The sequence below is a fragment of the Gordionus sp. m RMFG-2023 genome, chromosome 2 (genome assembly GCF_954871325.1).
Source record: "Gordionus sp. m RMFG-2023 chromosome 2, tfGorSpeb1-WG-v2, whole genome shotgun sequence".
Taxonomy (NCBI): domain Eukaryota; kingdom Metazoa; phylum Nematomorpha; class Gordioida; order Chordodea; family Parachordodidae; genus Gordionus; species Gordionus sp. m RMFG-2023.
Window position 1 is genome coordinate 21,566,837 of NC_088776.1, and position 72,089 is coordinate 21,638,925.

General features: G+C 25.8%; 1 protein-coding gene across 2 annotated transcripts; it reads left to right on the plus strand.

Moving 5' to 3' along the window:
• The first annotated feature begins 22,974 nt into the window (after window positions 1–22,974).
• LOC135923889 (negative elongation factor D-like) lies at window positions 22,975–52,241 on the plus strand. Of its 2 annotated transcripts, none has more exons than XM_065458880.1 (14): window positions 22,975–22,996; window positions 31,857–31,964; window positions 32,008–32,117; window positions 34,874–35,094; window positions 35,155–35,310; window positions 35,382–35,486; window positions 48,084–48,230; window positions 49,554–49,620; window positions 49,682–49,782; window positions 49,836–49,984; window positions 51,511–51,724; window positions 51,785–51,925; window positions 51,959–52,101; window positions 52,146–52,241. In XM_065458880.1, coding segments are annotated over exons 1-13 (1,629 nt in total). In that variant the 5' UTR covers window positions 22,975–22,994; the 3' UTR covers window positions 52,067–52,101; window positions 52,146–52,241. The 2 variants fall into 2 exon arrangements, with proteins under 2 accessions (XP_065314952.1, XP_065314951.1); XM_065458879.1 differs by having other exon boundaries at window positions 51,972–52,101.
• The last annotated feature ends 19,848 nt before the right edge of the window (window positions 52,242–72,089 follow it).

The following is a 72,089-nucleotide window of genomic DNA, read 5'->3' on the forward strand; positions in this document are numbered from 1 at the left end:
AATTTCTATTTATGAATGATAATCTTTGAGTTTGATTGGCATTTTTAAACCATCATTTAATGTAATTCTATATTATCATTTTATACGTATATAAAATGTTTTAATATTATGCATAATTTGTATTTTCCAATATTTAATAATTTGTGTACAAAATTTTTAAAATATGATTAGTTCTAGTATTTTTTTGATAATTAGGTCTAACAATAAATGTTTTAAATTAATAAATAAATAGCATCCCTCCTCTCTAGAAAATTCTTGGCTGCATGTCGGTGTCCCATATTATACAAAAATAAAAATATTTTTAATTGATTTATTTTGTATGAAGTGTGCATGTTATCTGTGTTAATAACATTTCTTTGCTGAGGAGTCCTGATGTGTATATAAATTTTAAAAAATTGAGTATAAAATTTATTGATATTTTAGGGATATTAGGATAATAATTGTATGCAGTAAGCAAGGAATATAATTTGAATTTTCTAGGTACTCCCATTTCTGAAATACATTTACTTAAAAACCATATTCAAGCCAATATAATCAAAATGGAGTCATCAGTTGTTTTGCATTGATATACACTTTTATGAATGAATCATGAGTCTAGATATTATATGTTATTAAGCAGACTCCTATTTAGTAAATTTAAAATATGACACCATAACATATGTAACTACATGATATAGTGTTGACATAACGTCACCATAAATACCTGAAAATTATAAGATAAATAATAAATATAATTTATTTTGAAAGAAGTTTATTATTCGAGATGAAAGTATTCATCAGCAAAACCAAACTGATATTTTGGGACACGGGCAGCGTTCTAATGTATTAAAATTACTACTGAGCGTTAAGAAAATATTTTGTATTTATAACAGCCATCAGTGATCGACATTTCCATTCTTTTAATTTAGCCAATTTCTAGTAGACTCATTGTAAAGAGTTAAAAACAACAAATAGAATTTAAAATATTGTAAATTTTTAATGTATGAAATTTTGATCATGTTAAATGTTCGAATTTTATTCGTTATTCTATTTATAAAGATGCACAGTAATAATTTGGAAATTTTTTATAACTCATTATATTTCGTAATTATAGGTTGTAAGAATTTTGTATAAATTATAAAAAATAATGAATCGACCATAGTGAATTGACTTATTCGAAATGTTTAATTCAAGGCCATAATTATATGTTGCATATGGAGGCCGAATATAATTTATAATATACAAGTAGCTAATCAAAATCTTATCTAACACAAATGTGGAATCTGATTCATAGGCTTTACTCTCATAATCAATAAAAATCCGAAAACCACCAATTATTAAAAGAAATTAAAGATATTTTTTACCAAATTTGCCCCTTGATTATGGACTTTTTCAGAATTAAATATAGAACTAATTTAAAGAACATAAAATTAATTGGAAAATAAGTGCAACTAAAAATTATAGCATGAATTATATTGTATCTAAACAATTTTAATGCGTTACATATATATTAGGCTTTATTTCATTTTGTGTATGTGTAGGATCTTATAATAAAATAATAAATAGATTATATATTATATTTCTTCAATATAATGTAACTTTTTTCCTCACCATTTTGTTTTTGCTTGAGGCGAAAGTAAATAAATTATAATAACAAAATTATTAATGCCAGAAGAAAAATAATATTTATTTAAAATAAGTCTTAAATTTCACAGAGTTCAGTTTTTACTGCGCAAATGAATATTGAATCTTCATATATAAATAATTATCTTCAAATGTAGACACAAACATTAGTTTAATTAATAAATGATTATCTTCATATTGTTTAATTTTATTTAATCTTATGTTTTGTTCTAGGTACTTAATTTATGCTACACTATGCTGAATAAAAGTATAATTAACATGACCAAAACCTCCATAATCAAAATTATTTAATCGCGCATGGGACTATCTCTATCATTTTATTTCCCAAGAGCGTTTAAGCAAGCGGCTTTGCTCCCATGCTCGCGCAGATAACTACAGCCTGCCCAATAATTCGGGGATGGGTCCAGCACTTAGGTTAAACCTACAAATTTATAAACCCAGTTAGATGAGAATGAGATAGACTAATCATAGCTCTCTTGTTGTATATAGCGAAAAGTGTGAAGCGCTTAACATGACGCGTGACGTAAAATTAAGAAGGCTATTTAATATTGTTTAAATGGGTGTGTGAATTATTTAAAATTAAAAATGAGTGCTAATCTATTTTTTCAAAATTGGTGCTAATTCTGAAAAATGGAGTACTCTAGTTAACAACGCCCCTGAGATGAGGCTAGTTTGTAGTTTGGACAAAATCGTATATAATAAATTTAATTTTAATAAATAAGTTTTATAATAGTAAATAATCAAGGTGAATTATAAATAATCTATAATATTATTTTTAAAAAAATTTACTGAAAGTTTATGTTACCTGTTTTGTTTTAGCTATTACTGGCTTAGTATAGTAAATTCAAATTTTTGAAATTGTATTATTAGAGAAAACAATTTATTTTTAATTGCATAGTTATATCTATCACAGGCCTATTTAAAACGAATCAAATATTTGTAATAGGTCAATGCTACAGTTATGAAAAGTTTCAAAAAAATTGTGATATCATTTAATTTTTTATAAATCAAATGCGAGTAGATGTTGATGGGATATTTAAAAAGATTATAACTTGTAATGATAAAACTTATTATTTCTAATTAGAGAATAAACTAAAATCCACGAGAAAAATATAACGTGCATAAAAAGCAATAATATATCCTCTTAAATATATTAATACTTTTATTTTAAATGGATCGAACTCATTACTCTTTTTTATAGGCTCGGGTAAGGATTTATTACAAATCGTTTTGATTTAGTATTCACCAGTAAAATGAGTTTCATCCAATTCAAGTTTAAACTTTATATTAAAAAATAATAGAGTTCCTTTGACTTTTTTACAAACTGTTTTCTTTATTTTATTTTCTACATATCCCATGTAATTTAGAATTTTTTATATTATTATTGATGTTTTGTGTCACAAAATATTAGTATAGTAATGTAAAAAAAATTTTTTTCAAAAAAAAATAGAAAATATGGGTAAATGAAAAATTGGGGAATATGGGTTTAAAAAAATGATCAATGGTTAATTTGACAACAAATCAAATTATGAATGATATAAATAATGAGTGTTATTTTATTAACTATTAACAGAAGATTATTGGTGTGCTAATGAATGCTTAAAAGGATGGATATATAAGCCCGCCATAACCCAGTGCTAGATCTAGACAAGTTAGTGTAATATCCTGAATCTGTCTACGAATGTTCGTCTTTAAATTATGATCACTTTTATTTCAAAAATAAAGAAATGTCGGTATGTTATCTAATTAATTCTTTTTAAATAATATAAGTTAAGACCATGGATATGGGAAAATGGTATTTTTGTGTTTCTGCTGCCTTCCCCTTCCGACCAGGAAAATATATTTTGCCCGTTTTGTTACGCCATTTTGGACATTTTGAAGCGTGTACCAAGTGTTCTTAAACAGCTCGATTTCGTTTATTTTTAAGATTGACATGATCAAAATCTTCTCCAAAATAATATTATTTAGGGCCTTTCAGATTTTGCCTCCCTTTAACAACACTAATTAATGAGGACTATCGGAGAATACCTTTCATTAAGATTTACAACTTTTTAATTAATATTAATCTTATAACAAAACAGTTAAAATTATTTTATATTTGATATGAGTTTATTATTAAAATAATAATTTAAAACAAAGGCCATATAAAAAAACAGCTAACGATTATAAAAATACGGTGATAGCTCTTCTTCCTCCTTTATTCGATGATAGAATAATCTCAATATTCCACTTTATTTGATGATGGATGAATAAGAAATTTTCCTATCGTATAGGTGTGATTCAGAAATTTATTTTTATTTTAATGAGAGGTTGTTCTGAAATTTTCCATTATATAAATGAATATAAATTTAGTTGAATTATTTTTTATTGAGTACATAAATTTAAGGTATATACTTCATTTCCATATTTATCAAAAGACAAAATTTTAAGAATAATCCCTCATCAAAATAAAAATAAATCTCTGAATTATACCTCATAAGATAGGAAAATTTCTGATTCATCCATATTCAAATAAAGAGGAAGTTTCTGATTCATCAATATCGAATAAAATTCTTATTTCCCGTCATTCTTGATATCAGCTTGTATAAAAATAATTGCGCCTTTTTTCCAATTAACCACCATAAAAAAATTAATAAAGCAATTTTATATTTATATTAAATATCAATATATAATAAGTATTAGAAATATAAAAGTAATTAGTATTAACTCGTAGTAAAATCAAAATACAGGAGACCGGGGATAGTGTTATCCCGGGGCAGATAATTTCTTCTCAAATAATTTTAAAACTAATAAATTTTAATATTTGAAATTTAAACCATAAATGTATTTTAATAAGATACTTCAATATTTCTAAAAATGTTTCTCAAAAATATGCTCATGAAAATTTTTAAATGCAAATTTAAATTTAACCTCTCAAAAGTAACTTATTAAACTAATAATTATTTTTATAAAGGTTACTCAGACTAAATATCAATTCTAAATGATAAAGTAATATCAGTTTTATAATGTATAAAAATCTTGATAATATCTATGGTAGTTTAATATCTTGAAATATAATTTTAATTAAATGTGAAGATCTGGGGCATGTTTTAGCGAGGTTTATATTTAGCCATATAGGGATTATTTTGAATAAAATAAATCCGCTATATTTATAATAAAATAAGCTATGAGTTTGTCTAGGATCACGAATATGAGTTTTAATGATAATATAGATGAAAATGGTAAATTTAACATATTTGACAACTTTTTTTTATTTATTTATTTAGTATTAACATTTTTATATAAAATAATTTAAATAATCTAAAAATTAAGAGCGCTATGACTCCCAAAGCGAAAGGGCAATAATAGGTACCCCGGGTGTTTTTCATAATTCTTAAATTTTCACTTTTTAAAATAGGCTTTTTGCAACTTTTTCCTGTAGTACAAGAAGGCTCAAAAATTACTATATTCAGCAAATTCTGTCTATTTGGATATCTGAACATTTCATACACTCTAAAAATTTTCTATTTATAGTTATTAGTAGAGATAAATTAAATTTGGTTTATATTTTCTTATATCAATCAGTGTTTAAGGTTTAACAAATGTAAGAAAATATACTTTAAATTTTAGAGGAATAAAATATTAATATACAAAAAATAAATATATAAATTAATTTTAACTTTTTGCTAATATTTAGAATAGAATATAAACTATTTCAAATAAAATAATATGCAATTCACAATTCATGAAGCCCTTTTATAGTTTTTCTAAAATTTTTGCTATAGGGCGAGAGATATTCCCCTTCTGCGCTGGCTACGCGCCTGAACCCTTTTATATTTTTTCAAAAAAATTTTGCTCCACTGGCTACGCTCTTGCATATATGTCATTTCAATCTGATAATTTAGTATGGCATATTTTTCAGCCCTGTTATTTAGAGGTCTAGAAAGGAAGAAAAGAATTTTTTAAATGAGGCTAGTGTTGTTAAACGGCTCGTTTTAAGCTGATTTTTAAAAACGGCTAACTCAATATTTTATCTAGAAAAATATTACGTAAGCCTGAAGATATTTCCCATAGATGGCAACAAAGGTTTTAACATCTATTAGCGAAATCTCGAGGCTAATGGAATTTCTGGCTAAAATATTGAGTTACTGTTTTTTAAAAATTGACTCAAACCAAGCGTTTAACAATACTAAATGTGGCAATAATACAAAATTATTAATAATAATATCAAAAATTTACAATTTTTTATTTATTTTTATACTTTTAAAATTATCACATAAAAGTCGTAAAAATAGTTTCAAATATTTTTTTTAAAAAGTCAAGTTTTCAATAAATAAATATATTTTTTAAAAAAAAATCAAATATGAATATTTTATTTAAAAATTAAGTAAAAAATGAGTCTTTTTGATTCTTCGTTTCCAACAAAAGCTGGCTATCCATGTTAAAGACGAATGGTCATACTAATGGTCTTCAAAATCTTTTATCTAGACTATTTATTTTAAATATAACTTGAATTCAATTTTCTTTGATGTTATATAATCATTCTCAATAATTAGTAACGTAGAAAGGGAGGGACCAAAGCATGCTCAAATCGCTTATATTTAAATCAGGATCAAAGATAATAATTTTAAGCTCTGCCAGAAATTTTGAAAAAAAATTTGGCCAGGCTTGATATTTTATTGATAATTTTTCTGCTCGGTCAGAAATAAAATATTGTTATTTTGCTTCATTTCTGGGATATTTTTGAAAATATTTTCAAAGGAAATGAAAATATGAGCAGTAAATGGATATTAAATTATAAAATTTTTCAACTAATTAATATTTATTATTATTTAAATTTTAAATTGGCCAGATTTTTAATTTTTTTTAAATCTTCAAGCCCTGCCCTGATTTTTAAAATGATTCTTTCTTGCAGGTCTCTGATTTAAATTAAGTAAGTATCAAATATTTTTAATCTTGGTAAAAAGTTTGATTTTAAGTTATTAATAAAGACATTTTTAGGTAATTTAAATGATAAGAGAGGGCTAGCGATGGGTATGTGAAAATGAGTTAACAAGCGCCTTCCTCCTTCCCTCACACAGATATCCTCCTCATTTTAAATTTAACAAAAAGTAGTAAATTTTTATATTAGAACCCCCATTAAATTTATTGATGTTAATGAATTTCAATTTTATTTAAATTCAGTTTTCGAAAATAAATAATTAAAAACAATTTAAATATCATATATCAATATTCAATGATGTCATTTAACTGCAGATTTAATGGGGATTCTAAATATTTAAGAAAGTTTGTTAATATTTTGGAAAGTTTAAAAAGTTAGAGATCGGCAATGGACATAGCCCATTGGTTCTGGTTAAAAATGAGTTTACCCGCTTTTAAAATAATATAATTGGTTGATTTGGTTATTTATTTAGGTCATTTTATTTTAATATATTATATTTTACATTTTAAATAAATGTAGGCCCATGTCCATCTCGTGTGCAAAATATTTTTAAAAAAATTTTGAGAATAGAAATAATATCTATTGTTTTAACCATTGAAATATTTTCTTCAGTCATTTTATTAAGGAAACTTCTTTTTTTTAATAGCATTTTAGTGTCGCGATATCGAAACTAAAAAATAAAGGATCGTCGATATAAGTAATATGCCAGAAATGGGGTCTCTATACTGTAGCGTAGATCATTGCCTTGAAAGAATATTTAATAACTCTTGTCAATAATATAATACTACTTGTAATTATAAATAAAATCATAAATGTGAGTGTAAAAAATTATCAAACTCTTATTGTAAAATATAAATGTTTCCTTACGATGAGTCTTGTAACAAGTTTCAAACAAAAAAATCTTGTGCACATCAAAATCAAATGGTTTATAAATAACGTATCAGCTATTTTTAAATTATAATTCGGAAGAATTATAAATTGAATCAATTTACCTGTGATTAGAAAATAATTATAAATCAATAAAAATAATATCTATACCTTGTCATTCATCTCATTTCAAATATTTAGAATTATTATTTACTACATCATCACTTAAACATCCGAAGTCCTGGCATAGGCTAACGGATAAAAGATCAAAAATTACGTCCATTATAAGTTGGTAAAAATCTTGATACAAAAAAATATATTTAGGATTAAAAAGTTCCATGGAATACATCTGCGATAATTTGTCAAAATCTAGGCATATAGTAGTATTACTCTTTATTGGAACGTATTCTGGTGTAACCTTAAAAAATATTCTCGTAGACTCGATTGAACGGATTAATTTTTCGTATATTTTGCTTGAACATACGCTATCGAAAGATTTGTTATATGTTTCAATCGATTCATTTTTAATCGCTGAATCATAACTGTCACACAAAGGATTAATAAAAAATGAAGGTTTTACCCCAAGCGTTATATAAGGCATATTATATAGGGTCATATTTTTATTTTAACGATTGTTATAGATAGTAATTTTCAGAAGTGCGATTTTTTATAATTATGGTTTAAAAGATCAAAAACTTTTGGAATATCATTATAGAGGAGTAATACTTAAATACCGGTTTCGTTTACTTTCATAAATTGACGTGTTACATAATTGGTAAATTTCTAGATTCTAAAATGCAATTATATATTTCAATAAATAAATGATCATATAAAAAAAAAGGTTTAAATAAAACTGTTAAAAAAAATATATTGCAATTTTTAAATTTTGGAAATTTTGATCAATTAGTGTTAACAAATTATCAGATCTCTAACAATTATTATTATAGCTAAAGGTGGTGTGTACGAATCGAATAAATTTAATTTTGATAAAACAATTATTTTTTTTTAAGTTTACACCAATGGTGTATTATTATCGAAATACGTATAATTTAATTATAAAGGAATGGTTATAAATGAAAATAAAACTATATATTTCTTAAAATCTATTTATACTTGGAATTAAAAATAAGGTAAATGATAAAGAAATCTAAAAATTTAAAATTAGCTAAACCATTAAAAGAATATTTGGCTCAGGAGTCAGTAAGTACAATTCATCTATTTCTTTTTGAATTTCAATAATTTTTATAGTTTCTAATAAGTAGGGTGACCTGTGCTTGTTAAACTTATTTTTGCGAAATATCAAAAAATCCTGTACTTCTTTAGATATTGGGATGAGTACATACCTATAAGATAACTAGGCCCATGCAAAAACGAATTCGAATCTTAAACGAATAGATAATTTACTATTCATAATTATACCAATCAAATAAGAATTATAAATTCTAATATTTGTGTGAATACGAATAGTAAATTATTTGATTTGTTTAAAAGAATCATCTACGAATAATTCTTTATTTGATTTATTCATTGAATATACCTACCTATAACAAGGTGCTTAATAAAGAAATTACAATTACTAATATTCTTCAAAAAAAAATATTTTTTGTAAACCTATATCTTCGCTAACAATTAAAAATGCCATATTCACGCATTTTATTTTCGAAAAATCTGTAAACAATAAAAACAGATGTGAGTGTCTTAATTAGCGAAAAATTTTAAGCACATTAATTTTAAAAAAAGTATTGTTTTTTACAAAATACACGTTAATTATTTTAATTGCCTGCGAAGACTTATTCTAAAAGTGGAAATTTTTCCTAAGCCTCAATAGCGTAGTAAAGAAAACTATTTCATGGGGTTTTCTAAATCATTAGCTTTCTCAGGCTATTTTCAATTGAAATTCAATTTAATTCACTAGTACTAATGATATTTGTAGAATAATGTTATTGTTCAAAATATCACAATATAGCTAATTAAAAATTGAATGGTTATTTTAATAAATATTATAGGAAGGTATGAAATATGATTGTCTATGGTAAATGTTTAGAAAAATATTTTAAATAAGTAAAGACTTCTTCCATCCAGCCTGAGCCATTTGATACCTTCATGGACAGGGTTGCCAGGTCAAAATTTCATTGCTGGAGATATTTGGTATTTTGCGGGTGAAATATGAAAATTAAGAAATATAAAAATTACTAAAAAAAATATTTTTTTTGTGAATTAGTTTAGTTATCACCAAATTATTTCAACAAAGTCGGTAACTTTTTATAATTTCAAAATAGGTAATATTTTTCAAATTAACTTCTTTGTCGTGGAGTTACTTTATTTATATTATATATAAAAGAAAATAATTTGAATCTCCTTAAACAAGGCATCAATGTCTATCGATATTTTTAATATATTTATTAAATTACAAAAACCATCAATTGATGATATCTTTTCCAAAGTAATAATATCTATACATTTATAAATCGAGTTATTAAAATCAAATTTTGATTGCAAATATTCTAAAATTGTCTTAATAAAAATATATGCTTCATTTAAAAATACAATAATTAGAGTAATATTTGAACATTTTAATATGATATTTTCAAAATAGCCCCAAAAAATTATTGTCAATTTCTAACTGTAAAGATGGACACAGCTGCAGCATAATTTTGTGAATATTTATTAAAAAAGATTCTTATATTGCAACCAGTGGCGTAGGCGGGGGGGGGGGGTCCCCCCTTGAAAAATGAAAAAAAAAAAATTTTTTTTTAATTTTTCTTTTAAAATTTTTTAATTTAATAAATTCTTAATAAACGCTTGATTTTTATGTTTTAAATTTATTATAAATAATAATAGATATACACCTTTGATTATTTTTATATTTATTTTTGGTTTGCAGCTATTTCACACCACCCAAAAAAGGGAGTTATTTATTCAAACGTATCATGATATTGAATCAAAAATCAAAAAAAATAAATAAAAAGATTTTGTCCGACCAGATTCATCGAAAGACAAGAGTCGGTGAAACTCTTTATTGAATTATATGATGTTGTCTTTGCAGCACTAGAATTTTATATATCAAGCAAGGAAAAAGATTCAGCAGATGCCGAAAATCTTTTGCAGGCTATTATTAAGCCACAGTTTTTAATTTCAATTCAATGTGTTTATTTTTTATTTAATTATACATATGATTTTAGCAAAATGCTACAAAAAATTGATTTGGATTTAAGGGAGATTATGAATAGAGCAAAGGATATTGTTGAAATATTAACAAATATCAGAGAGAATGTGGATGAAAAATTTCATGAAATATATGAAAAAGTAAAGGAGATTGCTAATATGTTTGGAATTGAAATTTTTAAACCTAGAGTAGTCTCTAGACAATCCAATCGACCAAATATTGATGCATCTACGATTGAGGTTTATAAAATAAACATTTTTATTCCCCTTATTGATACATTCTTATTTCAATTAAAAGAAAGATTTATTAGTCATAATTATATTTTAAAAAGTATTTATTTTCTTTTGCGGTTGAGTCTAAACTGTTGATTACACTTGAAACACGAGAGGATATTAAAAAAGTCTCAAAGTTTTATGCTGATGATTTAGTAGGTTCATATGATAAGTTACTTTATGATGTCGAATTTTGGCATAAAAATCTTGACAGAATAGGGTATTCTTTGAGACCAAAAAATGCTCTGCAGGCCCTTTCCATGTATAATTGCATTTTAGATTCCCTGCCTAATATCAAAACATTATTAATTATTTTAGCTACCTTGCCAATTAGTACCTGCACTAATGAAAGGTCTTTTTCAACTTTAAAAAGGTTAAAAACCTATTTAAGAAACACAACCGGTGAAAAACGTTTAAATGGATTAGCCTTATTGGATATTTATAAGGAGATTATTCAAATCAAAAAATATCAATAAAATTTTATTAGTTTTAATAAATAATCAATTTTTTTTTGTAAAAAAGTATTATTTATAAGATAATATCATCAAATTTTTTAAATACCATTATTTGCATAAAAATTACACATATTTTATATAATTGTAAAAAATTACTTTTTTTTTAAATAGAGTCTTTATACATTATAATTTTTAATATTAAAATCTGTATTATATAAAATATCAACATTTTGAAAATATTTTAATTAATAAAGGTATATACATGATTAAAAAAAGGAATGTAAAATTTATAATAAAATAACCTAAAATTTTGTTATATGAAAATATAAAACAATTTTAACAAATCCAAAAATATAAGCAATTAAGTGTTCAAAAAAAATGGAAAGTTTGGGGGCGAAGCCCCCTGGAAAAATTTTAACCCCCCCCCCCCTATGATAAAATCCTGGCTACGCCACTGGTTGCAACTGAATATTAACAACATATAGTAGATTTCCTGCATGTGAAATCATTCCTAAATATGCTTCTGCCATTTCAAATTTTTTCAAAATATTAGGATAGCTTTACCACCTGATAGGGACATGTTGTAACAACTCACACCATTCCAAGTCAGACCACTTCACCAACTCTTTTAATTTATTAACTCTTTTAGTTGATTAAATTCGTTAAAACATTTCATTACAATTATTTCGACATCCAAAGATAATACATTCATTGCCTTGCAAGAATTATGTTATGGTATATAGAGCCAATTGGCATTAAGTTAACATTGGGCGGCCTCAATTCTGTAAATACACTCTGGGTTTATTCACTGAGGCATTATCATCGCAGAAAGTTGACATGCAACTCATTTATAATCTCAAATATGCTATATTTATTATTATATGGTAATATATGTCTTAGGATTTTTCACTATCTGAGGAAAATTTAATAGTTTTATTGATAAAAATATAAAAATAATCAATTACTGTTTCTCAAAATTATTATTTATATATTAAAAACGTTAAAATGCTAAAAAAAAAATTGTGCGAGAGAAATTAAATTTAAAAATTGTGGTAGTTTTGCGGGAGTGTGATGTCTGCGTGTAAATTAAAAAATTGCGATTGCGGGAGTCTCCCGCTGATGGGGGGAGACCTGGCAACCATGTTCATGGCGCCAGGTATACTTGTAAAAATACGAATTGAATCAATATTTGTAATATTCAAATCATATTTTCGATCAAATAATTTCTTATTCATAATAATAAAAAAACATTATTTGAATCGAAAACTAAATTCTTTAAAAATATTTTTAAAAATAAAAAAAGTGGATAACTAAAATTTAAAAAAAAGTGATTCATAGATGTGAAAATAAAGTTAAAAAATTAAAGGTTTCGCAAGGAAAATGTTAAATATTTATTAATAATTTTAAATGTTTACAACTATTTCCAAAATATGAATAAATTAAAATTAGGTAGCAAATTATTAAACAGTATATTTTCGAATCTTGTTATTCATTTTGGTAAAGAAAACGAATCAAATCGAATGTGTTGTGGTTATAGAGCCAGGTGGACAATCTTTAACAAAATACTTATATAATATTTTATTTCTGGGAGCAAGAAACATTTGAGAAATTTTAAGGTTTATTGCTTTTTACAGCTAGAACCAATGTAACTAAAGTATCTTTTAAGAGGAGGTCGCGGATCCTGTTTTTACCCCTTTTGCGATTTACTTAAATGGGGGTTGAACTGTGATAAGTCCGATTTTATCCTTGTTGTAGACAGGAGGAAGGGGTGTCACTGGGCCTTCCTCAGGGACTCAAAATATTTTTTTTAATTTTAGCTAACATTATTCAAAATTACTTTTTTTTAAGCTAACATTATATAAATTACCTTTTTTAGATAAAATTATCCAAAGTTATCTTTTTTTGAGCTAACATCAAAAATACATTGGTATAAAAAAAAATTAAAATTTTGAGAGGGCTCTTCAAATTTTTTCGGGGGCTCAAGTCTCTGCGCTCCCCCCCCCCCCCCAGTGGCGCTACTGGCTGCCATACATTTCTAATTTACTTTTATTTTAATATTCCTAAATGTATTAAAGGTACCAAACTAAAATAACAAATTTCAATTATAAAATAATTAATTATACAAACAATTTCATTAATAAAATAAAATTACAAAATTTCTTTCTTTAATAAAAACAAAAATAATTAACGTATAAAATTTTCCCTTTTCTTTTATATCACTTTGCATTTGCATACTAAAATAAAATCTCTTTAACAACAAAAATAATGATCACTTTACATTTACATATTAAATAATCGTTTTTTCAATTTAATACATCCAAATAACATTAAATTTTTATTTATTCACCACTTCCAACACTAAATATTAAATCAAGATTTAACAAATTTAAAGAATGGCCTTTATTTTAATTTAAAAAGTATCTAACATTCTTTTTTTTTAAATCCAGTAGCACTAGGCATAATTTCTGCCTCAAGGACCATAAGGATAGACTATAGACTTGATTTTTTTTTCTGTTACCTAAATACCGATCTTCCTCATTGGATTTTTTTCAAGATTTTTGAATATGTTTCTTCATATCTGCCTTAAGCTATGCTAATCTTTTTAAAAGAACATACAAAATCATGAAGAATAAAATTATATTTAGATTTTAAATATTTTGAGAGCATTTTTTCAAGTTTTTCCATAAAATTTGATTTGGGTATAGGTTAAAAAATGCTATGAAATATTAATTTTATTCTATTAATTTTGATTTAGTGCAAATTTAAGGAATCCATTTTAGAAATCGAACAGTCCCTCAAAATATTTTTTACCAATCTTAAATTGGATTACTTTTTTTGCTAGCATTTTGACTGAATTTCCCTTTTTTGCTAATTTTATTTTGAACGTGCCTCAAAATAAAATTCTAGCTTTAATATTTTATATCAGGGATTCGAACCGAACCCGGAAAAGAAAACCCGGGTTTTTGAAAAAGTATCTAAACCCAAACTGAACCTGAACCTTGTTTATAAAATTTTAAAACTCCGAACCGAACCCGGGAATTTTATTTGAACCCAGGTTCAACCGGGTTCAATATATTGTTTAAAATCATATATTAAGATATTTGTATAATTGTATATGCAAATATTAATAATTTAATTGAGATTTTATTAAATTTCCAATAAAGTGAAGTGTTAATATATTTTAACAACTTTATTCATTTACGCCATTTTTAAATTTTTTTAAATTTATTCTCAAAGTTTCTTATTAGAATGTTAATAAATTTTAAACAATTAAATTCTTTTATGCCATTTATTTTTTATACCAAATTTATGTCTAGTTTTTTTAATTATGATATAAATATAGAATTTTTTTATCAATTCAAAAATTCTTAAACCCGAGCTGAACCCGGAGCCAAACCGGGTTCAAAAATATTTCTCTGAACCGAACCCGGGCTAAGATTTTGCTGGGTTCGCATCCCTGTTTAATATTATTAAAATTTGATTACATTATTTAAAATGATTGTGATTATATCTTGAATATAAAACAGATAATGAAATTTACCTGTAACTTGGGAAACGCATAGGTATACTATCTTTATATATCTCCATGGTCTAATTAAATTTATTTATTTAAATTTTAATAGAAATTTATTAATTTTTGCTATATACTTCCAAATGATTTTTAATATTAGTAGAACCAGTGGTAATTTACGTATGATAAGGAATAATCATTGGTGTTGTTACTTTATTAGGATTTTACGACATTACTAATCATGTTAAGAATAAACATTAATCTCTTAATTTTGAATGAAAAAATTTTGTAAAGTGCCATTCAAATGAATTACATATTTGGAATAACACCAAGGCAATTTTTATAAAATGTAACCACTCAATTCAATTCAATAATAAAGAACCGAATTATAGCAGAAATTAAGTAATTAATTGAATGCTATTCATGAATAAACCAAACATTTATTTGTAAACTATATAATAAGTTGGAGCCTATTGAGTTTCTTTATTAAATACATATATGTAAATCAATCTCGTAATTATTGTATATCACATGACAATTAGTATATGACATTTATAACATTAATAATATATATAATATTCATTTATAATATATCCCCACACATATTATCTTACAACTCCTCAATCAGCCTATTTGTAGGTTTCCTAGATCTTTGTGATTTCCGCGTTTCTGGTTTTCCGTTACCTTCCACATTTTCCAAAATATCAACTATATCCGACTCTCTATTTTTTTGATTTTCTTCCTCTCTCTCTGATTCCATATTTTCTCCATTTTCTTCCTCTCTCCTTCATATTTTCTTTATTTTCTTCCACTGGCCCAGACTTCTCCATTTCTTTAGCTACCTCCCTTTTTCGAAGTTGATCCGCATGCTTTCGTACCATTCTATCCTTGCTTTCTACCAAATAAGAATATCTACCAGTTCTGGATTTTATAACTCCTTTTCTCCAACCTGAATTTATTTCATTATGCACCCATACCGGTTGTGCAATCTCAAATTCCCTCATTTGACTGTGTTCATCATGCGCTGCTTTTTGTCGTATATTAGATCGTTCCATTTCATCCCTAACATTTGGATGTAACCAATTTAATCCCATTTTTAAATTTCGCCCCAACAATAACTTTGCCGGTGAAGATTAATGCTCGTTCATTCTATATGCTATCAAAACTTCTCCCATAGCTTCCTCCGGCTCCCTGATGTCTTTCCTAGTTGCAAAATATCGACTCTTGAGGGTTCGTATTGTTCTTTCTGCTAACCCATTCGTTTTTGGATGGTAAGGTGTTGTATGTATCAATTTAATATTTTTCTCGAAACAAAATATTCGAAATTCTCCAGAAATAAATTGAGGACCATTATCTGATACAATTTCTCTAGGTGTTCCAAACCGTGCGAACCATTTCCTTAAAGCCCTGATTATTGTCGTAGACGTTGTCTCTCTCATTAACTCAACCTCAACCCATTTAGTATGTGCATCAACTCCAACTAACCATGAATACGAATCAATAGGCCCCGCAAAATCCAAATGAATTCATTCCCATGGCAATTAGATATGTTTCACGAATATAAAGGAACCTCCATAATATTCGACCGGTTACTTTGACATGGCATACATTGACGAACATATTGTTCAATGTCTTTATCGCAATTGGGCCACCAACAATACATTCTAAAAATTGATTTCATAGCATTTATTCCTGGATGCCCTCTGTGTATAATCGTTAATATTGATTTCCTCAAAACGGTTGGAATTACCAACTTCCCATTCTATTCAATAGCATCATGATCTACTGACAATTCCTCTCTACGATTATTTAAACAAACAAACTCTGCATCTTTTTTCATATCAAACCCCACCCATCCACGCTCAATGTTTTTAACTACTTTTTTAAGCAAGCTATCATTTCTTGTTTCTTTCTGGAGTTCAACTTGACTAATATTTATATCGTGCAAATTTATAGCTCTGATTTTTAATGCAAGTTTTTGATCGTTATTTGACTCTATCCCTTCTACTGGCAGTCTAGATAATGTATCAGCTACTATATTTTCTTTTCCTGGTCGATATTCAATATCAAATTCATATGTGGATATTTTTGGTAGTTCCCGTTTATCACCAAATAATTTTTCCAAAGGTTTGTGATCTGTTCGCAATATAAATTTTCGTCCAATAATGAAAGTATAAAATTTTTCCATTCCAAACAAAAGTGCTCGTGCCTCTTTTTCTATTGGTGCATAATTTTTCTCTGACTTCCATAATGTTCGCGAGGCAAATGAGATAGGTCTGCTATTACCTTTTTTTACTAAATGACACAGCACAGCTCCAAAACCAGTGTTGGAGGCGTCACATTCCAATATAATTGGCAAGTTTGGCGAATATGGAATTAGCGTTTTATTTGTTGACAAAAGCTGTTTTATTTTATCAAATACCTCTTGTTCCCTGTCCGACCAACCCCAGCAACATTTAATGCTTGTTAATTTATGCAGTGGAGCGACAATTCCATGCAGATGTGGCAAAAATTTCTCGTAATAATTTACAAGTCCTAAAAAAGATCGTAATTGGTGTATATTATTAGGAGTTGGTATCCTTAAATAGCATCTATTTTTTCTTTTGCTGGGTGTATTCCATTTTTGTCTATTACAAAACCTAGAAAAGAAACTGATTCATTTATAAAACGTATTTTGGCCCATTTTGCCTTCCAACCCACCTGTTTTAATTTCATTAATATTTTTTTTACGTTATTCAAATGTTCTACATCATTTTTCCCCGTTATGATAATATCGTCAAGATATACTTCGGTCATTTGGCAGTCCTGTAATAAATTATCCATATATCTTTGGAAAATGGTCGGCCCACTAGAAAAACCGAAAACTAATATGGGTTGATATGGTTAAGTATTCTTTTGAACTCTCTTTTATTGGTAATTGTAAATATGCATCTTTCAAATCTATTACCGTAAATTTCAACCGATCATCCACCGTTGGTATAATATGATGATCGTATAAAATATATGGGTTTAATATCACCTTAAAATCCGCCAAATCCTGATTTCTCCATATGTTTTGCGTACGTTTACTGTTGGAGTAGCCCACGTCATACGTTTTTTTGTTGGGTCAATGCTCTTCAATATTCCCGATTTAACCAATCTATTGAGTTCCATTTCAATTAGTTTTCATAATTTAAAAGGTACTCTACGATCTGGCCATGATTTCGGCCTTGCTGCCTCACTCAGATGTATACTAACTTTCATACCATTCACCCGTCCTGGCTTGTCATCAAAAACACTGATAAATTCTGTCGTTATGCCAGCAATTTGTTTATCGGTTGTCATAACCTCTTTACTTGTGATACTACATATAGTAACTTGTCGTGGGATAAACATATTAAATACCAGCATCCATGGTAGTCCAAATATTGGTATGTCATTAGAACGGGTCACCACAATCGGAGTGATCTGCTTAACTTTTCAAGACGAACCCTGGTGCGAATATCTTTCTCCAATGCAGCCATTTTGATTCCAGCCACACCATCTGATCCCTCAATCTCCCATCCAGGTCAGATTCAAATTTACACTCTTGTGCCAATTTTTTAAGTCGGTCTGCAAACTCAGCAACTGCTTCACCATCCCCTCTTTCTATCCGAATAAACTTAATTCTCGAGCTGAATAACGTTGAAATAGGCTTAAATACTTTTTTACCCACTTCAATTATCTCCTCATAATTAAGTTCCTTCAAAATTCTTGGATATACAAAAGACCTCATCTCTGACAAATTACTAATCCCCATATAAGCAAATAATATTTTTTTCTTGGTTTCATTATTTATTAATATACCTCTTACCTCCAACACATCATCTATATACTCAATATAATCTTGAAAATTGTTTTGTTTATCATAATTTTCAAATTTCATTTGTATAATATTATTTACTTGATTAATATTATTCGTTTCACTTGATATATTCAATTCACCACTAGTAATTGGTTTTTCTTCTTTATTCATAATAAGAACTCGTCGCAATCGTCGCCAATATTGAATTACTTTATTAAATATATATATGTAAATCAATCTCGTAATATCACATGACAATTGGTATATGATATTTATAACATTAATAATATATATAATATATCTCATTTATAACAGAGCCTTTTACATTCCGTGGTGATATAAGAATTATTTTATAAATTCCCATTATTTTATTTTATCATTTTACTGGGGTAACGTTGTTAATGATTTAATAGCCCATGACAACAAACAAAGTTTAACAAAGGTGAATATACTCCCACCCCACCCCCCAAACCATCAAATTCAAGGGAATTTAGGGGACAATAAATTTTCTGACAGTGAGGGGCAAATTTTAAGAAAATGTTTTCGAATATAAATAAAATTGAATATAAATATAAATACATTTAAAAAATTGTATTTTAAATATAAATACCAAAGTCATTTTCTAAATTCTAATATTATGTAAATAATAAATATCATCATATCTAAAATGTTCTAATATGTTATTTCCGCAAACATTAAAAATTAATATTTATTGTTGCAGCTAATGTTGTTAAATGGTGCGATTTTAGCCGATGTCTATATTCAGGAAAATATTACGGAAGCTTGAAGATGCTCACAGATGGCACATTATACAGAACATATAATAAATTTGATATATTGTACAATAAAACAAATATTGCAGACATCGAATTATAAAAAAAATTCAAATAAATAACATTTAAAATTGGAAAAAAAATTAAATTGATAAATCATTACTTTTTAGTATAAGTTTTTCAAATAATAATAATAATATACTTTCTTCTAAGCCTATTAATTATATTTGCGAAACTAAATAATCTTTTTATCAAAGCCAAAAGGACCTAAATCGTAAAATAGTATATTTAAAAAAATAATTTTTATTTAATTTTAAAATTATTTAACATTATATATTTTCCATCATTTTTTAAATAATTTAAGACTTTAGTTGTACATTATAAGATGCTTTAATATTACAATTTTTAAAACTAAAATAATCATAGTCTTCAACATAGGATTAAATATTTTCTTCCTCTATTATCTTAATTTCTTTTTGAAAGAGTGTCTTATTCAAAAGCTTATGTTACAAATGTTACTTCTCCTATGCTACCCATCTTTTTTTAAAATAGGGGTTTGAGAGAGGTGGCAAAATCTTTTCTTATTTAATATCACATTCACATAGGGACCAAACGGCTAGTCCATCCCCTTATTAATGCTATTGCAAGTGGCTTGCAATAATGTAAGTCAGATAATACTAGTTTTTCAATATCTCTTTTTATGAGAAATAAAATAAATAATAGGTCGTCATAGTAGCATAAATTTTAACCATAGTAATTTGCCATTAGATAAATTTATTAGGTGTATGTTGTTAGTATTCTACCAAATACTCTAGTTCATTATTCTAAAATTTAGGGAAATATAGCTTCTCACAACGAGAAATTCAATACTGTCATTTCACCAAATTCCGTATGCTATAATTAATAGTGCCTAAAACTGTCCCAGCATTCGGCCATCTTCGATTTCCATATTTTGGTAAATTTTGCCATTGTTAGATAATAGTTCTTCTCTTTCCCCAAAACTACTTTTCCTTAATAGTATGACATATATCTAATGTTGCGACTAAACATAACGTTTTTCATTTAATTAAATCTTCCTCATATCCAAAAAACTTGTATTTTCATTATAATTGCGTTTTTACAAATCTATGCTAACTTATAAGAGAAACCTGCCATTTTAAAAAAAATGTATTTTATTTATATTTAATTACTGATTTATAAATAGAGAGAGAGTTTTATTTTTTATGGAATAATTTTATATTGAAAAATTGTATTTATTATTATATTATTCACGATTTGAAATAGACATTTGGTTTTAAAATAAAATATAGTTTTTAATTTTTCTTTATGATGTTAAATTTTCATTCAAAACTCTTTTCAAACTCTCAGTTTTAACTATTAAGTTTTTATGTTTCGTTTTTACTTTAAAAGGTTTTCTAAATTGAAGTTTTTTTTATAAAACCTTCGAAAACATTTATTTTTGTATATAAATAACATCTTTTTTTTGTATAGATGATCATTTTTGATCATTACGATTTATTTTTGTTTTATCAATAAACTTATTGTGTTCAAGAATATTCTTCATTGTATGTCTTAGTAAATTTTATGGTTTTTATATAATACTTCATCAAGAATATTATTGTGTAACAAATCTCTTCTAAACATTCTTCATGTACCAATCACCATCAAATAATTCATGGTGATACACTTTGCTGAATTTGGGGTATAATTGGAGTAATATAAATTTTTATTAAATTCATTGCTAGTTTCTTAATCATTTTATTATAATATATAAAATTCCATTTCAAATACGATCACATAACATTTAATTATAATGTAAAAAGAATCACATTTTACTAATCAACGAACCAAATTTATTATTTAGATATTTAAAACTATATATTAGTCAGAAGCAGGGATCCAAACCGAAACTGAACCGAACCGTTAAACCGCTAAAAACCGGTATTTTTTATCAAACCTGAACCGAACCTAAACCGCTAAAAAATTCTAGCCGAACCTGAACCGAACCGCTATAATGTCTCTGAACCGGTTCGAGCCTCATATTATATGCTTATAAAACAATATGTAAGTTATTATTAGTATATTGAAAATTTTTTAATTACATTCAAATTATTTTAAAGATTATCATCAATCACATTTGAATGATAAGTGTCGGTCATAATTTTTATAAACTTTAGTATATTGTCATTTTACAACATTTTTTTAATTAAGCTTGTAAATTATAATGCTTAGAGAAAAATTAAATCCAAAATATTATTATAAATGACACATCAAATCTGATATCATATTTTGGCAGTGCCGGCTACCCAAGTCAGTGTGGAAAGATGCTTTTCAACAATTAAATTTATACTATCTCCTCATAGTGTAATTTTAGTGAGACGAATTTTGAAAATATATTAATTGTGCGGCTTAATAAAAAAAATTTAAGTAAAAAAAAAGTAAAATATTGTTCATATTAAAATTAATCATTGATATATATTCTTATTCTTATTTTTATATTTATAAATTAAATATTATTTTATAATGTGCAATTAATAAAAATGAAGGTTTTATACATGTGTTTTTTAAATTAATGATAAAATAAAAACAATATTCTCCCTATACATAATTCGAATGTAGGTTTGGATATAAAAATGTTCAAACCGGTTCTTAGAGGTTCGAACCGAACCGATATTTTAATTTTTTACGAACTGAACCTGAACCTTGAACCGTTATTTTTATTCGAACCTGAACCCGAACCGAACCGATATTTGTTTCGGTTTGTATCCCTGGTCAAAAGTTAGTCCTTTCCTTATAAAAATTTATCTATAAGAAATTATGTCATTATATTAAACTATAATAATATTCATGTGTTATTTGAATTGATTTAAACCCCAAAGAGTTAATATAGATTATTTGAACGATCGAAAGTAGTAATATAAAAAAAATAATAATAATTTTACATAGAATAAAAAAAACCCTTATTTTGAAACAAAGTAAAGACAAAAAATGCAATTCTATTTAGGATAAAGAAATGAAAAAAATGTAAGAGTTAATGTTAGGTTAAAAAATAAAAAAAGAAACATCATTATATTTATTATTAAATATAATTTGGAAATAACGTGAAATATAATTCACTTTTTTGAAAATTGCTCATTTTCAAAATAATAGGATTTAAAATGAGAGATGTTAATTTTTACACTAAATCGGGTAATAAATTTAATATTTAAATTAATAAATGTGGATTATATTTTATAATTCAATTTATAATAAAGAATAAAAAATATTTATGTACGTTTTGAAAATCGTAATAAATACAAAATACTTTTTATTTTTTAATATTTAAAATATAAATGCAAAATATTTTCTAATATTAAAATAAATACAAATCAATCTTGTATATGCATTTCATATTTTAAATATAAATATTAAATTTACTGCCCAACCTTGCATATATTCCATTTGAAAAGAAATATTATTAAAGTTAGATTCTATTATTTTTAAATTTTCGGCCATCAAATACAGTGCTAATTTTCCTGTCAAAATATGACGGATATAATATCATTCACCTAATTTTATAAAAATCCGTAAGTTAATTTTCAAAATGATGCAGAAGGGTGTAACTAAACTGAGAATTAACAGGTAAACTGAGAATTAACAGGTAAACTGAGAATTAACAGGTAAAATTTATTTATGGCCTATCAATTATATTTTAAAAACTTGAAAAAAAAAGGTTTTTATTATAAAAATTTAATTTATCCAAAATTAAAATTATTTAAATATATAAATTAGAATAGAAAAGATATTGTAGTTTAGAAATTTATAATATGTATAACAGATCTATTATATAGAAAATAAAACACCCATAATATTTTATATATCATAAAATAAATTCCGCTAGATGGCGTAAATTATTAAAATTTTAGTTTTTAATTAAAAATAATATGAATTATAGGAGCATAATTCTTCGCTCTGGATTAATTGATTTGGTACCGACTTATATAAACATAAAATGAAAAAATTTTTAAGATCCCATCATTATTTTTGGAGTTATGATGTGGATTCTCAGTTTAGTCAATTTTTTAATTTATTTTTAGATTTTTGGGATTTTAAAAATATTTTATTTTTTTGACTCATTTGATGTAAACTAACTTATATTAACATAAAATGAAAAAATTTTTAAGTTTCCATCATTATTTTTGGAGTTATGATGTGGATTCTCAGTTTAGTCAATTTTTTAATTTTTTTTTAGATTTTTGGGATTTTAAAAATATTTTATTTTTTTGACTCATTTGGTGTAAACTAACTTATATTAACATAAAATGAAAAAATTTTTAAGTTTCCATCATTATTTTTGGAGTTATGATGTGGATTCTCAGTTTAGTCAATTTTTTAATTTTTTTTTAGATTTTTGGGATTTTAAAAATATTTTATTTTTTTTGACTCATTTGATGTAAACTAACTTATATTAACATAAAATGAAAAAAATTTTAAGTTTCCATCATTATTTTTGGAGTTATGATGTGGATTCTCAGTTTAGTCAATTTTTTAATTTTTTTTTAGATTTTTGGGATTTTAAAAATATTTTATTTTTTTTGACTCATTTGGTGTAAACTAACTTATATTAACATAAAATGAAAAAATTTTTAAGTTTCCATCATTATTTTTGGAGTTATGATGTGGATTCTCAGTTTAGTCAATTTTTTAATTTTTTTTTAGATTTTTGGGATTTTAAAAATATTTTATTTTTTTTGACTCATTTGATGTAAACTAACTTATATTAACATAAAATGAAAAAAATTTTAAGTTTCCATCATTATTTTTGGAGTTATGATGTGGATTCTCAGTTTAGTCAATTTTTTAATTTTTTTTTAGATTTTTGGGATTTTAAAAATATTTTATTTTTTTTGACTCATTTGGTGTAAACTAACTTATATTAACATAAAATGAAAAAATTTTTAAGTTTCCATCATTATTTTTGGAGTTATGATGTGGATTCTCAGTTTAGTCAATTTTTTAATTTTTTTTTAGATTTTTGGGATTTTAAAAATATTTTATTTTTTTTGACTTATTTGGTGTAAACTAACTTATATTAACATAAAATGAAAAAATTTTTAAGTTTCCATCATTATTTTTGGAGTTATGATGTGGATTCTCAGTTTAGTCAATTTTTTAATTTTTTTTTAGATTTTTGGGATTTTAAAAATATTTTATTTTTTTTGACTCATTTGATGTAAACTAACTTATATTAACATAAAATGGAAAAAATTTTTAAGTTTCCATCATTATTTTTGGAGTTATGATGTGGATTCTCAGTTTAGTCAATTTTTTAATTTTTTTTTAGATTTTTGGGATTTTAAAAATATTTTATTTTTTTGACTCATTTGATGTAAACTAACTTATATTAACATAAAATGAAAAAAATTTTAAGTTTCCATCATTATTTTTGGAGTTATGATGTGGATTCTCAGTTTAGTCAATTTTTTAATTTTTTTTTAGATTTTTGGGATTTTAAAAATATTTTATTTTTTTTGACTCATTTGATGTAAACTAACTTATATTAACATAAAATGAAAAAAATTTTAAGTTTCCATCATTATTTTTGGAGTTATGATGTGGATTCTCAGTTTAGTCAATTTTTTAATTTTTTTTTAGATTTTTGGGATTTTAAAAATATTTTATTTTTTTTGACTCATTTGATGTAAACTAACTTATATTAACATAAAATGAAAAAAATTTTAAGTTTCCATCATTATTTTTGGAGTTATGATGTGGATTCTCAGTTTAGTCAATTTTTTAATTTTTTTTTAGATTTTTGGGATTTTAAAAATATTTTATTTTTTTTGACTCATTTGATGTAAACTAACTTATATTAACATAAAATGAAAAAAATTTTAAGTTTCCATCATTATTTTTGGAGTTATGATGTGGATTCTCAGTTTAGTCAATTTTTTAATTTTTTTTTAGATTTTTGGGATTTTAAAAATATTTTATTTTTTTTGACTCATTTGGTGTAAACTAACTTATATTAACATAAAATGAAAAAATTTTTAAGTTTCCATCATTATTTTTGGAGTTATGATGTGGATTCTCAGTTTAGTCAATTTTTTAATTTTTTTTTAGATTTTTGGGATTTTAAAAATATTTTATTTTTTTGACTCATTTGGTGTAAACTAACTTATATTAACATAAAATGAAAAAATTTTTAAGTTTCCATCATTATTTTTGGAGTTATGATGTGGATTCTCAGTTTAGTCAATTTTTTAATTTTTTTTTAGATTTTTGGGATTTTAAAAATATTTTATTTTTTTTGACTCATTTGATGTAAACTAACTTATATTAACATAAAATGGAAAAAATTTTAAGTTTCCATCATTATTTTTGGAGTTATGATGTGGATTCTCAGTTTAGTCAATTTTTTAATTTTTTTTTAGATTTTTGGGATTTTAAAAATATTTTATTTTTTTGACTCATTTGATGTAAACTAACTTATATTAACATAAAATGAAAAAATTTTTAAGTTTCCATCATTATTTTTGGAGTTATGATGTGGATTCTCAGTTTAGTCAATTTTTTAATTTTTTTTTAGATTTTTGGGATTTTAAAAATATTTTATTTTTTTTGACTCATTTGGTGTAAACTAACTTATATTAACATAAAATGAAAAAATTTTTAAGTTTCCATCATTATATTTGGAATTATGATGTGGATTCTCAGTTTAGTCAATTTTTTAATTTTTTTTTAGATTTTTGGGATTTTAAAAATAGGCTGCTAAATTCTTAGGGTATGTCATGCATGTCCACATGATATTAATATCAGTCTTCGAAGATGGTTTAACATCATGTCCTTTTATAAATTTGGTGTATGGACTATATCCTATCCCAACACCTGGGGGGCAATAAGACATGAAAGGTAGTTTTAAAGCTGCACTCGTTGCATAAAGATGCAAGAGCTGGGAAAATCCATTTATATTTAGAACATCACGCAAAATTTTTGCATAATTGCCAGATATAATTTGCTCTTCAATAATAGTCTTATTATTATTATAAAATTTTGAATTTATATCATAAAATTTTTTATTTATTATGATTTCAATGGCTGTTAGAAGACGAATATATAATTGTTCATCTTCGTGTCCATAAAGAGCTAAAGACATTGAGCGATAGAAACAGTTACCATCGCCAATGGCTAATCTCGGGGAGTAATTATTTAAAATTTGGGGTTGAAAATTTTTTATTATTTTAGATGAAATAATGTCTTCCTTACCTATTAAATTGTTTTTTAAATATTTATCAGAAACTTTATAATGAATTTCTAAAAATCTAAGCTCATTTAATGCGTTTTTGATATTGCTATTCTTAATTAGCCTAGGTAAAGCATCATCAATTAAATAACACAATGAACATATATAATTATCATTAGAATCTGACCAATCTTTCATCATCTTTGAAGTTAATTTCGGGATGCATTTAGCATGAATCCATCTCCGACAAAAATCGCAAAAAATCCCAGATTGGTCCATTCCTACAATCACATTGCAAATATTACACATATCTGACATGGATAATAACTAATATAAATTGTGCAGAATTATAAATATAAATATATATTAAATTTAATTGTATAATTTTATTTTTTTAAGGCGACAAAGATTTTAGCTTGATATTTATAGTAGTGATCTGCAACTGGCCTAATTTTTCAAGCTAGGCATGGCCCGAAATTTTTTTAAAAAGAGTTTTGCCAGCCCTACCCGAATTTATTTAAATATAGAAATTAAATTTTATAATTATACTCAAAATAATATATATTATCTTATATGTCGTCTATTTCTACAAATAAAATATTTTTATTTTACATAAATAATTCAGCATAAAATTAATAAATTTAAATATATTTTAACCGGTCTCAAATCTTTCTATAAAGAAATTAATAAATAATTCAAAATAAAAAATAGATCTATAAGCTATGAATAATATTTTACAAAATTTAATATAAATTAAAAATATTCCCTAATTTTTTTAAAATTCTGGTTGGTCTCAAATCTTTCTATAAAGAAATTAATAAATAATTCAAAATAAAAAATAGATCTATAAGCTATGAATAATATTTTACAAAATTTAATATAAATTAAAAATATTCCCTAATTTTTTTAAAATTCTGGTTGGTCTCAAATCTTTCTATAAAGAAATTAATAAATAATTCAAAATAAAAAATAGATCTATAAGCTATGAATAATATTTTACAAAATTTAATATAAATTAAAAATATTCCCTAATTTTTTTAAAATTCTGGTTGGTCTCAAATCTTTCTATAAAGAAATTAATAAATAATTCAAAATAAAAAATAGATCTATAAGCTATGAATAATATTTTACAAAATTTAATATAAATCAGAGACCTGCAGAGGGACGATTTGTACGGCCAACACAACCCAGATTAAAAAATTTTAGCGGCCCGGTTAGAATTTTTTTTCCAAAAATTTTTACTGCCCGGCCTGGGTTTAAGAATATAAGGCCCTGCTCAGCCCAGCTCGTCCATGGTATATTTAGAAATTTAAAATACTGTCCGGCCCTGGTATTTGGGCCGGGCTTAGGGCCTGGCCTGCAGGTCTCTTATATAAATTGTAATGTTAAAAAAAATTTTTACTTTGTATTTGAGAATTTATATATGAATAAATAATAGTTTTTTTACCTTTATATATATTCTATTGAGATAAATAATTATAATAATATATTAACCTTTCCATAACTGTAAACAACATTTTACAATGGTGAATAAAATATTATGTAAGATATTTCGAGTACCGTGTTATGTAATATACATTACATATTTACTAATTTTATAAAAATAATTTTCTTTTTAAAACTTTGAAATTTGAACTTGAAGTCCTACTTACGTTTAATTTATCAACTAAATTTATTTAATAACCACAGGTGTGCAACATAATTATGTAAGTCGTTTAATCTAAACTAAATTAATAATTAAATTTGACCGGAAGATTCATACAAAAACATTTGAAGGTATGAAGAAAAAATGAATTGTTCGACACTTTGTATATAAATTTATAGAGATACAAAATAATAAAAAAATGAATAAATAAGAAAAAAATGAGTGAATAAGAAAAAAATTCGTTAGCCTTAATCTTTTATTAAAACGATTGTTAGATTATTTATGACATAAATACCCAACGGTCTTTTTTAAGACCAATACCCAGCTATCTTTTTTAAGACCAATGCCCAACAGTCTTTTTTAAGACCAACACCCAAAAGTTTTTTTAAGACCAATACCCAACAGTCTTTTTTAAGACCAACACCCAACAGTTTTTTTAAGACCAATGCCCAACAGTCTTTTTTAAGACCAACACCCAACAGTTTTTTTTAAGACCAATACCCAACAGTCTTTTTTAAGACCAACACCCAACAGTCTTTTTTAAGACCAACACCCAACAGTCTTTTTTAAGACCAACACCCAACAGTTTTTTTTAAGACCAATACCCAACAGTCTTTTTTAAGACCAACACCCAACAGTCTTTTTTAAGACCAACACCCAACAGTCTTTTTTAAGACCAATACCCAACAGTCTTTTTTAAGACCAACACCCAACAGTCTTTTTTAAGACCAATACCCAACGGCCCTTTTAAGGGCCTATAAATTTTAATTGAAGTAAACTAGTTTTACAATATATGTCATAACTCCAAAAATAATGATGGAAACTTAAAATTTTTTTCATTTTATGTTAATATAAGTGAGTTTACATCAAATGAGTCAAAAAAATAAAATATTTTTAAAATCCCAAAAATCTAAAAAAAAATTAAAAAATTGACTAAACTGAGAATCCACATCATAACTCCAAAAATAATGATGGAAACTTAAAATTTTTTTCATTTTATGTTAATATAAGTTAGTTTACACCAAATGAGTCAAAAAAATAAAATATTTTTAAAATCCCAAAAATCTAAAAAAAAATTAAAAAATTGACTAAACTGAGAATCCACATCATAACTCCAAAAATAATGATGGAAACTTAAAAATTTTTTCATTTTATGTTAATATAAGTTAGTTTACACCAAATGAGTCAAAAAAAATAAAATATTTTTAAAATCCCAAAAATCTAAAAAAAAATTAAAAAATTGACTAAACTGAGAATCCACATCATAACTCCAAAAATAATGATGGAAACTTAAAATTTTTTTCATTTTATGTTAATATAAGTTAGTTTACATCAAATGAGTCAAAAAAAATAAAATATTTTTAAAATCCCAAAAATCTAAAAAAAAATTAAAAAATTGACTAAACTGAGAATCCACATCATAACTCCAAAAATAATGATGGAAACTTAAAATTTTTTTCATTTTATGTTAATATAAGTTAGTTTACATCAAATGAGTCAAAAAAAATAAAATATTTTTAAAATCCCAAAAATCTAAAAAAAAATTAAAAAAATGACTAAACTGAGAATCCACATCATAACTCCAAAAATAATGATGGAAACTTAAAATTTTTTTCATTTTATGTTAATATAAGTTAGTTTACATCAAATGAGTCAAAAAAAATAAAATATTTTTAAAATCCCAAAAATCTAAAAAAAAATTAAAAAATTGACTAAACTGAGAATCCACATCATAACTCCAAAAATAATGATGGAAACTTAAAATTTTTTTCATTTTATGTTAATATAAGTTAGTTTACATCAAATGAGTCAAAAAAATAAAATATTTTTAAAATCCCAAAAATCTAAAAAAAAATTAAAAAATTGACTAAACTGAGAATCCACATCATAACTCCAAAAATAATGATGGAAACTTAAAATTTTTTCCATTTTATGTTAATATAAGTTAGTTTACATCAAATGAGTCAAAAAAAATAAAATATTTTTAAAATCCCAAAAATCTAAAAAAAAATTAAAAAATTGACTAAACTGAGAATCCACATCATAACTCCAAAAATAATGATGGAAACTTAAAAATTTTTTCATTTTATGTTAATATAAGTTAGTTTACACCAAATAAGTCAAAAAAATAAAATATTTTTAAAATCCCAAAAATCTAAAAAAAAATTAAAAAATTGACTAAACTGAGAATCCACATCATAACTCCAAAAATAATGATGGAAACTTAAAAATTTTTTCATTTTATGTTAATATAAGTTAGTTTACACCAAATGAGTCAAAAAAAATAAAATATTTTTAAAATCCCAAAAATCTAAAAAAAAATTAAAAAATTGACTAAACTGAGAATCCACATCATAACTCCAAAAATAATGATGGAAACTTAAAATTTTTTTCATTTTATGTTAATATAAGTTAGTTTACATCAAATGAGTCAAAAAAAATAAAATATTTTTAAAATCCCAAAAATCTAAAAAAAAATTAAAAAATTGACTAAACTGAGAATCCACATCATAACTCCAAAAATAATGATGGAAACTTAAAAATTTTTTCATTTTATGTTAATATAAGTTAGTTTACACCAAATGAGTCAAAAAAAATAAAATATTTTTAAAATCCCAAAAATCTAAAAAAAAATTAAAAAATTGACTAAACTGAGAATCCACATCATAACTCCAAAAATAATGATGGAAACTTAAAATTTTTTTCATTTTATGTTAATATAAGTTAGTTTACATCAAATGAGTCAAAAAAAATAAAATATTTTTAAAATCCCAAAAATCTAAAAAAAAATTAAAAAATTGACTAAACTGAGAATCCACATCATAACTCCAAAAATAATGATGGAAACTTAAAAATTTTTTCATTTTATGTTAATATAAGTTAGTTTACACCAAATGAGTCAAAAAAATAAAATATTTTTAAAATCCCAAAAATCTAAAAAAAAATTAAAAAATTGACTAAACTGAGAATCCACATCATAACTCCAAAAATAATGATGGAAACTTAAAAATTTTTTCATTTTATGTTAATATAAGTTAGTTTACATCAAATGAGTCAAAAAAATAAAATATTTTTAAAATCCCAAAAATCTAAAAATAAATTAAAAAATTGACTAAACTGAGAATCCACATCATAACTCCAAAAATAATGATGGGATCTTAAAAATTTTTTCATTTTATGTTTATATAAGTCGGTACCAAATCAATTAATCCAGAGCGAAGAATTATGCTCCTATAATTCATATTATTTTTAATTAAAAACTAAAATTTTAATAAATAACGCCATCTAGCGGAATATTTATTATGATATAAAAAATATATTATTGGTGTTATATTTTCTATATAATAGATCTGTTCTATACAAATTATAAATTTATGGACTACAATATCTTCTATATTCTAATTTATATATTTAAATAATTTTAATTTTGGATAGATTTGATTTTTACTTTAAAAACATTTTATTTATATATTTAAAAATAATTGATAGGCAATAAAACAAAAATAAATTTTACCTGTCAATTCTCAGTTTACCTGTCAATTCTCAGTTTACCTGTTAATTCTCAGTTTAGTTACACCGATGCAGAACGATGAAAATTCTGCCCAAATTATAATTGAAAAATGTTTAAAAAATTTTGCTTCCAAAGATTATATAATGGAAACAGATATATTTGCGTCCCTTAAAAGGTTGAATATACTATTAAGTGTGATCCACTAGTAATTTGTTTAGATATTTTGAAGTTGGTGGTGAGCCTGAAAAGGTGGTCTATTTATTATCTGAGAATTACTATGGAACTGCACAAATGTCTAATATATTAGTCGATTTACTTTTATTTACAGGTAATATATTTAAATTATAACATTAGCTTGACCCTGGAAAACTTAAATCAGCAAAAGATTTGATTAATACTGAACTATTATAAAAAATGATGATTAAAAACTATATATCAATAATTCCAAAACTAGAACAATTTTTTTAAAATTTCATTTTTTTTAAATATTCTAAAATATTTAGTTATGTATTGTGGTCACAATGTAAAACTTTGTATAATAACATTATATATAAAAAAAATAATGAGGTGTTATAAAATTCATCACAATTATTAGAAAAATAGAAATGTTTTTTTTCTCAAATTTTTTATCATCAATTTTTATAAATCCTATTTCTATTGAATGATTTTCTTAATACAATTTTATTATTATTAACTTTGTATTGATCTTGCTAGTTTTCAAGCAATTATTACTATTTTCTTCTTTTTGATTTAGTATTTCATTGTCCTATATTGTTGAAATATTTCTTCCTTCCACAAGATTTTTGGAATTACATAGTATTTATCAATAACTATTTTTTAGATTAAATTATTGATATCACTAGACAGTAGAAGTAATAGTAGTCTTCTTTTCTTCATTCTAGATGTCATTTGTTAAGAGATGTATTTCTAGTTTTAGAAAGTTTGTGATAAACTTTTTTACTATGGGGTTTAGTTTATCTATTTTCTTCTTGTATTTGATTTAGTATTTTATTGTCCTATATTGTTGAAATATTTCCTTGCCCTATAAGATTTTTAGAATATAGTAACTCTTTTGGATGCCACACTTTAGATTAAATTATTGATATCACTTGACAGTAAATGAAAATATAGTAGTATAATTTTCCTCATTCTTGATGTCATTTGTCAAGAGGTGTGTTTCTAGCCTCAGAAAGTTTGTGATAAAATTTTTACCATGGTGTTTTGTGTAGGGATGTGCCAATATTAAATATCATATCAGCACCAAAATTTAATGTTCTGAAAATAGATCAGATATATATTTTTTAAAAACTGATCCAATATTTTTTATTGTTTTTGTTATTTTTTTGTATATTTAATCATATAATTTTTTTAATTTATATATAATTTCATAATTATAAATTAAAAAAGGAACTAAAATACAATTTATTTGTTGTAATTAAAAAAAATGGCTTAAATTTTAGACTATTTTTATTATATTAATCTGCAACAAAAAAGGGATTTTAAAAAATTTAACAAGAAATGGCACCATTTAACCAATTTAAAAACAGTTAACTCAAGATTTTGTCGAAAAATAAATTACTCATGCTTACTGATTTTGCCCACAGATGGCAGAAAGATTTTTGACTTTATTAGCAAAATTTTGAGGCTTAGGTAATAATATTTTGGCCAAAATTTTGATTAACTCTTTTTAAAAATTGGCTAAATGGAGCTGTTTTATAGCACTACATTAACCCTTAAATATTGCTAATATTTTGATTATGGGTGTACGGATACCACTTTTTGGAGGCCGATCCGATCCGATATTCCCGATATAAATTCATATCAGCTTATTACCGATCCGATCTAATTTTGTATTCTGTAAAGATACCAATGGTTTTAATTTTTAATATACATACTTTTTATTAGTATAACATCTATAATCTAACTATACCATAACTTATTTCATTTAAATATATTATAATGATCAGTTATAGTTTATATTCAATTGTAATTCTAAAAGTATATAAAATATTTTTATTGTTAAATTACTTTTATATAATAAGTAATAACATTAATCTATATACATAATAAGTAATAAATAAATATATTATGAAATTTGAAATTTGAAATAAATATTTTAAATAATATTTAACATTAATATATCGAATATTTCTTTTTAGAAATACCAAAATTTTCAATTTATCAGAGGTCAGCCTGTGGCGATGGTAATTGTCAATATCACCAGCTTCACTATAAACAGATTCTGAAGAGATTATTGCACACTTTTATAAAGAGAATGCGCAAAAAATAACAATATGGCAGAATGTTTAATAATTAAATTAAAAAAATAAACAAAAATGGATTTCGATTTTATTTATAAAAATAAATGATTTTAGATATAACTTTTTTTAAAATTTATAACATTTTATGTTTATTAAAAACGCAATTTTTTATCGAATCGGATCGGAAAATTTTATAATATTGGCCGATAACCCATATTTTAAAATGGGTGAAATATGATAAAAAATATCGGTACATCACTTTTTGAATGAGTTTAATAACTTTGTAGAATAAAAAAATAAAATACAGTTAATCATTGGTCAAAGTTATTTAGTTTTTTGTAAAAATAGAAAATATTGATATATTTATGATATTGATACAAAGATAGATGGTAAATAAAAATCAATATATATATTTGATCGGAATCAAATAAGGTTTTTAGTAATATTGGATTGGTGAAAAATTTCGGCACAGCCATAGTTTTGTGAATGTCGGAATTAATAAATATTCATTCAAAATATTATTATACACTATTTGATTATATTTTTATTGTCACTTTTGTTAATAGCTTATCGTCTTTTAAGAGTGCCACTGTATTGTGGTCTAAGTTATCATTTATATATATAACAAAACATGTTTGGTTAAAAAAAATTAAAAGGTTTGGTTTATTCGTTTAAGTGATTTTTTTATAAGGTTGAGGTTTATTGAGTATTTATATTCACCATTTTTTTCTTATTTTTTAGTTTTATAGCTAAAATTTTGTCTATTATAAATGCAAATTTTATTGTATAAGTACAATATTATATTGCGATTATTATTTATTAGGCTGTGACTTAAAGTCGATGCAAACTATCATTGAAGATCACTTGAAGGAGTTGATGATCAAACGATTTAATCCAAAAATGGCGGACAAAATATTCATACAAGAAGAATATAATATTTTATCATGGTTGCCTGAAATGATTAATCATTCAACCTGGAGATCACTTATATATAACTTATCCGAGCAATATTCAGATTGCTTATTTCTGAATTTTGCTATCAAAGTATATGATCCAATTCTTTTAAATATTTAATATTAGCTAAATAATATAATTGTATTATAGTTAATATCTGATGCTGGGTTTCAAAATGAGATCACGAGCATTTCTACGGCATCTCAGCAAATTGAGATCTTTTCTAAGGTTATAAACAGTTCAGTTACATCATTACTAAAAATTGGTGATGAAAATATGATTATTCAGAAATTAGTTGACTTTAAGGTATGAAATTATTTATTAATTTTATGGAAAAAATATTTTAAAATAATCTTCTCCATAATTAAATAAAATAGAAACTTGTATGTCACGGAGAACATACTTATCTTTATTCAATTAGTTTACTTCAAACCCTGATTCGAAAATTTCCGTCCAGTTTACTCATCAAGCGGATCGTTCAAGTATATCACTAAATCTTTACTTGATTATTATTATTAGGTTCTAAACACAATTTTGATTAAATATTATTTGGGGTCAAAAATATTGAGCCTGTCCCACCCTCTTTATATTAAAGTTATCTAGCAAGATCTTTTTTACACTGCTTATTTGTAAAGTTGATTTGGAGTTAGAACCCTCTCACATTTTTTTTAAGTCCAATCGAAAACGATGTTAAAGTTTTTATTTTAACTAAAAAATCCGTTAAGCATCCAAGAAATTTTAACCTTTTTAAAAAATCGGCTCAAATCGAGCCATTTAACAACACTACTCAAATCCCATATATCGGCAATAGAGGCAAAAAATGCTAATAAATTTACAGGGTTTCTCAAAGGGAAATTATCCTATGTCTAAGTCGTTGGAGTTCTTGACAAAAAATCTTGCCCTGAGGAGTTCGTCTAATCCTAAATGCTATAATTACGAAAGCCTCTATTTTTTAAATAAAAAGGATTAATATTTTTTGGTAAAAATTGATATTTTAAACACGTTTCCATTTCATTAACATCATAATTCAGAAAGGTGGCAGTTGTCATGATAATTTATTACTCTTTCTAAAAATTAATATTTTGAACATGTTGCAGTATAATAGGAGAAAAAATTAAAATCTCTATTTACCCGTTAATATGACTATTATAGTAGACTCATATTTACCTGATTTATGCTCAATTCCCAAACTAAGGCTTTCTAACGGAGGGGGTACGAATCAGTACCACCAATGAAATCTCAAGGGGGGATATCCTTTTAGTCAATATACATAATCAGTGTTCATTTTATAATTGAATCATCTATATCTTAATTATTTGGGGTACCTTATTACCAGTTGGGGGAGGGGGTCTCTAAAAGGCCCTCAATTAAGACCATGTTGTAAAGATATTATAAAGTAAAAAATTTAGATAAATTTAATATTATAAATAAGTACTTGCATTTCTACGAAAAAATAACGATAACTATTTAATTTTAAAAAATTTACTGTAACTCGCTGATTTTTTGGTATGTAAAGACATAATCAGGTTCAGGATATCCTTCTAAAAATGTTTAATATTTATGTATCTCATTCAGAAAATTTATTGTGATTATTTCCCAAATAATTTTTTCCTCCCCTTCATTATTTTTATTCTTTTTAATATTAACTTCCTTTTTTGATTTCTTTTTTTTTCCATATAGCATGGTATGCATATATACATAGCTGTAAATGATTAATATAAAATAATAATAAATAAAAATTACATTAGAAAATACAAATTTAAAAGTAAAATATTATTAAAATTTCAGATAAGAGCTATAAATTAGTGATCTGCATCGGACCTAATTTTTCAACCCCCGGATTTTTTTAAAAAAAATTTCGGCACAGCCCGGATTTTTCTGATATCAAAACCGGCATAACCCGGATTTTTTAAATGTTGTTTTAGGTTCAACCATAATCTTTCAATTGTTTGAGTTGATTATTGATATTTCCATCTTTAATATCCACAAAGTTAGATTTTATCCATATTGTAGAGCTGAGTCACATGAGTGGGCTTCAGAACTCTTCGGTAATTCATGTGCTTATTTTTAGCTACAAAAACTCTACCACTTTAGTCTAATACTTTGTTTTGGATAATTTTATGAATATTTTACTTTTAAAAATAACATACATTTTAAGAAAATATTAAAAACACGAAAACATATAAAATTAATTTTATATAAATATGATAAATATTTATGGCGATTATAATTATATACATAAAATTCATTGTATAATTTTTTATGAATTCTTATATATAATATAATTTATATATATATAATCTGCTCAGGGTTCGGCTCAAACAGCTTATTAAGCCGCTCGAGTCTGAGCCATTATTTACGACTCCGGCTCGAGTTCAGGGTCGAAAAGACTCGACTATCTAACAATACTATTCGAGTCGCTGAAACATAATATATGAGTTTCATTTATTTCAAAAATAATTAATACATTTTCTAAAATTACTTTGTCTGCGAAATATATTTTTTATTATTCCGATGAGAACGAGGCTCAATATAAAAATAGAAATAATTGCATAAATTTGTGTTATCATCAGACAGACTATCCCGGCAGAATGACATTTCTAAAATACTATTTGACTTATATTGTAAAAAATAGGTTTTTGGCTATTTTAAATTACTTGCGCTCTCTAGTGGAGATTTTATTTTTTTACAAAAATGTGATTTATTTTATTTTACCTTTTTTTCACCCGTCCTGAAATTTTTTATAGGAATTGTCAAGATATCTTTAAAAAATGTAAATTTGGAAATAGATAATTTTTCTAACTATTCTAAAAAATAGTTACAAATTTTTAACTAAGAGTTAATTTTATTCAGAATACTTGCTAGAGGTTTTTGGGGCTATAAAATGATTCATAATATATATATTTATTTTATTTTCTAATATTAAAGTATCCCAATTTTAAAAAATTGGTTTTTCGAAAAATGACCAAATAATGTCACTTTAACCCCCTATATCTCCATACCTATTAAAGCTAGGAGGCTACAATTCTACATTTGAGATTGTAAACCTCAATTAAAAATAGTAACATGTATTTTTTCCGATGAAAACTATAATTGCTAGTTTTAATGTCAATTTTCTTAATTAAATTCTAAATAGTAAAAAATTAAACATGGACAGGCGTTGGGTAAAAACAGGCTAAATATTCGCCAGGATTTAACCAATTTTATACCCAAATCCTATAGGATTTACTTAAAGAAATTGTTTGGCACTATATTTACCATTGTATTATATCACTGATTCATCAACAATGAATTCTATATTGCTGCATATTTTAACCTTTGATTTAGTAGATTGGAATTTTTTTCTTTACAGAATTAATCGTTTTTTGCAAGGTTATTATTCGATAAATGAGTATCCTTTTTTATGATTCAAACCTATTCCTTCTCATTGCAATTGCCATAAATATTTTTTTATATTTCTGAATTTGTCTCTCACAGCATTTTCCATCCTGAAACGGTAATAACCTGAAAAAAAGCAAATATTTCTGACTGTACTTCTCAATCACATCGGTATAAAAACATGATTGCCATATAAAAAAACGGAAATTTTTAATAGTAAAATGTTTTTGAACTTTAACGCCAACTAATGTACAAAATTATTTTCTATTTTAAAATTGTAAATAAACTTTTAAGGCATATAGGTCAAGATTATCTACATTTTGTAAATATTTTAATAATTTAAATAATTTACCTAATATTAAAAAATTAATTTATAGCTAGTGCTTGAAAATAATAATAAATAATTCTTTACATGTATATTATTTTATAACAAAAGTTTACATATAATGTTATTTAAAAATATTTATAACAAAGACATCATGAAAATGTTTACAATACATATTTTTCCCCATTTTCGTTAAAAAAATTGAAAAAGTTTAAAAATTATTTTTATCTTTAATAAAAAAACATAGAGAATAGATGTCTTTTTACATCTTGATTTATAAAAAAATACAATTTTCCTCTATTTTTATTTTTTGCCCAGTCTATTATTTAATAAATGTACTTTGTTCAAAATATATATTAATTTCAAATCCTATAGCTATTTTAATGATCAGTCTCTGATTTTTTATAAAAGCGTTGTTATCTTTATGTACAAAAAAAGTAATTGTTTTTACGTGCATGGGTAAAATAATTGATATTTTGCATTTTTATCATTAAAATTTTAAACAAAAGCAAATCAGATCAAATTTTACAATCACATGCAAAATAAAAAGAGTGTAGCCTAAAATACTTTAGGCTATGATTAATATGTATAATATACTATTTTACTCCATACCCAGGATAGCTAAGCACTAGTTCTTTCTTTTAAAATGTTAATCGTTAACATTGTCGTCACTTGCTTTACCCCGGTCTCCCCTATAAGGATCGATCTTCTTTTTTTTTAATTGCAAAATACCTCCCCTATTCTTAACAAATATTGATAATTTATGACTAAATCTCAACTTTTAATAATTATATTTAAAATATAATTTATAAAACTTTTACAATTATAGATTAGAACATCACAAAATTTTATAGATTTCTCAATAAGAAAGTATATGTTGTAGTTTTGTATTTTTGTTATATATTTAAATATATATAATGATATATATGAAATGTCAATCAAAAGGATCTTTGGATTTTGAGTTGGGTTTTTTTGAGGATTAATGTAAGAAGAAAGCCAGATGTTCTTTTGTTGATGGATTTTTGTATGGATTTTTAGATGTTGTTTGTATATGTATATTAATACTTAAATATGAGTAAATTACATTTTTTTTAATTATGATTGTATAAATATGAACCAATGATAATAAATTGATATATATTTGGTTCGAATGGTTCAAGTCTTTTTTAATTTTAAAAGAATCGTTATATAGATTGTAGAAAGAATATTGAATATTATATTTGCATTCACTTTATTAATTAATAAAAATCATCAAAAATTGAAAAATCCAATAATCATAATATAGTAAAAAATTATCATATTTTTTCCATAATTTATTAATTTTTAAAAGAATTTTTTTAAAATTTAAAAACTTCAATAATTGAATATATCTCGAAAAATATACATTATATAATTATCATTTTTTTTTGCATACCAATCAGATGTATACAATAGATCTGATTGACGTTTAACAAAATTAAATGTGAATACATGCTTTTAAAGCATAACATACTAGGGCATGCCACCCCTTTATGGGCCAGTGACATTCCCTACACACAAAATTTTTTTTTTAACAAAATCCAAAAAAAAACATACTCTATAACCTAACATCGGGGTTACATCAATAACAATTCCTCTCAAAGATTCTCATCCGATCAGTCCTCGTCAGCGGTTTGGGCTGCGATATCATGGGCTGTATCTGACACACCACGTTGGCCGCCCTGTGCTGTTCCATGACCCTCCTGATATTGATGGCGTCCGTCCTGTTGGTGGTCGCATCCTTGTCCGTCGACCCCTGTGTCAGCGGCACCGGTTGCAGATTCGCCTTTTTAGGCCCTCCTAGCGTATTATTCACGAATTCCCTAGCCAGTCTTTTTGTCATTCCTTTCTGGGTACGGGTATTATAATCTTGTTCCATCAACGGTCCAAAGTTTTTTTTGTTCAAAGCCAGACATTGATTTCTTAAATGGGTCTCTGACTGACAGTTAAAACATATTTTCTTTCTAATAAGAGAACTGCCCGACGTCGAAGGAGCCTTCGTTTGGTGGCTGTTGAAGTCCATGACTTTTGGAATTAGGGTTGCAAGTAATGCTCTTGTAAATGAATTAACTTTGACTGCGAGTGCATGTTTTTAAAAAAACTTTTTCTTTTTCCTTTACACAAAAATTTTTTTTAACAAATTTATATCTATTTTATTTTTTCATTTGTCTCCATAATAAACTCATGATTTATTTACAATAACTCAAGACAAATCTTTATTGATCAAAAATCCACAGACCCACGTGATCATAACACAAACATTTTCCCTTAAATAATAAACACTTACCATCCCCAACTTAACTCCTTCTTTTACAGCAACAAAATATAACCATATATCTATTTACTATTATTTATTATTTTACTTACAACCATATCAACATCAAAGTGAACCGTCCATAATCATAAACAAAAATATAACTTTCTTTTTCTTCTCCCAGTGACCATTCATCACACAAAAAAAAATTTACTTTTTCTTTTCTTTCCTTAAAAAAAACAACTGTCCGGTGTATAACATAATCATAAATTATTCCCTCGTTATATCATTTAATTTATCTCTATACTCCTATCGCTCTACAATGAGGATACTCGAGTATATAAAACAATCAATAAACTAATAAAATACTTTTCTTCCACGGCCTTTATTGCCATCTTTCCCGAAAGCATAAATTACCGAAACACACCCAGTTGTTCGGCACTCAACTAATTTATTAATTTGCGTAATTTTGTTTTGTACTCCACTAATTTTATCTATTTATATAATTACTTAAATAACCAGGGAGGAACACCAGAAAAAAAAAATCATTTTTCCAATTTAATAACCTCGAGACTCAATTCTAATCCCGTATAATTATAGGATGTTGAGCTCTCCCTCTGAAATATAAAACTTCCTTTATTTTCCAGACTTTTCAATGTTTCAATTAGGCACCTTTAATGATAATATTCCATTACATTTAAATGTATCCCGTTAGCACTTAATCATAAATAAGCTTACCTCTATCTTTATAAACAGTATCTTTATTTACCCCTATAGGATCAATATTTTCATTACTCTTGTTTAACATATTATGCTATATATTTATCCCAATAATCCCTTTATAAGGTGCATTATCGATCTAAGATTCTGGAAAGATAAGAAAAGACTAATATCTAAGCATACTTTCATATTATCTTTCCCCCTTCTTACTTTCTCCTAACCTTACGTGGTCATTATGTCTGATCACCGTAACTCCATTTATTACCTAAATCTCATTTAATTTGGAACCAAGGTTTTCTACTATACGACCTTTAGTCGGAGACCCACTTAAGAAATCAATGTCCGGCTTTTAACAAAAAGAACTTTGGACCGTTGATGGAACAAGATTATAATACCCGCATTACCCAGAAAGGAATGACAAAAAGACTGGCTAGGGAATTCGTGAATAATACGCTAGGAGGGCCCAAAAAGGCGAATCTGCAACCGGTGCCGCTGACACAGAGGTCGACGGACAAGGATGCGACCATCGATAGGACGGACGCCATCAATATCAGGACGGTCATGGAACAGCACAGGGCGGCCAGCGTGGTGTGTCAGATACAGCCAATGATATCGGAGCCCAAACCGCTGATGAGGACTGATTCGGATGAGAATCTTTGGGAGGAATTGTTATTGATGTAACCCCGATGTTAGGTTATAGAATATGTTGCAGGGATGTGAACCCTTCGACAAAAAAAAAGGGTTCAGGTCCGGGTTCGGGTCCAGTAATAAATTTTAAAAGGAACCGGGTCTAGGGAACATAAAAATAATCACTCAAAATAAGACTTTTTTTCATTCATTTTTTATTATACTTCAATATATACACATTCATTATTCAAAATGAAATAATTTATATTTTAAATATTTTATTCAATCACTTTTCTTTTAAAGATACAATAGATATTTTTTGCTCCTTTCTATCTGATGATAATTTAATTATTTTTTTCTCTATCTAATAGTGAAATTTCCGGATCATCAATATTATTATCATTATCATTGTTATAGCTACAACCAGTAGATATTGTCGTAGCCTCCAATATATTGTAAATAATAGAATTTTGGGTATGCCATAAATCCTCAAGATGGTTTATAGCCATTTGTTCTTGCTCAATACTTAATAAAACTTGATATCGAGGGTCTAAATATATTGAAGCATATACAACACTATTTTGTAAATATTGTTGCTCTCTAATTTTCATATTTTCTAATACTTCATATGAAAAAAACTTGTAAATCAATCTAACTCTAATCGACATCTTATCCATATGCCATAAAAATCCGATAAACATAACTGTTCTGCTTGCAATCTTAATGTAGTTATTTTTAAAGGAACCAACACACTAGTAAGGTCTTTTATTTGATTCCAATCATATTCCGACAAAATGACTTCACATGCTCCTATAATAAAATCATTACAGAAATCTTTCAAACTTATTAATCGCTCTGGCATCATACAAATAGAGGACCAACGTGTTGTGCAATCTAATATTGCCATTTGCCTTTTCTTAATATTCTTACAATTGTGGGAGTTCTTAAATATTTTACTACATCCCTTTCTTTATCAATTATAGTTTTAAAGTGATTATTTTTTAGGGAATTATTAATAGCCAATTGTAGCGTATGGGCTGCACATCTGAGTATATTTTTGTGGAAAAATCTTTTATAATTTCCTGTAAATCAATTTCACTTATGTCCTCATAATTATCATCATCATCATCTATATCATCCATTACTTCCAGTGAACATTCATTTAATAATTTGATTGATTTTACTAGATTAGCACCATTATCCGTAGTAATTGTATAAACGTTTCTTATAGGAATATGAAATTTATTTAATGTTTCTAATATCATTCTTTTTATATTTTCAGAAGTTGAACTCTCTTTAATCTCCTTCACAGCTAAATTTTTTAATATATTATTTCCTTTTATATACTGTATATTTATTCCTACAATATTTCTCCCTAATCTTTGGGCGGAATCAATTTTTAATGAAATTAATTTGTTTTTTGTTTCTTTTATTATTTTCGCTTGTATTTTTTTCGATTCATTAACCACTAATTCCTTAATTTTAAAACGGTTAATTGATGTTTAGATGTTCCAATTAGAGGTCTGCATTGGGCGGGTTTTTGGACCAAAAGCCCGCCCATCTAATGCTTTGAAAAAATTTAACCCACCGCCCAGCCTGCCCATAGTTTTTAAAAAAATATACACCCGCCCGCCCCGCCTATTTGTCTAAAATTCCTTACTCACCCGCCCATTAGTCTAAAATTTTTTACCCGCCCGCCCATTATTTATAAAAAATTTTTAACCCAAGCCCGCTTATAAAATTTAATTATGGTCATTCTTTCATTTTTTTAAGCATCTAATAAAAATATTTCAGCATTACACCTCTACAAAAAGTTTATAATTTAGGAAATTAATATAAGTATAAAAATAATCAATGTAAATTATGGACAATTTATTTGATCAAATTTTATGAAAAAAATATAAAAATGTTTATTTATTCTAAGAAAAAAGTTTTATTGTGTTTATTACGTAATATAGTTAGGTAAATGTTCTTCACTTAAAAAAAAGATTGGTACAAAAAAAAAGAAATATTGTTATAGATCATTTAAACAATTATTTTTTTTAGTTTGTTTTTGAACAAAAATTTGAAATTTCCTTAAACCGCCTCCCCCATTGTTTAAATTTCTTAACCCGCCCGCCGATAGTTTCAAAATTTTTTTAACCCCCGCCCATCCGCCCACTCTAGTTCCAATTTCCTTACTAATAGGATCATTAATTTTTTTTAAACTAGATTCCTCAATAATATTGAAAGGTCTTCCATTTATTTTAACAAGCTCAACTAAAGCATTCATCAAATTCTCCTCAGACATTTGAATATGAATGCTTTTTTTAAAGCAAAACATTTCAATATTATTTTCATCCTTCTTTACAATACTGACAGTAGACTTTGTAACAATATCTTTTTCCAAAAATTTGGTTTTTCTATTTAAATATTCCTCAAAGATGATAGAATGATGTCTTTTTTTTAAATTAAAATTGCAGTACAAAATAATTCCAAATATTTCACTTACAAATCAAAATACTCAAAGTATTTCTAACAAGAGCAAATAAATTATCACAATTAAAATATTATTACTTGCACTACAAAATAATTCACTTTCAAAAAAATCAACGTATTTCTATAACATAGCATATTAATAAATTTACATAATAAAATATTATTACTTACACTAAAAAATAATTTATGGTATCAATTCTCTAAATAAAATGAAAATTTTTTTTTTTACATTGATCTATTTTTTTGTGTGTGTAGGGAATGTCACTGGCCCATAAAGGGGTGACATGTCCTAGTATGTTATGCATTAAAAGCATGTATTCACATTTAATTTTGTTAAACGTTTGGAAAATTATTATTATTATATGCAAAGAAAAAATGATAATTATATAATGTATATTTTTCGAGATATATTCAATTATTGAAGTTTTTAAATTTTAAAAAAATTCTTTTAAAAATTAATAAATTATGGAAGAAATATGATAATTTTTTACTATATTATGATTATTGGATTTTTCAATTTTTGATGATTTTTATTAATTAATAAAGTGAATGCATATATAATATTCAATATTCTTTCTACAATCTATATAACGATTCTTTTAAAGTGGTCATGTTGTAGTTTTGTATTTTTGTTATATATATTTATAATGATATATATGAAATGTCAATCAATGATCTTTTGAGTTTTGTGTTTTTTGAGAGGATTAATGAAAAGAAGAAGGTCACATGTTCTTTTGTTAATAGGACATGTCCTTTTGTTGATGGAATTTTATATGGATTTCTGAAGGGTGGTTTGTATATGTATGTTAATACTTAAATATGATTAAATATATTATACATTTTTTTAAATTATGATTGTATAAATATGAACCAATGATAATAAACTGATTTTGGTTAGATGTTAATATTATTGAATATGAGCGAACCTAAATAGATCACAAAATAATATTTGCTATTATTATCTTTAGTAATAATGGAAGAAGAAGAGAAACGATATCGGTATTTCACCAAAAATAAATATTTTACTAGATTCTAAAGCTATTGGAGCCCACATAGGCATTAATAAAACTCAATTAAAGCTCTTTGAAGGGTATTTATTATGGTGTTGGATTTGTTAATTTTTTGTTTATAGAGTTTGGTGGCAATAATAAAACCATTAATAATTAACTATAGAAAACTACCATGGATTAAATTATATCGATTTATTATATTTAAAATTATCGCGTCATATTTATTAATTAAATTAGAATATTCCATTCTTTTTTTATAAATATATAATAAATAACAATTTATTACATTTAAATAATAAATGACAACTTAACATTTAATACAAATTTATTACATTTCTTCCAAACATTTTTAAGTTAGATTTTCTCAATAAACCTCTTTGTGAGTTTACGGTTTCTTAATGAACAACATAATGCAGTATTTGTACCATGAGTCGGAATAGTTGAACGATCTCTTAGCTGATCTGCGTGTATCCGCAATGTTCTTTTGGGAGTTTCAACTAATGTTGTTAAATGGCTCGATTTGAGCCGATTTTTAAAAACGGCTAATTCAATATTTTGTCCAGAAAAATATTACCCAAGCCTGAAGATTTTGCTCATAGATAGCACAAAGGTTTAGACATCTATTAGCCAAATCTTGGGCCTTAGGCAGTATTTTTTTAGCTAAAATATTGAGTTAGCCGTTTTTAAAAATTGGCTCAAAATGAGCCGTTTAACAACACTAGTTTCAACAATATAAGAATATAACCCTGTCATTTCTTTAATCACTCCCTTTCTCCAACCTAAATTCCTATTCAGCTAATCCATTCGTTTTCGGATTATAGGATGTCGAAAACGTATATGTCGTAATTTAATTTACAGTACCGACGGAATTCCCCAGGTATGACTTGTGGTTCATTGTCTGACACAATTTACTTGGTTCCAAACCTAGCTAACCATTCTTTTTATGGATTAGCTTAGCATACAATAAGAACTTTGAAAGGTCGATATTACGCAACGAGAGAGTCAATTTCTGATCCAGGAGAAGCCTTGATACAGGTTTTAACAACATATCGATTGGGAGAGCATAGCTCTACAGAGAGATCATCTGCCAAGATTATGTTTAGAAGACAATTGAAAACTAGTTTGAACTAAATAAGATCAAATATAGAACATGAAATTGAAAAGGCAAATGAAATACAAAGTCAGAATCATGATTTACATTCGAAAAGGAAAGAATTCGTGATTTCACAACCTGTGGTTAAATAATGAGAAATCAAAGGTTGGAGAAAGGGGGTGGTTAAAGAAATGACAGGGTTATATTCTTATATTGTTAAAACTCCCGAAAGAGCATTGCGGAAACACGCAGATCAGCTAAGAGATCATTTATTTATTCCGGAAGTTACAGAAATAGTGGTGCAAGTAAATGAAGCAGGTGCAAATATTGCAAGCCACAAGAAGAAAATTATTACAAATAATGAGTTCCAAATAAAAATTATATAGGACATCAAGAATTGTAAAATAAATAAATTCCCAGATAAAATTATATAAAAGAAAGAATTAAAATCATTTTTATAATCATTCAAATATATTTAAAACTAATTTAAATAAATTTTTTACAAATCGAAAATGGCCACGTGATGAAAAAATATATAATGAAAAAACATTTTACAAATTTAATAGCCGCCAATATATTTGAAGCGCTGAAAATTTAAATATCTTACAATTTTAATGGCTGCCAATATATTTGAAACGATAACATCTCTTAAATAATCAATACGGTATTTAATCTACAATGATGATATCACTACGGTATTGAAGCTACAATGGGTATTGATTTCACAATCCTACACCGGCTCGGATTTTTAACATTATTTATTTTCCCAGATTTTTAAATAATTTTGTCTATATTTTGTAAATGTTCAAGGGAAAATTGAAAGTATGAAAAAGAAAAGGAATATTTAATGTTTTATGATTTATTAATTTGATTATAATTTAAATGTATTTTAAAAAATTTGATTCTACTCGGGTTTTGTAAAAAATAATATTCTTAGACCCAGTACTCGTTTGAAAATTTTTAAGCCCGTCCTAATATAAAATACTACTATTTTATTACCCTAGACCCAATATACAGGCCCTGTCTGCAGGTCTTTGATAAAAAGTAATTACGGTTTGCATAAATGTCATGGCAAAGAATGGACGAGCTTCTCAAATATTTTCGATTTTTTAAATTTGCCTTTCAAAACTTAAAGCCAGTTCCCTAATAATAATCTAAGCTATTTTATATTATCAGGAAGCTCAAAATTATGCCAGCGAAATGAATTTAGAATCTTGTGCGATAAATATGGGGGTGGATAAAATGGCTCGTTATCCCAAATTACATTTCGCGGTGTCTTCGATGCTCTCCAAAAAGGCTTTAAATCCTGCCGATATTACTCTGGTTTATATTTTTCCTATAATTAAGGACTGAGAAAATTTTATTTTAAATCATAATTTTTTCCCGGAGATACATCGATACCACTTTTATACTGATATCGATATAATAACGGGTGCCAAGCCGATATCTAGCATCGATAGTTTAGTTTAAAAAAAATCTTTCAAAATAACCAATTTCAATTAAATTCATAATTTAAAAAAAAAATATATTATAAAATTATGATAAAATAAAATATAGACTATGAATTTCATATTTTTCTTTTCGTAATGATTATGTTCCTTTTTTTATAAAAGCTTCATTGGGAAAATATAATCAAATTTTTATTTCTTTGAGGAGAACGAAAATGCAATAAAAGCAGTTTTTTAAAAAAAATTAAATATCCGTTTGAAAAAACAGGGAAGCGCTAGATAATTTTGTTATTATTTTATAAAATAAAAATGGTCTTCTCTAAAACTATGTCCACATCAAAAAACTAAATTCACAAATTTTCGAAACTTTAATAAAATAAATTAATAAGCTATATTATTAAATATATAAAATTCTGCTAATATAATTCTAGAAAATTTTATAATTAACATACGATTTCATTAAAATTTGCAAAAGTTTTCAAATTTTTTTAAGGTTTTAGATATTGTCTAAAGGATTTTTAAAAATTATAATAATATCCTATATATTTTTTACATTTAATCAAAAATTTATTCATAACCTTTAGAGGATTTAATAATTTGGTTTCTTTTTATGATTTTGGCTAAGTAAAATTAATATCGATCCTGGTTATCCGTGCTAGAGGTCTACATTGAACGAGTTTTTAGCCCGCCTGCCTATATTTCGGACGGGCATGGTTGGGTTTTCTAAAATATTATCAACATTGACCGGGTGGTGGGAGGGTTATAAATTTTAAGTATTGGACGGGTAAATTTTTAATATTTAACAGACGAAATGAGCAGAACTGACTTTAATTTAATAAAAATAATAGTTTTATTTCATAATATTGCATATTATATATGTTTAATCAAAATTACATGAAAATAAATGAATAAAGAGCCAAACCATTAGAATAATTTTTAAACATTAGGCAGGCGGGCGGGTTAAACAAAATTTAGATAAATGGACGGGCGGGCGGATTAATGTTTAAATAAATTCTAAGTAGGCGGGCAGGTTAAAAAATTTTCAAACAAAGAGTTGGCTGGCTTTTTGGCTGAAAACCCGCCCATTGAAATTAGAATTGGTTTTTTGACCCTCTAGTAACTGGGTAAATTATTGAGATTTAAATTTTTTCGTTTATGCTTGTAAAATATTTTTATTTTGGTTACAATAAATATATAGCTCTATAAATTATTTATATCCAACGATGCCCCGCCTTCAGAAATGATCAGAAATCCTATTTTTTTAGGTATAATAATTTAAAATTATTTTTTAATAAAAATTTTATTTATTTATTTTCTTACTTTTAGAATTGTTAGTGGAAGCATTATTTAAACCACAATACTTAATTAATCCTGATCACAAACATAAATACATATATCTTCTCGCCTATGCCGTCAGTGTATACGAGGTTGATTATTTTTTTGACCCCATTTTTTTTATAATCGAAAATTTTTGATATAGCAATCGAATGAAAATGGTAACATCATTATAAAAAAGGAAGAAATGAAACCATTAATCCAAGCCTTGGAAAAAGCACACAATTTATGTAATAAAAGTCATTGTTCTTCCGAGATTTTATATGATTTATCTACGCTCTTTCACCTTATAAGGTATGATTCTCACTTAATTATAATTTTTTTGTAGTATTGATCAAATTCCATGTTTCTATTTTTTAACCTGCTAAATATTTGCCCAATTTTTATATATATGAGAAAAAGACATAGGATATTTATGCCTAACACCTTTACCTGTTAATATCTAACCCTTAATTTGATCTAAATATTTTTATAAGCTTAGATAATTATATAATACTATCATTTTATTTTAGAAACACTATATACAAATAGAGTATTATGGTGCTAAGACAAATTTCTAAAGACAGAATGTCCTATAGACAAATTGATTATTAGTTTAGTTTTATTAATATTCAATTAAATATAAAGTTATGAATAAAAGAATTATAATATGCTTAATTGTTTTTTTGAAAATTTATGTATAAAATGCTTTAGTTCGAATTCACGACACATCGTATCCAATAAAGACGAAAATAATACAAAAAACAACAATACCACAATACTTGTACTATTGAAGTCCGGAATTATTCTAACTTTTGACCATGCCGGTCAAAAAGATATTTCCTCTAATATATCACAATGCTTGTTAATATAATATTTTATCTTTAGCATCTTAATAAGTTACCAAAATCTAACAATGCGATTAGGAGCTGTCACAGTTCCTTTAATTATAGTAAGAAATAGTCCGTTTTACTATACTATTATTGGTTAAAAATGCAAATCGACAGCATCCTAGTGTCATCGATAACAAGCAGATATAGGATGTGCAACTTCCCAATGAAAAGGCTATAAAATCTAAGATAAAAAATTAATTCTTGGTGATAAATTATCCTATTTTTTAAATATTGTTATGATCGAGAACCTTCGAAACCAAGACAAATATTAAAATCACATTGTGGGACCTCTTTTTAAAATTTATAGGAGCCAGAACCCATTAAAATCTCTAAATAGTGCAAATAATTTTTGTATATTTCTTAAATTTTAGAGGATTTATTTATTGTATAAATATTATTTTATATTTTTTATTAAACAAAATTTGGAACCAGAATTATCAAAAATACGACCAATTTAAGAGCCACAACCTACTTTACAAAATTTTAATAACAGAACCAGACTCAATTTTTTTTAAATCATAGATAACCGGAACTACGATCTATTTTAGTCCAGGTTCCAAATTCTGGTTATAATATAACGTTTTATATTTTTATTTATTAATAAAATTATTCTATTCATAACTAATTAGTCAAACTTTTTTATTAGAGTTCATTAAAACAATTGAATACTTTTTGAAAAAAACACTAAACTAAATCAGTTTTCAATAGGACATTTTGAACGGTCATTAGTATTATACCAAAAAAAGTTTTATTTTATAAATATCGGATAAAACTTTTGAATAAATTTTAAAAAAAAATTGTTAGTTTGATGGATTAAATTGTTCATATTGTAAAAAAATAATAGGACTTTACTGACAGGCTGAGTCGGAAGATTATTTTAATATTTTTTTGAATTAAAAACATTATCCTTCAGCTTAGGGATTGATAAAAGAATTATTTTAATTCTAGGTTTCCTATAATCGCTTTAGGAATATTTAAGTGGGTAAGTAACATACTTCAAGAACCTGGGTATTTTATCAATCGAACAGACAGTTGGAACGCATATCATTTAACCCTGTTGGATGAAATAGTTACTTGTCATTCCGCTTTACACGATCGCATTTTGAAACTTTATATACAACTATTCCAATCTTCTTTCCCTGATTTAGAAGTTTTGATTCAGGTTTAGCTTTAATCGCACATGCAATTTAGAAAATATTTTTATTTTTTTAAATATATGAAGTTGGAATTAAAAAAAAGTTTATTGGAAAGAATGGTGCATTTGTTTTCAAGAGGTTGCGTTATCCCTGTCCTCAGTTTTATTATAAAATGTTGGGAAAAGCAGGATACTGATGTTTCATTAATCCGACATTTCGTACAAGAAGTATTATTCTTGTTCTCTTACATAATTATGCAGACGTATCCTTTAGATTTTAGACATGATATCGCCACCATACCATCCAAATTTTATCAGTATATTTTTGCCAATTATTCAAAACAAAGATATCACAGCTTCCCTCATTAATGATGAGCAATCTGATCCTGTTTCCCTATTCATAAGTACAATAGGCATTCATTATTCAACATTTTTTATTTTAATTTAGATTATTGTACAAAATCGTGAAGATTATTTGTATTATTACGTAATTATGAAAATGATGTATATATTATTATTTGATTGTAATTTATTTATAAATTAAACTAATAAAAACATTTTAATGAAATGACTCATAATGCATTTATGATTTTTATATAATTTTACTTGTTTTAAAGAATGATTCTCACCTTATAAATTTGTATTGCAAATTTGATATTTATGCAATATTCACTAATCTTAAGGCTTTTATATTTTGGTTAGATACTATTTCTTATAGCTTAAAGGAGGCAACACGGTTGGATTTTTCTCTGCTCTCGAAATATTTTTTATTCCCTACCCCGTTAGAGGTTTATCCCTCCATAAAATATAATAGAGGCAAAATAATCTTACCTCCATAAGCATTTATTATCTTCAGGCGATTGTTTAGTAAGAATGAAAGATTGCAACTTTTGAAGGTGTTTGATTATAGAACGGATTTTGCTATAAAATTTAATAAAAAGATAAATGAGCTAAATTTTTAATGTTAATTCTATCGGGTATTTTAAAGTATTCAATAAAATCGGCATTTATTAAAGGAATTTTTCATCATTTTTATATTGAAAAAATTACTTTAAAGTAAAATCATTTTTTGAAAATGTTAACGATTGTCATGCTACTTTCTGAAAAATAGCAGTAGCAAATTTCTAGGGTATTTGATTATTTATATATTTTTTTAAATAAATTATATGATGTTGTATTTACAGCACTGGAATTTTATAAATCAAGCAAAGAAAAAGATTCGGAGGTTATTATTAAGCCACGATTTTTAATATCAATTCAATATGTTTATTTTTTATTTAATTATACATATGATTTTAGCAAAATGCTACAAAAAATTGATTTGAATTTAAGGGAGGTTATGAATAGAACAAAGGATATTTATCAGAGAATATGTGGATGAAATATTTTATGAAATATATGCAAAAGTAAAGGAGATTGCTAATATGTTTGGGATTGAAATTTTTTAAACCTAGAGTAGTTTCTAGACAATCCAATCGCTCAAATATTGATGCATTTACGATTGAGGATTTTTATAAAATAAACTATTTTATTCCTCTTATTATTTCAATTAAAGGAAAGATTTATTAGTCATAATTTTATTTTCAAAAGCTTTTATTTTCTTTTATCGGCTTAGTCTAAACTGTAGATTACACTTGAAACACGAGAGCAGAGTTGTTAAAGGATAGAATCAAAAGATCGCCGATCCTGAATTTGTCAATTTTCCCGGATTTATGATTCTGACTTAAATTGAGGATCGTAATAGAGATCATTTTTTTTAACATTCATCCCGATCCTTTTAAAAATTAATTTGTTACTTAAAAAGCAATAAATAAAATAAAAATTGTGAAAATTAAATTAAAATATTATTTTACACATATTTTATCAACTTCCATTCCACCATATTATATATTTCCACAATTTCCTAAATTTTATCTAGAACGAGATTTAGAGCCTACAAGTTTTATTTATTTAATATAATATAAATAAATTCTAGTCTAGATTCTGACTTAAATTGAGGATCGTAATAGAGATCATTTTTTTTAACATTCATCCCGATCCTTTTAAAAATTAATTTGTTACTTAAAAAGCAATAAATAAAATAAAAATTGTGAAAATTAAATTAAAATATTATTTTACACATATTTTATCAACTTCCATTCCACCATATTATATATTTCCACAATTTCCTAAATTTTATCTAGAACGAGATTTAGAGCCTACAAGTTTTATTTATTTAATATAATATAAATAAATTCTAGTCTATATATATAATAGCCATATTCAAGAAATGAACGTTTTCGTATCTTGGTAATGTTAATTTTTTTTTCTATCAACTTTCCTATCTTCATAACGTTAATTTTTTCACTTTCCTATCTCAATATTTTTTTTCCATCAACTTTCCTATCATCTTAATGTTAAATAAATCGAGGGCTATTATTATCTCGCTAATGTTAAAACTTTTTTTAAAAATTTTTTTATGGCAAAACAGAGATTCGAACTAGCGACCTATCGTTCGGTAGGCAAACGTTCTTACCATTGAGCCCCCCCTTCAATATTATATTTTGATATATTTGTGTATATATATGAAGCTTTATATACTTTGCGCATGCGCCTAATTTTGACGTAATTTTTGAATTTCTCACCAATATATTTTTACCGTCATTCAATTAATTATACCGCCAACAATATTGGAATCTCTTGAAATGACATTAGCTACCCATTTTTATCATGCTTCCTTCATTATTGATTAAAATTTCATAAAAGTAATTATTAAAATTTAGATCTTATAACTATTCTTTATATTATATTTAGCTATTTGACAAACAAAAATAAATCTCACAATACACCCTGACATTAGCTACCCATTTTTATCATGCTTCCTTCATTCTTGATTAAAATTTCATAAAAGTAATTATTAAAATTTAGATCTTATAACTATTCTTTAAATTATATTTAGCTATTTGACAAACAAAAATAAATCTCACAATACACCCTGACATTAGCTACCCATTTTTATCATGCTTCCTTCATTCTTGATTAAAATTTTATAAAAGTAATTATTAAAATTTAGATCTTATAACTATTCTTTAAATTATATTTAGCTATTTGACAAACAAAAATAAATCTCACAATACACCCCAAACAATATTGGAATCTCTTAAAATGACATTAGCTACCCATTTTTATCATGCTTCCTTCATTCTTGATTAAAATTTCATAAAAGTAATTATTAAATTTTAGATCTTATAACTATTCTTTAAATTATATTTAGCTATTTGACAAACAAAAATAAATCTCACAATACACCCCAAACAATATTGGAATCTCTTAAAATGACATTAGCTACCCATTTTTATCATGCTTCCTTCATTCTTGATTAAAATTTCATAAAAGTAATTATTAAAATTTAGATCTTATGATCAGGCCGAGCCCAGGCCTGCAATAAAATTTGTTTTAGTTCAATGTCTGACTCATAGTTAATAATAAAAAAATTCCCAAGCCCAGCCCCATAATTCATTTAAAAATACAATCAGAATATGAAAGTCGCATAGGCCTTGGTTTTTTGATAAGGCCTGGCCATGTCTGCGAAAAAAAATTTCCCGGCCAATGTTATCTCTATTTTAAATTTTACTTAATATGATATCTATCACAATTTTAAATTTTATTCTAAAATCTAAATATAAAATTTAATTTAAGACATTGTTATTAAATTACAATAGAAATAAATGGAATATAAAATTAAATTTAAGAAATTGTTATTAAATTACAATAAAAAATAAATGAAAATTATATAAAAGTTGCATTGGACTTGGTTTTTTGATCAGGCCTGGCTATGTCTGCAAAAAAAAATATCAGGCCAATGTCTATATGTCTATATCCCATATTTAAAATTAAAAAATTTTCAAGAATCTCTATTTTAAATTTTACCCAGATATTTCTAATACCCATAATGCTCGCGGGTTACATTGCAACAATTTTACCTCTTTTTCTCTTAAATTTTAATATTTTTATAAAATATATTAATAAAGCATATTTCTTATCATATACACCTAACTAATTAGTAATTACCCACAATAGAAATAAATGGAATATTAAAATTAAATTTAAGACATTGTTATTAAATCAAAATAAAAAAAATGAAAGTTGCATGGGACTTGGTTTTTTGATCAGGCCTGGCTATGTTTGTAAAAAAAAATTTTCAGACCAATATCTATATCCCATATTTAAAATTAAATTTTCAAGGATCTCTATTTTAAATTTTAGCCAATATGATTTCTATCACAATTTAAATTTTGATATTTCTTATACCCTTAATGTTCACGTGTTACATTGTAACAATTTTACCTCTTTTTCTCCTAAATTTGAATATTTTTATAAAATATATTAATAAAGCATATTTAGTATCATATACACCTAACTTAATAATTGCCCATCAACCCGTCATTCTAATTAAATTAAGTTAATTTTATAAAAAAAAGTTTCATATATATACAAATATATCAAAATATAATATTGAAGGGGGGGGGGGGGCTTAATGGAAAAAAGTTTGTCTTCCGAACGATAGGTTGCGAGTTCGAATCCCAGTGTTGCCATAAAAAAATTTTTACATTAACGAGATAATAATAGCTCTCAATTTATTTAACATTAAGATGATTGATAGGAAAGGTGATAGAAAAAAGATATTTTAACATTAGGAGATAGGAAAGTGAAAAAATTAACGTTAAGATGATAGGAAAGTTGATAGAAAAAAAATTAACATTACCAAGATACGAAAACGTTCATTTCTAGATTTAGGAATTTTTTTGTGTTACCAGTTATTTGAAAATAATATTTAATTTTTATTCTATGTAACGTTAATAAATAGAATACTATGGAAAATAGACAATCTCCCAAACAATTAAAGGAAAGTATCCGCAAATTACGGAATCACATAAAATCCAAATATAATAATCCTAAATTAGTTTCATTAACTACAACTCATAATCCTAATTCAAATTTATATCTCCCAATTGATTTATCAATTAAAACTGCTATGATTAGCGCATGCATAAGCCGTTTTCATCAAAAAATTAAACAAATCTTCCCTACCTCTTACACTTCTATTTTGGGAAATAGAAAAAGATTAAACATAACAAAAGAAGTTTTATTTTCCAATAATTTAGATAAAATATTTTTATTTTAAGGAAAGTGGTCGTAAAGTGCGAAGTCATATAAAATCCAAGAAACCCAAACCTATAGTAGCTTTAGTACCTACACCTCAAAGTATTAATTTAAATAAACCTTTTCCTATTGATATATCAACTAAAACTGCTAGGATGCGGGCATGTGCTGCCCGTTTTCGTCTAAAGCTTAAACAGATTTTCCCCACCACCTATACATCTATTCTTAAAAATAGAAGTAATTTAACACATTTTAATACTAATGATATTCACTTAATAACTGAACATACTTGCGGGCCTATGAATATCATATGTCAATTTTGTTTTTCCATGAATTTCATAGCTGAGAGACCGACCGACGGTAAATTCACACAGTGCTGTCATAAAGGGAAGGTTATCCTTACCCAAATACCATATCCTCCTTATTTAAAAAATCTTATATCAAACCCTCAAGATAAGTTACATAATAATTTTATGAAGAACATACGTTCTTATAATTCAGCAGTAGCTTTTGCATCGATGGGCGCAAAAATTTCGGATCTTACAGGTAGTGGCCCTTATTGTTTCAAAGTGCACGGCCAAATATATCACCGCACATCTAATTTATACCCACCTTCTAATGCTTTGCCTACTTATGCCCAGTTATACGTGTTAGATACGACACAGGCTATAGATAAGCGTATACACCATCCAGCAAATAGTAAATGTAATAAAGATATTATGAAGCAATTAGATCAGTTAATACGACAAATTAACCCCTATGCTCTTAGTTTTAAGACATTAGGTGAAGTCCATCAATCTGCATTAGAATTAGCAACTACTTCTAATACAAAACTCCCAACCATTAATATGATCTTTAAAGGAGATCGTTCTAGCGATCGACGCCGTTATAATTTACCATCTATGGATGACGTAGCTATGATTTTCAATAATGAAGATGGAGAGCCTCCTTTCAAAAGAGATATTAAAGTCTATCCTAAATCTAATGACAACGATCTCATTATTCTTAATGTATTGAGCCCAAATTTAGACCCCATGGTTTATCCTATACTATTCCCTCATGGTGAACCTGGTTGGTCTCCTAATATGATCGCTGACAATTCTGACTAACAGGAGCTCTGGTAAATAATGATAGTATTTAGGGTGCTACTAAGAGATATTGTTTCATTAAAAATAATATTCCCCGTCATTTTTGACGGGTTATCAACTAGGTTTTAATAATGTCCTCCATTATAAATTTAGAAGATAATACATCTACTACTGATGTGACAATTTACGTAAATATTTTACTTTATGTGAAACGAATGGAAGTTACTATACAATGATCAGTGCAAAATGTTATTTAAGTAAGAACAAAATATATTCTTCAAGGATTAGTACAAGCTTCAAAGTCTAAATATAATATTAAATTTAATCAATATTTATGATATGACCATAAATACGATACAGATGATGGGCCAGGCCTGACTGTTAAACTTGAAAGTGCTAAGTTTTGCAGATATCTGATTTATATGAATGAACACTTATTTAATAAAAAATTAATTATCATTTCTTAATATAGATTTCCTTCACTGTATGATGACAGTAACATATTGGCAGCAATAATTCACCCAAAATTTAAGCTAAATTGGCCTTATATTAATCTGCCACAAAATCTGTTGGTAAAAGAAAGGTTAATTCCCATTTGGAAAATAGGATCAACCACATGCAGATGTTTCAAATGAATGTATGGATGAAATAGATATTTTGGGGGAAAAATTATTCACAAAATGCTCGTTCTATTAATTATTTTTTTTATTCTGATGATTCGATGATGAATATTTTTAATACTTATGTTAATTTAAAAAAAATATTTATTAAAATCTAACACACCTTTGCTAGGAGCGCTTGATTCAAGCGCTCCTATGAATGAAAGATGTGGATATTTAAATAATAACTTTGAAAAATTATTATTATAAAAGGCTAATTTTAATTATAAATAAATATATTCTAATTGTTATACTTATATTATATTATTCAATTACAATAAATTTATACCATATTTAATTTATTTTTATATTAATTAATTTTGCATCGATCAGAAATTTCCTTCAGAAATTTAAATAAGAAAAGGATCGTGATCGCGATCCTGGAATTCGATCCTCTTTTTTTAAAAAAGATCGTGATTGAGATTCGATCTTTTTAAAAGGATAGATTAACAAGCCTGCACGAGAGGATATTAAAAAAATTTCAAAGTTTTACGCTGATGATTTACTAGGCTCATATGATTAGATACTTTGTGTTGTCGGATTTTGGTATAATAATCTTGTGTTCTTTGAGACCAAAATTGCACTTTAGATTCCCTGCCTAATATCAAAATATTATTTATTATAGCTACCTTGCCAATTAGTACGTGCACTTGAAAGATTCTTTTCTACTTTAAAAAAGTTAAAAACCTATTTAAGAAATACCATGAAAAACGTTTAAATGGATTAGCCTTATTAAATATAAGGAGATTATTCTAGATAAAAATTTGATTCTAGATGAATTAGCAAAATCTCATAGAAAAGTAGACCTCTCTTTATAAATTCAAATCAAAAACTTGCAATATAATTATAAGTTTTAATATATAATATTTATAATCAAATTTTTTCGTAAAATGAATTACTAGTTATAACATTTATATAATTTTTGTATTAACTCTTAAAATTTAAAATACTGTCTATTATTTATAATTTGAAAATATCATCATATTTTTTAAATACCATTATTTGCATAAGAATTACTTATATTTTATGTAATGGTTAAATTACGCAAGGTCTAAAAGTCGAAAGGCTGCATGATACGAAAGGCTAAAAAATAATATTGAAAATAAAAATAACAAAGAAAATGATTAATGTGTAATTTGATTGATTTATTGCTTTTTTTACGAGAAAAATATTATAATAACATTACATTATAATATATTAAAAAAAATGGAAATTTTAAGATCTTTTCAATTTTTTTATTAATTCTTTAAATTACGGTTTTAATTTTATTAATTTTTAATTTATATTTTTAATTAAATTATATTTATTTATTTAAAAAAAATGGAATATAATATATTAAAAAAATGGAAATTTTAAGATCTTTTCAATTTTTTTATTAATTCTTTGAAATAAATTGCGGTTTTATTTTTATTTAATTTCATTAATTTTAAATTTATATTTTTAATTAAATTATTTGGTTATTTTAAAATAATGGAATTTTAAAATTATATGTATATTCTATTTAAGTTTTTTTTCAAAACTAAATTGATAGTAAGTATAACGATATTGTGAGTACTGGATTAGGGAAAAGGCTAACATCTTATATGCAATTTTGAATATTTTTATATCATTCTACTCAGAATTAAATTTCCTATCTAAATATGCTTTGATGTATTTTTTCACGTTATTGGTTCAAAAAATAAATTTTAAAAATTTTTTTGTGGTAAAAACGTTGGAAGGGAAAAGGCTAACATCTTATATGCAATTTTGAATATTTTTATATCATTCTGAATTAAATTTCCTATCCAATTATGCTTAGATGTATTTTTTACCGTTTCCGGTTCAAAAAATAACATTTTTGTCGCGAAAACGTTCGAAGTGAAAAGGCTAACATCTTTAGTTTAATTCTATAAATTTTTATATCATTGAACTCAGAATTAAATTTCCTATCTAAATATGCTTTGATGTAATTTTTTACGTTATCGGTTCAAAAAATAAATTTTAATAATTTGTGGTAAAAGCGTTGGAAGGGAAAAGGCTAACATCTTATATGCAATTTTGAATATTTTTATATCATTCTACTCAGAATTAAATTTCCTATCCAATTATGCTTAGATGTATTTTTTTACGTTTCCGGTTCAAAAAATAACATTTTTGTCGCGAAAACGTTCGAAGGGAAAAGGCTAACATCTTTAGTTTAATTCTATAAATTTTTATATCATTGAACTCAGAATTAAATTTCCTATCTAAATATGCTTTGATGTAATTTTTTACGTTATCGGTTCAAAAAATAAATTTTAATAATTTTTTTGTGGTAAATTGGAAGGGAAAAGGCTAACATCTTATATGCAATTTTGAATATTTTTATATCATTCTACTCAGAATTAAATTTCTTATCCAATTATGCTTAGATGTATTTTTTTACGTTTCCGGTTCAAAAAATAACATTTTTGTCGCGAAAACGTTCGAAGGGAAAAGGCTAACATCTTTAGTTTAATTTTATAAATTTTTATATCATTGAACTCAGAATTAAATTTCCTATCTAAATATGCTTTGATGTATTTTTTTACGATTCCGGTTCAAAAAATAACATTTTTGTTTTAAAATTTATTTTTTGAACCGATAACGTAAAAAATTACATCAAAGCATATTTAGATAGGAAATTTAATTCTGAGTTCAATGATATAAAAATTTATAAAATTAAACTAAAGATGTTAGCCTTTTCCCTTCGAACGTTTTCGCGACAAAAATGTTATTTTTTGAACCGGAAACGTAAAAAAATACATCTAAGCATAATTGGATAGGAAATTTAATTCTGAGTAGAATGATACAAAAATATTCAAAATTGCATATAAGATGTTAGCCTTTTCCCTTCCAACGTTTTTACCACAAAAAAATTATTAAAATTTATTTTTTGAACCGATAACGTAAAAAATTACATCAAAGCATATTTAGATAGGAAATTTAATTCTGAGTTCAATGATATAAAAATTTATAGAATTAAACTAAAGATGTTAGCCTTTTCCCTTCGAACGTTTTCGCGACAAAAATGTTATTTTTTGAACCGGAAACGGTAAAAAATACATCTAAGCATAATTGGATAGGAAATTTAATTCAGAATGATATAAAAATATTCAAAATTGCATATAAGATGTTAGCCTTTTCCCTTCCAACGTTTTTACCACAAAAAAATTTTTAAAATTTATTTTTTGAACCAATAACGTGAAAAAATACATCAAAGCATATTTAGATAGGAAATTTAATTCTGAGTAGAATGATATAAAAATATTCAAAATTGCATATAAGATGTTAGCCTTTTCTCTAATCCAGTACTCACAATATCGTTATACTTACTATCAATTTAGTTTTGAAAAAAAACTTAAATAGAATATACATATAATTTTAAAAATTCCATTATTTTAAAATAACCAAATAATTTAATTAAAAATATAAATTAAAAATTAATGAAATTAAATAAAATTATAATCGCAATTTATTTCAAAGAATTAATAAAAAATTTGAAATATTATAATCCATTTTTTTAAAATAACCAAATATAATTTAATTAAAAATAAAAATTAAATAAAAATAAAACCGCAATTTATTTCAAAGAATTAATAAAAAAATTGAAAAGATCTTAAAATTTCCATTTTTTTAATTAAAAATATAAATTAAAAATTAATAAAATTAAATAAAATTAAAACCGTAATTTATTTCAAAGAATTAATAAAAAAATTGAAAAGATCTTAAAATTTCCATTTTTTTAATATATTATAATGTAACTAGTTGATAACCCGTCAAAAATGACGGGGAATATTATTTTTAATGAAACAATATCTCTTAGTAGCACCCTAAATACTATCATTATTTACCAGAGCTCCTGTTAGTCAGAATTGTCAGCGATCATATTAGGAGACCAACCAGGTTCACCATGAGGGAATAGTATAGGATAAACCATGGGGTCTAAATTTGGGCTCAATACATTAAGAATAATGAGATCGTTGTCATTAGATTTAGGATAGACTTTAATATCTCTTTTGAAAGGAGGCTCTCCATCTTCATTATTGAAAATCATAGCTACGTCATCCATAGATGGTAAATTATAACGGCGTCGATCGCTAGAACGATCTCCTTTAAAGATCATATTAATGGTTGGGAGTTTTGTATTAGAAGTAGTTGCTAATTCTAATGCAGATTGATGGACTTCACCTAATGTCTTAAAACTAAGAGCATAGGGGTTAATTTGTCGTATTAACTGATCTAATTGCTTCATAATATCTTTATTACATTTACTATTTGCTGGATGGTGTATACGCTTATCTATAGCCTGTGTCGTATCTAACACGTATAACTGGGCATAAGTAGGCAAAGCATTAGAAGGTGGGTATAAATTAGATGTGCGGTGATATATTTGGCCGTGCACTTTGAAACAATAAGGGCCACTACCTGTAAGATCCGAAATTTTTGCGCCCATCGATGCAAAAGCTACTGCTGAATTATAAGAACGTATGTTCTTCATAAAATTATTATGTAACTTATCTTGAGGGTTTGATATAAGATTTTTTAAATAAGGAGGATATGGTATTTGGGTAAGGATAACCTTCCCTTTATGACAGCACTGTGTGAATTTACCGTCGGTCGGTCTCTCAGCTATGAAATTCATGGAAAAACAAAATTGACATATGATATTCATAGGCCCGCAAGTATGTTCAGTTATTAAGTGAATATCATTAGTATTAAAATGTGTTAAATTACTTCTATTTTTAAGAATAGATGTATAGGTGGTGGGGAAAATCTGTTTAAGCTTTAGACGAAAACGGGCAGCACATGCCCGCATCCTAGCAGTTTTAGTTGATATATCAATAGGAAAAGGTTTATTTAAATTAATACTTTGAGGTGTAGGTACTAAAGCTACTATAGGTTTGGGTTTCTTGGATTTTATATGACTTCGCACTTTACGACCACTTTCCTTAAAATAAAAATATTTTATCTAAATTATTGGAAAATAAAACTTCTTTTGTTATGTTTAATCTTTTTCTATTTCCCAAAATAGAAGTGTAAGAGGTAGGGAAGATTTGTTTAATTTTTTGATGAAAACGGCTTATGCATGCGCTAATCATAGCAGTTTTAATTGATAAATCAATTGGGAGATATAAATTTGAATTAGGATTATGAGTTGTAGTTAATGAAACTAATTTAGGATTATTATATTTGGATTTTATGTGATTCCGTAATTTGCGGATACTTTCCTTTAATTGTTTGGGAGATTGTCTATTTTCCATAGTATTCTATTTATTAACGTTACATAGAATAAAAATTAAATATTATTTTCAAATAACTGGTAACACAAAAAAATTCCTAAATCTAGAAATGAACGTTTTCGTATCTTGGTAATGTTAATTTTTTTTCTATCAACTTTCCTATCATCTTAACGTTAATTTTTTCACTTTCCTATCTCCTAATGTTAAAATATCTTTTTTCTATCACCTTTCCTATCAATCATCTTAATGTTAAATAAATTGAGAGCTATTATTATCTCGTTAATGTAAAAATTTTTTTATGGCAACACTGGGATTCGAACTCGCAACCTATCGTTCGGAAGACAAACTTTTTTCCATTAAGCCCCCCCCCCCCTTCAATATTATATTTTGATATATTTGTATATATATGAAACTTTTTTTTATAAAATTAACTTAATTTAATTAGAATGACGGGTTGATGGGCAATTATTAAGTTAGGTGTATATGATACTAAATATGCTTTATTAATATATTTTATAAAAATATTAAAATTTAGGAGAAAAAGAGGTAAAATTGTTACAATGTAACACGTGAACATTAAGGGTATAAGAAATATCAAAATTTAAATTGTGATAGAAATCATATTGGCTAAAATTTAAAATAGAGATCCTTGAAAATTTAATTTTAAATATGGGATATAGATATTGGTCTGAAAATTTTTTTTTACAAACATAGCCAGGCCTGATCAAAAAACCAAGTCCCATGCAACTTTCATTTTTTTTATTTTGATTTAATAACAATGTCTTAAATTTAATTTTAATATTCCATTTATTTCTATTGTGGGTAATTACTAATTAGTTAGGTGTATATGATAAGAAATATGCTTTATTAATATATTTTATAAAAATATTAAAATTTAAGAGAAAAAGAGGTAAAATTGTTGCAATGTAACCCGCGAGCATTATGGGTATTAGAAATATCTGGGTAAAATTTAAAATAGAGATTCTTGAAAATTTTTTAATTTTAAATATGGGATATAGACATATAGACATTGGCCTGATATTTTTTTTTGCAGACATAGCCAGGCCTGATCAAAAAACCAAGTCCAATGCAACTTTTATATAATTTTCATTTATTTTTTATTGTAATTTAATAACAATTTCTTAAATTTAATTTTATATTCCATTTATTTCTATTGTAATTTAATAACAATGTCTTAAATTAAATTTTATATTTAGATTTTAGAATAAAATTTAAAATTGTGATAGATATCATATTAAGTAAAATTTAAAATAGAGATAACATTGGCCGGGAAATTTTTTTTCGCAGACATGGCCAGGCCTTATCAAAAAACCAAGGCCTATGCGACTTTCATATTCTGATTGTATTTTTAAATGAATTATGGGGCTGGGCTTGGGAATTTTTTTATTATTAACTATGAGTCAGACATTGAACTAAAACAAATTTTATTGCAGGCCTGGGCTCGGCCTGATCATAAGATCTAAATTTTAATAATTACTTTTATGAAATTTTAATCAAGAATGAAGGAAGCATGATAAAAATGGGTAGCTAATGTCATTTTAAGAGATTCCAATATTGTTTGGGGTGTATTGTGAGATTTATTTTTGTTTGTCAAATAGCTAAATATAATTTAAAGAATAGTTATAAGATCTAAATTTTAATAATTACTTTTATGAAATTTTAATCAAGAATGAAGGAAGCATGATAAAAATGGGTAGCTAATGTCATTTTAAGAGATTCCAATATTGTTTGGGGTGTATTGTGAGATTTATTTTTGTTTGTCAAATAGCTAAATATAATTTAAAGAATAGTTATAAGATCTAAATTTTAATAATTACTTTTATAAAATTTTAATCAAGAATGAAGGAAGCATGATAAAAATGGGTAGCTAATGTCAGGGTGTATTGTGAGATTTATTTTTGTTTGTCAAATAGCTAAATATAATTTAAAGAATAGTTATAAGATCTAAATTTTAATAATTACTTTTATGAAATTTTAATCAAGAATGAAGGAAGCATGATAAAAATGGGTAGCTAATGTCAGGGTGTATTGTGAGATTTATTTTTGTTTGTCAAATAGCTAAATATAATATAAAGAATAGTTATAAGATCTAAATTTTAATAATTACTTTTATGAAATTTTAATCAATAATGAAGGAAGCATGATAAAAATGGGTAGCTAATGTCATTTCAAGAGATTCCAATATTGTTGGCGGTATAATTAATTGAATGACGGTAAAAATATATTGGTGAGAAATTCAAAAATTACGTCAAAATTAGGCGCATGCGCAAAGTATATAAAGCTTCATATATATACACAAATATATCAAAATATAATATTGAAGGGGGGGCTCAATGGTAAGAACGTTTGCCTACCGAACGATAGGTCGCTAGTTCGAATCTCTGTTTTGCCATAAAAAAATTTTTAAAAAAAGTTTTAACATTAGCGAGATAATAATAGCCCTCGATTTATTTAACATTAAGATGATAGGAAAGTTGATGGAAAAAAAATATTTTAACATTATGAGATAGGAAAGTGAAAAAATTAACGTTATGAAGATAGGAAAGTTGATAGAAAAAAAATTAACATTACCAAGATACGAAAACGTTCATTTCTTGAATATGGCTATTATATATATAGATGTTATTATAATATTTTTCTCGTAAAAAAAGCAATAAATCAATCAAATTACACATTAATCATTTTCTTTGTTATTTTTATTTTCAATATTATTTTTTAGCCTTTCGTATCATGCAGCCTTTCGTATCATGCAGCCTTTCGTATCATGCAGCCTTTCGTATCATGCAGCCTTTCGACTTATAGACCTACCCGTTAAATTACATTTTTTTTAAATAGAGATTTTGGTTACTCACTGAATCACGGGGAAATTTTTGATATTATTTTTTTTTTATTTTTTAAAATTAAAAAAAAAATTTTTTTTATATAAAATAATAAATAAATGATCATCTGCATTTTGGTGGAAATTTTTATCATAATTCATTAATTTTACAATAAAACGGAGTATATTTAAAAATTTAAAATAACTTGTGAAAATTTTCATATTCTTTAATTTCACAATAAAAACAAGACGTGTTCTATGAAGCTATTAAGTTATGACTATTAAATCAAATACTAAATTATTAATCAATTTTTAGAATAAATTTTTTTTTGTGAAAAAGGTTGATATTTCAGAGAAAAAATAGTTATTTTTAGATTTATAAATTAAAAGTAAGCACTTGTTTAATTTGGGTCATTGTTGGGTTTGAAATCTTTGAAATTGAATGACCCATAAAATTAAATATAATTTAATTGATACTCTTATACAGGGTTTCGAACCGTTTAGTATAACGGTTCGGTTCGTTCCGCTTTTTAGTTTAAAATTTTATAAAGGTTTTGTTCCATTTCGGTTTTTTTAAAAAAAAATCATATCGGTTCGGTTTATAATTTATAACGGTTCTTTTCGGTTTGTTCCGGTTTTTATAAATTTAATTTTAAAAAAAATTAATCATTAACCATGTATTTAATTTTAGAGAAAAATCTTTTTAGTTTATAATTTCTTATTTAATTTATCCATGATAATCTAATAGATATTTTTATTAAATTTAGGAAATATAAATTAGACAAATTATTATTTTTTATTTCATAAATAAATAAGATAAAAACAAACATGCGTAAATACAATAATGAATAAAATAATATGTATACTATACTATTTAGGTTTAAAAAGAGAATTCGAACGGATAACTAAATTATTTTCTAATATTTCAGGATTTAAAGTTCTCTGCGCAGAGAGTATAAACTTAAGGTTTGAAAATACTCTTTCTACGGAGACCAAAAAAAATAGGTAAATGAGTGTTACGAAATACGTAGCTGAAACTGCTAGCACAGTTATAGCTAACTTATAAAGTTCTGGCATACTATTCTTTACATTTTCCCAATAATTCAAAAGATTAGTATCTTTTTCGAATCTCTCTATTGTTATAAGTCCGAACTTAACTCAGGGTGTTTAATCAGTATTGGGAGAGCTAATTAAGAATCCAAGGTTTGTTAAATCTTTCTTTATTAAAATAACAGATTAATTTTAATAATAATGATGTTTAATTACTTACCCTTGAGTACCTAATATATATAATGTAATTCCTTTCAATAATTCTAATTTATCAAATTGTATATTTACCTTTTCTTTATTAACTCTTTCCTTTTTTATTAAATTTAATTTCAAAATGTCATCCGATTGTATGTGTGTAAAAGAAACAATTTTTCTTAGCTATTTATATAGCCATAAAACATATGTATTTGCATATTAAAATAATAATTTTTGGAAGAAATAAATACATAAAATAAAATCCATTATTTAAATTAATTTTGTTACATAAACTATAAAAAAATGTAAAATTTGTTTTGCATATACAAATATAATTTTTCGCAGAAATAAACACATAAAATAAAATCCATCATTTAAATTATCTTTGTTCCATAAATATACTTTGCATAATCCAACATCTCCCCCCTTTAAACTTCCCTTAACTCCATCGTGTTTGCCGATGCTACCATGTTCCTCCCTGGTTCATTCGAATTACTATTCGTTGTCAACTCTATACTTGGGCAAAACCTAAGTTTGTGTTCACCCCCGCACGCCCAGCATTCCACTCTCCTTCTTGTGCTATACGGTGCTATTCTGCGACCCCCTCTCGTTGGCGTTTCTTGTAGCCAATCTCCGTATCTTTGTTTCGCTTCGTTCCTAGCGGCTTCTACCCATTTGTTGGATTCTTCTGAACCGTCAACCTCTCTTATCTCTATCTTCATTACCTTGTTACCCACTCTAACATAGGAGGTCATCTAAATAAAATACTTTATACACATATATATATATATTCTTCGACTCTTATTTCTCTATACTAGGTTAGAATTTCTTCTCTAACTCTTTATAAAATATAACTCTCCTAATTAAGTCTAACATCCCTTTTATTTCCTACAACGTATGATTCTCCTACTATGTCTATCATCACGTTATTCCTTTCCAAATTATGATTCTCCTACTATGTCTATCATCAATTTATTCTTTTCTAATTCTTCGTATATTTCTCATTTCTCTCTAAGGCCTTAAGCTTCTACACTTTACTTGCTTCAGGTGCCTTGTAAAGGTTCCTTCTTGTCCTTCAATCTTTACTTCTACTTTTTTCTTTCCTATATTTTTGCTTATTACACCCTTCCCCCATTTAATAGGCCCATCAAACAACAATACCCACACCAAACTTCCTACTGGAAATCTTTCACTCTCTGCTTGTTCTCTCCTTATCACTTTTTCCTTTAAAAAATCTAATTCTGATCTCGTCTTTCTTCCTAAAAATATTTCAGCTGGTGACTTTCCTTTTGCTGTTTCCGTACTGTTGTATGCTAACAATGATAACCACCATTGACCTATTCCATATTTTGCCTTTTTCAACCAACTCTTTACTAACGCTACCATTCGTTCAGCTTGTCCATTGCTTCTTGGGTAATAAGGTGGTGATAATAAATGTCTAATATTCCACCTATCACAAAATTTATCAAATGCTCTACCTTTAAACGCTGGACCTCCATCTGATACTATCGTCTTCATCAAACCATATTTGCCTACAAAATCCTTTATCTTGTCTAAAGCTACTCTTGTTGATAAACCTGAAACTTGCTGACAATCTATCCATTTTGAACCTGCATCTACCATGATAAAAAATCTTTTCTTCTCATATTCTAAAAAATCTACATGTATTCTTTCGCATGGAATGTCTGTCTTTGGCCATTTATCTTCCTTATTCTTTGCTGGAACATTAGCCCACATGTTACAGGTTTCACAGCTCCTTGCTAACTCTTCTATTTCCTTATTCATCTTAGGCCACCACATATATTCTCTTGCTTTATTTTTCATTCTTTCTATGCCTTGATGACCTGAATGTATTACATTTAAGGTTTCCTTTCTTAATTTATTCGGTATCACTAATCTATATCCTCTCAATAAACAATTGTCTTCTATATTTAATTCACTCTTAACTTTTTTAAACGCTTTATCTTCATTTTTCCATTCTATATCTCCTTTTAAACAAGCTTTAATTCTTATTAATTCTTCATCTTTTTGGGATATCTTATCTACTATATCAAATGTTATAGGTTTTTCTCTTGTATCTATTCTCACCGCTCTTATAATATTACCATTTACATTTTCTTCTTCTTCTATATATTCTAAACTATTGATTACTGGTTCTTTGTCTTCAATGTCTTTATTAAACAATCTTGATGAAATGTTCGGTAAGCAATTTTGTTTACCTTCTGTGAATTTTATTTCAAAATCGAAATTACCAACTAAAATTAGCCATTTTTGCAACCTGGGTGAAATCATAAGTTCCTTATTCTCTTTTTTAAATAAATCTACCAACGGCTTATGGTCCGTATACAATAAAAACCTTTTTCCTATCAGATATTCCTTACATTTCGTAAGCCCGAATTTCACTGCTAGAGCCTCTCTTTCTATCGTTGAGTAATTTTTCTCAGTGCTATTAAATCGTCTCGATAAAAATAAAACAGGTTTCTCCACATTATCTATCATCTGCAACAAAACTCCTCCTATACCTTCATTAGAAGCATCTACTGCTAAAATAATATTTAATTCATTAAAACAACTTAAAATAGGCTTCTCTACCATCTTTATTTTCAACTTTTCGAAACTTTTCTCCTGTGCTTCTCCCCATTCAAACTTTTTATTTTTCTTTAATAAATCATACAACGGTGTAGCAATTTCTGCAAAATTTTGAACAAACCGATGATAATAATTTGTTGCTCCTAAAAACGCTTGTACCTCCGCTTTATTATTCGGGGCTCTCATATTCATGATTTTATCTATATTCTTTACAATTGGCGTAATCTCATTTCCCTTTATAACATGTCCTAAATACTTTATTTCTTTTACTCCAAAAACGCTCTTCTTCAAATTAGCTTTTAAACCATTTTCTAATATAATATCTAACACTTTAACTAATCTCGAATTGTGTTCTTCTTCTGTTCTACCCGATATCAAAACATCATCTAAATAATACATTATTCCTTTTATTCCTTGAAATAACGCCGTCATCGTTCTTTGAAATATTGGCGCTGATATTTTCAAACCAAAAGGTAATCGGCAGAATGCAAACAAACCTCTATGAGTTGTAATCGTTAGTATCTTACTTGTCTTTTCACTCACCTTAATTTGCAAATAAGCATTCGAAAAATCAATCTTTGAAAACAGGGTGTCTCCTCTTAAATTCGCTAGCAGTTGTTCTATTCTAGGTAGTGGATACTTTTCATTTATTACGCACTTATTAACTGTTACTCTATAGTCTATACACAATCTTAAACTGTTATCTGGTTTTCTTATGGGCACTAAAGGTGTTGCCCATTCACTATGCACTATTGGTTTTATTATTCCGTCTTTTAACCATTTATCTAACTCTTTATCTATCTCTTCTATCCAAGAAAACGGTAATCATCTTATGCCGCAAAACTTAGGCCTATAATTTTCTTCTAATCGTATATCTACTTCAAAATTTTTCAGAGTACCTAATTCTTCTTTAAAGACTTCATTATACCTATTCAAAATAATCTTTATTTCTTTGTCAACAATATCTTCAACAACATTCTGGTCTACCATATTATTAATTTCTTGTTTAATTTCGACTGAATTTACCTCTATTGTCTTTGTATCTCTTGTTTTCTTATTTTCTTCTAAGTTGCTTCTATATTTAATCAAAAATTCTGGTGTTCGATTTCTAAGTTTATCGAGAACTAATTCTTGTTTATCCTCTATAATAGGTAACTTAAATCTATCGAAATTTATCATTTCACTATTTTCATCATTACTTACAGGGATAGTATCGAAAAATTTCCACCAATTATAAACTGGACCTAACGTTCTTATATCATACCATCCTAAAATCGGTTCGATCTTCAACGTCGTTATCCACAAATTTATACTTTTATTAACTCTTGGTAATCTTACCCTATAATACCCTAAAATTTTCACCATGCTACCATCCAATTGTTTGGCTCTTATCTTTTTTGTAACAAATTCTTTCTCTGGCCAAAATCTCATAAAATCCTTTATACTTATTAAACTAATTTCTGCTCCTGTATCTAATAAAAAACAAATTTCTGCTTCCTCCATGTTTATCTTTACTCTAGGTCATCTATTTTTCATTAAAAAATTCTCTAATTCCATCTTTAGTACGTCTACCCTAGTTGCCTTTTTAAT

What these genes read in the sequence shown, in the direction of transcription:
- LOC135923889 (XM_065458879.1), top strand. An exon ending in CAGAAATCCTATTTTTTTAG is followed by an intron (nt 49,621 to 49,681) that starts GTATAATAATTT and finishes TCTTACTTTTAG; the next exon opens with AATTGTTAGTGGAAGCATTA. An exon ending in ATTTAGAAGTTTTGATTCAG is followed by an intron (nt 51,725 to 51,784) that starts GTTTAGCTTTAA and finishes AAATATATGAAG; the next exon opens with TTGGAATTAAAAAAAAGTTT.